The 71,098-nt window shown below is 52.5% G+C and overlaps 2 protein-coding genes across 4 annotated transcripts; both read left to right on the forward strand.

The window, feature by feature from the left end:
• The first annotated feature begins 9,730 nt into the window (after positions 1–9,730).
• Positions 9,731–36,065, forward strand: LOC144935443 (serine/threonine-protein kinase/endoribonuclease IRE1-like). Of its 2 annotated transcripts, XM_078862096.1 has the most exons (21): positions 9,731–9,901; positions 10,464–10,497; positions 11,222–11,294; positions 13,057–13,129; positions 13,926–14,048; positions 15,580–15,681; positions 16,468–16,726; positions 17,190–17,268; positions 18,397–18,604; positions 19,058–19,146; positions 20,100–20,312; positions 20,574–20,895; positions 21,678–21,768; positions 22,512–22,701; positions 24,869–24,968; positions 26,326–26,525; positions 26,793–26,940; positions 30,130–30,257; positions 32,197–32,320; positions 34,212–34,279; positions 35,002–36,065. In XM_078862096.1, the coding sequence occupies exons 1-21, from the start codon at positions 9,808–9,810 to the stop codon at positions 35,203–35,205; spliced, it is 2,922 nt and encodes a 973-aa protein (XP_078718222.1). In that variant the 5' UTR covers positions 9,731–9,807; the 3' UTR covers positions 35,206–36,065. The 2 variants fall into 2 exon arrangements, with proteins under 2 accessions (XP_078718222.1, XP_078718213.1); XM_078862087.1 differs by lacking the exons at positions 9,731–9,901; positions 10,464–10,497; positions 11,222–11,294; ... (1 more) ...; positions 13,926–14,048; positions 15,580–15,681 and adding an exon at positions 15,817–16,084.
• Positions 36,066–40,506: 4,441 nt separating this feature from the next.
• IFT27 (intraflagellar transport 27) lies at positions 40,507–53,402 on the forward strand. Of its 2 annotated transcripts, none has more exons than XM_078862120.1 (7): positions 40,507–40,721; positions 45,990–46,069; positions 46,985–47,044; positions 48,751–48,810; positions 49,114–49,231; positions 51,708–51,817; positions 52,475–53,402. In XM_078862120.1, exons 1-7 carry the CDS (start codon positions 40,688–40,690, stop codon positions 52,568–52,570), a joined length of 558 nt encoding a protein of 185 aa, XP_078718246.1. In that variant the 5' UTR covers positions 40,507–40,687; the 3' UTR covers positions 52,571–53,402. The 2 variants fall into 2 exon arrangements, with proteins under 2 accessions (XP_078718246.1, XP_078718236.1); XM_078862110.1 differs by having other exon boundaries at positions 40,512–40,721; positions 52,472–53,402.
• Positions 53,403–71,098: the final 17,696 nt, after the last annotated feature.

The raw sequence follows: 71,098 nt of genomic DNA on the forward strand, positions 1-71,098 counted from the left end.
AGCAAAGTTTGTGGGGAATAAGAGCCATTTTCTATACGTTCTAGGCATAAGCAATATAAAAAATAACACTTAGTACCCAGGAACAAAAATTGTCTTACATAGTGTATATATATAAAATTCAATACAATGCAATACAATCGTGCTGCCCCGGGGTTTCATTGTTGACGCATTGGGCTTGCAGTCCAGGGGATGCCGATTGTACGTCTCGGGCACAGCAGTTGATAGTGTGACGTAAGTTCATAAAATCTCACTCACCCCCCCCCTACCGCCTCCCCCCCACCACCCCCGCCCCCCACCACCCCCCGCTGATATTCACACACAGCAGAACAATCGAGAGATGTCACGGTCACCTGAAGACGGAAGCTTGTGTTGCCTCCGAAACGTCGTGATTTTTATTTTATTTTTATTTTACTTTTATTAATTTTGAATTTTAACCTACGTGACTTTACCGAAAAAACCTAAGAATATGTCACGGCCGGTCTAGGATCGGCAGGTCGCGTTCGGTGGGATGAGTCGTGGGGATGCTCCCAAGATTCCCAGCCCTGTCGTGAAGGGGCAGGCCGAGAGGAGACGGAACACCCTCGAGCGCAGGAGTCGGCAACCTGCGGCTCCGTCGCCGCATGAGGCTCTTTGGCTGCCCCCTTGCGGTTTCATAGGTTTCAAGTTTTCAAGTTTAATTTATTAGGTTTTGCCCTGTGAGCCATTCGGCTCTTGAATCGGGTGCAACCGCAACAAACAAAAACAACTAAAACATGAACAAGAAAACATCTTAAAGTGACTATGTGCAAACAGAAAATCCAAAAAAAGACAGCAAAATATTGCAGAAAAAGCACCGTACACCAACACTGTGTGCAAAAATCCCAGTGGGATGCAAGTCAAACAACAACAACCACAAGACAACTTAGATTAAGGCCATCAGTCTAACTCTGTACTACAACAAAGGTGGCCGGGTGGGGCGGAGGGGTGGGGGCCACACGGAGTAGGGAGGTGGGCGAGGAGGAGGTGGAGACGGTGTCCGCTGAGCCCGTACCCGAGGCAGCGCCTTTAAGTTCCCATGTTGCAGTCCCAAGCCGTGCACTGTGATGGCACCATGAGCGTTTCGGTCCACTTTGTTCGTTGCCCAGGTTAAACGTCACCGAGTCCCGTGACTCTATTTTTAGTTTTTCAGGAGGGTCCTGCCAACAGTTGGGAGTGATGGGCTTACCGTGTAGATTCCAGTCGAGTTATTCGCGTTGCAATTTTTTTTTCTTCGACATTTGGCAAGCTTGAAGCATGACGCTCACTACGCACACACGCAGTGGCCTAACCCTTGCGAATGTCGTCACGGAATCTTTAACGTCCACTGTGAATGGCGCAGACGGCGCGTAATATTCGTACGGTTAATAGACCCGCGGTATTAATCAAGGCGGCCGCTGGATTCAAAGCGTAAATCTAAAACTAAACTAGTTTTTATGTTACCAGGTAAGGCCGACTGAGCTACGTAGCTCCTTTTCAGAAGCCACCTGGCCACAAATGATAGCCCAACGAAGCTGGCTCATCATCGCGTGGAGATGTACAGCAGCCCAATAATCCAAACGCGTGTTTCGAAATGTGGAGGGAAAACGCGGGGGACCCGGAGAAAAATCCACGCGACCACGGGGAGAGAGACACGCAAACTCCAAATGTACAGAGGGCATCAGGGTCGTGATCGGAGTCACGATCTCTGCGACCGCTCACGCTGTCACCAGCCAAGCGTGACGAATTATCCCCGCGAAGACGAGCAACCGAGGAGACGGAGCGATGAGATCAGTTCGTGTTCTGGTGCCGAGTTGATCCTTAAACACGGCAGGACGGCGGCAACTCGAGAACGCGCGGCCATCGGCGTGTTGACTCGTGATCGTTGATGCCGACTCCGTCATGTTTATCTTGAGAGAAGGAGGCCGGGAGGGGGAGGGGGGGCGGCGGCGAGTGGCAGCAAAGCGTCGATGAGGATCCAATCGCTGCATCCGCCTCTGCATCCTGGTTGTTCTGTCCCGCAAATGCATCAGAGGCAGCGTCCGCCACGTGCGTTGGGAGGTGGAGGCAGCCGTGGTCTCTGCCCGGTGCCCCCCCCCCGCCCACTTCCAATCCCGCCCCGCCCTCGTACAGGTGTGCGCTGGGAGGTGGGGGCGTCTCCGATGCACAGGTGTACGCGTAAGCCAGCCAATCAGCGAGGTGGAGCTCCCCCAAACCCCCCCCCCAACCCTCACCTCCCGTGTCGCTCTACCTGTGCGCTCCGCCTCCGCCGTGGCCCGTACCTCTCGCGCCCCGCGACCAATAGCAGATGCTGAGAGGCATAAAAGTGATCAATCGATATTCTGGGCGAAACTTAACATCAACACGCCTGAGCCGGAACTTGCCGAGTACTCCCGGGCTCAGTAAACACAACGAGTTTAATAAACGTAAATAGAACGGAGGCTTTACTCGCCCCCAAACAAAACTGAAGTTGTGATCGGGCCCAGTGAAGCGTTGATGGTGACGGTGGCGGAGGTGGTGATGAGAGGACGGACTGCACATGCGACGTGATGTGACCTCGTCAAAGAGAGACCCAGGTGGTTTTCTTTCAACATGGGCAGGGCCTTACTGCCCTTCCTGCCCAGGCCGCTACACAGGCTGCTGCTGCTGCCCAGGCTCGTGCCCCTGCTGTTGCTGCTCATTTTGCAGGGCAGCAATGCAGAGAGTCCGGAAGAGGTGAGTGCCACGTGGGCTCTGCCGTGAGCTGAGAGTGGGTCAGCGAGGGGCAGTGAGTTGAGAGTCGGTGGGTGAGCTGAGGAGTTGGTGAGTGAGCTGAGAGTTGGTGAGTGAGTTGAGGAGTTGGTGGGTGAGCTGAGGGTTGGTGAGTGAGTTGAGGATTTGGTGGGTGAGTTGAGGAGTTGGTGGGTGAGCTGAGGAGTTGGTGGGTGAGTTGAGGAGTCGGTGGGTGAGCTGAGGGTTGGTGAGTGAGTTGAGGATTTGGTGGGTGAGTTGAGGAGTTGGTGGGTGAGCTGAGAGACGGTGAGTGAGTTGAGAGTTTGTGAGTGAGTTGAGAGACAGTGTTGACAGAGTTGATGTGGCAGGCGTGGGACCTGACGCCGATCTCAGACCACGCTCGCAGTTGCGTGGCTGACGTCACGTACAGACGTTGTGTGCCCACAGGCCGTGCCCACGGTGCGTGTCTCTCGTGTCGAGATTTTAAATGCATTGATGATGATGTGGCTGATCAGGGTGATGGTGATGGTGACGATGATCGGAATGATGATGATGATGGTGGTGGTAGTGGTGGTGGCCGCAGATGCAATGCCTTTGCTGCTGCTGCTGCTGCTGATAATGGGCATAATAATGATGGTAGTGGTGGTGGTGGCAGTTGCAATGTCTTTGCTGCTGATGATGATGATGGGCATAATGATGATGATGACGGTAGTGGAAGTGATGATGGTGCTGCTGCTGTTGCTGATCTACAAAAGTAATCGTCATTGTGGATGATGATGATGATTATAATGATGATGCAATTGCTGATAATGACGAGGATCATGAAGATGCTGACTAAAATGACGACTGCTATCTCTATATCTGCGCGTGTTTATCCAGCTGGCCTCTGCGAGTCTCAAGACTCATTTTCAAGGGGTGGGGTGGAGGGGGGGGGGGTCATGTTAAAGTGTTCGCCAATGATGTGGCCTGTCCGCTGTTTTCCAGTCGATAAGAAGTTCCTGAGAGTAAAAGCCCTCTCGCATCTCGTGCCCTCCGCACTCCGCGCGTGCACACACACACACAGAGACTCGTTCTCCTTTGTACGAGTGTGCACGTGGGTGGCATTTCTTGTTTTAAATAATCGATTCGCCAGGATCTCGCGTGAAGAGGTATCGCGTCTCGCTACAGCGCTCGAGCCCTGCCTCGTCATTCATTTTTTAATCCTTTATATTAAGTTCGTTTGCTTGCTTACGACCGTGCAAATCTTTCGGTCGTTTTTTAACCCACTTCCCGTGATCCAATCGAGCTGACATTTTCCACACAGACTCGTTGTGCGTGACAATTAATGTTCGTGAAAAAAAATTCAAAAATGTTACACTGTTTAGGACAAAAATATGATATTTAATTACCAATTGCTTAATGGTGCAATGCAATCATCTGACCCATAGGTGGCAGCCATCTCAAGCCAGAGGACGAGAGGACTCTAGCCGCCACGCATATAAAGGATTTATAGTGAAAAACTTTGTTTTTACGGGTTATACTTGTTTTCGAGGTGCTTTGTTGTGTTTAGTTTGTTGTTGTTCTTCCCTCGGCACCTCCGATTAGCACGGTTGGCTGCATACGGTGCGAAAGAAGTTCAACATGAGGCACTCCTCTACTTGCGAACATTCGACTTAAGAACTTTCAGAGACACGAACAAAGCTGTCCGTATGTCCAGTTGCCTGTTCAGACCTAGAGGCGTAAGTTCAACCATCGCACAATACATGGCGGTGGTGGCATCTACATCTGCAGAACGTGAAGAACCGGTGGCATATCCATCTGCAGGAGATTATACAACGTTTACAGCTATTCTCCGTGTTTAGTGTACGTATCCTCCACGTTTCGAATCTACAGAAGTAAAGTTTTGACTTACGAACAAATCGTCATACCTAACTCGTGGAACCGAACTCGTTCGTAAGTAGAGGAGTCCCCTGTACATTCATCGTTGAACCGTCTTGTTAATCGCGAGTCTTCCACGCTTGCCACGAGCGGCGGTACGATGGTCAGCGCACAGCGACTTGCGATCCAGAGGATCGCCGCCGCTCAGATTTTGTCGAACCGGTGCGGAAGTTGAAATAAGTGCTGAAGGCTTTTCTGAAATCCCGTCTCTGCCCAACGAGAGCAGTAACACATCATTGGCACAGCGCATGGTTGTCAATTGACGATCTGCGAGTCGCGTGCGGTGGGGTAAAGTGTGGGTACTGCCACCTATTCCATGGAGAGTAAGGCCCCCTACCCTCTCGATTCTGAAGAGTATGTCCAGAGCCCCCCCCCCACGCCAGCCCCCACCTAATCGAAGCCCCTTCCCCCCGGCTGCAGTGGCGTGAGCGGTAATTGCAGGGCTGCGCCTGTATCTCACATTGGGAGACAGAGATTCAGGGAGGGCTCGGCCAAGCTCTTGTGTGGGTCCTCAGCACGGCTGGCTCTGTGCCCACGAGGCCCTCGCCCCGGGCCACACACACACCCACACACATACACCTACCCACACACACCCACCCACACACACACCTACCCATACACACACTCACACACACACCCACACACCCACACCCACACACCCACACACCTACCCACACACTCACACACCCACACCCACACACCTACCCATACACCCACACACCTACCCACACACACACACCTACCCACACACACACACCCACACACACACCTACCCATACACACACACCCACACACACACCCACACACCCACACACCCACACACACACCCACACACCTACCCACACCTACCCACACACTCACACACCCACACCCACACACCTACCCATACACCCACACACCTACCCACACACACACACCTACCCATACACCCACACACACACACCCACACATCCACACACACCCACACACCCACTCACCTACCCACACACACCCACACACACACACATCCACCCACACACCCACTCACACCTACACACACACACATACACACCCACCCACACACCCAACCACACACACCAACCACACACACCCAACCACACACACACTCACCCAACCGCACACACACTCACCCAACCACACACACACTCACCCAACCACACACACACTCACCCACCCACACACCCACACACTCACCCACCCACACACCCACACACTCACCCACCCACTCACCCACTCACTCACCCACACACGCACACACCCACCCTCACACACCTACCCACACACCCAACCACACAGGCGCGCGCGCGTTGCACATCCCACACACTGCTGGCTGAAGCCCTCCTCTCCGCTCTCTTCTGCGCCCTCGGGGCAATTGGGCGGCGCGGTGAGTGGTTACACGCGCAGACTCGATAAACCCGTTCCCGAGCAAACGCCGAGCCCACCGGAGAGTAAATTAGCAGGGAACAAAAGTGCTGACGGCGAGAGGTGAATTTCTGCTCGCACCGCGGAGTTCGTCTGCACCTAACCCGGACAGCCCCTGTTGGTCGATTCAATTCCTGCAATGAAGGGCATCACCACGCGCAGTGCGAGCGGATCGTGGCGGTTAGTGGGTCCGCGTCTACCCGGCTTTGGTATTCCGTTGAAGCTTCTGGGCCACAACCCATGAAACCGCAACCGCACACATGCCATGGCGGCAGCAGCAGCAGAAGATGCGGATACACCTCAATGTACATGTCTAGATGTTGCTGTACGTCGACATCATCCATATGAAGCAGACGGAGCTGTATCGATTTACACTGAGACCCATATACTTGCATAGAGACGCGTATGGACTCGCATAGGGGACCCATGGACTCGCACAGAGACCCATCGACTCACGCAGCGAGCCATAGTTTCACATAGAGAGCCATATACTCAAAGAAAGACCTATAGACTCACGCAGAGAGCCATAGTTTCACATAGAGAGCCATATACTCATATAAAGACCCATAGACTCACGCAGAGAGCCATAGTTTCACACAGAGAGCCATATACTCATATAAAGACCCATAGATTCACGCAGAGAGCCATATACTCACAGAAAGACCCATAGACTCACGCAGCGAGCCATAGTTTCACACAGAGAGCCATAGACTCACAGAAAGACCCATAGACTCACGCAGCGAGCCATAGTTTCACACAGAGAGCCATAGTTTCACACAGAGAGCCATAGACTCACAGAAAGACCCATAGACTCACGCAGCGAGCCATAGTTTCACACAGAGAGCCATATACTCATATAAAGACCCATAGATTCACGCAGAGAGCCATATACTCACAGAAAGACCCATAGACTCACGCAGCGAGCCATAGTTTCACACAGAGAGCCATAGACTCACAGAAAGACCCATAGACTCACGCAGCGAGCCATAGTTTCACACAGAGAGCCATAGTTTCACACAGAGAGCCATAGTTTCACACAGAGAGCCATAGACTCACAGAAAGACCCATAGACTCACGCAGCGAGCCATAGTTTCACACAGAGAGCCATATACTCATAGAAAGACCTATAGACTCACGCAGAGAGCCATAGTTTCACATAGAGAGCCATATACTCACAGAAAGACCAATAGACTCACGCAGAGAGCCATAGTTTCACACAGAGAGCCATATACTCACAGAAAGACCCATAGACTCACGCAGAGCCATAGTTTCACACAGAGAGCCATATACTCATAGAAAGACCCATAGACTCACGCAGCGAGCCATAGTTTTACACAGAGACTCATAGACTCACAGAAAGACCCATAGACTCACGCAGCGAGCCATAGTTTCACACAGAGAGCCATAGACTCACAGAAAGACCCATAGACTCACGCAGCGAGCCATAGTTTCACACAGAGAGCCATAGTTTCACACAGAGAGCCATAGACTCACAGAAAGACCCATAGACTCACGCAGCGAGCCATAGTTGCACACAGAGAGCCATACACTCATAGAAAGACCTATAGACTCACGCAGAGAGCCATAGTTTCACATAGAGAGCCATATACTCATATAAAGACCCATAGACTCACGCAGAGAGCCATAGTTTCACATAGAGAGCCATATACTCATATAAAGACCCATAGACTCACGCAGAGAGCCATAGTTTCACACAGAGAGCCATAGACTCACAGAAAGACCAATAGACTCACGCAGAGAGCCATAGTTTCACACAGAGAGCCACAGACTCACACGATGCTCAATACGAAGGAGGCATCAGGACAGCAGTCACCTTGCTCATCAACCGCCTCAATGTAAAGTGACAGCCGCTCCTCCACACTCGACGTCAGCCACACGAAGAAGATTCGATCGGTGGCCAGTGCGGCGTCAGTGAAGGCGGGGATCATAGACGCGGTTACATAGAAGTGCAGTACAACAGCTGATTTTTTACCGCGCAGGCCTCTGCTGTAATACAGCCCCTGAAGCCGTTCGTGGAACCCCGCGTGCGTTCTGTGGTGCACGGTCCAATTATTTGGTGGTGGTGTTGTTGCTGCTGCTGCGTTCGAAGTGGTGCACGAGTACAGTTAACAATAAACAACTCAACACGTTCCGTGTCAACAACAACAACATTGTGTGGGCTGGAGAGGAAAAATCGAAATGTATAAAAGGCGATGTTTTGCACTTAATTATGCCCGATAAAAAAGGACGTTGGTCTGAAAGGTCACCTATTATAAGACCGCTGTGTTCTTTGTAATATAGATGAACTGGTCCTCGCCATATGAATGTGGACATTCTGCTACTAGCTCACGATATGCTAGAGAGGGGGCTCTCTCTCGAGCAGTGGTTTTCAACCGGGGGTCACGTGGCAAATTCCCGGCGGGGTAATGCGAGGTGATTTGCAATCGTGCCAAGTTATGTCGTACACGAGAGTCATTGGTGCATCACCGTCTACTAATCTGCCAATATCAAATAACTTCGATACCATTTAAATCCATACGTGAACCTAGAACGAGATAAAAAGGCATTTTTTAAAAACTCATTGATGGTGAACCACGTGGTTTTCATGAGTAACCAAGCGAGCGGGAGCAAGTGACCTCGTGCATGCGGTGCCCGTTGCTTTTTTGAATCCTTTATATTAAGTTCGCTTGCTTGCTTACGACCGTGCAAATCTTTCGGTCGTTTTTTAACCCACTTCCCGTGATCCAATCGAGCTGACATTTTCCACACAGACTCGTTGTGCGTGACAATTAATGTTCGTGAAAAAAATTCCAAAATGTTACACTTTTTAGGACTAAAATATTATATTTAATTACCAATTGCTTAATCGTGCCATGCAATCATCTGACCCATAGGTGGCAGCCATCTCAAGCCAGAGGACGAGAGGACTCTAGCCGCCACGCATATAAAGGATTTATAGTGAAAAACTTTGTTTTTACGGGTTATACTTTTTATTTAATTCGCTCGCAGTTACGAGCTAGTTAGCGTACCTCGTAGCATGGACGATTGGTTAAAGAGTTGAGGGTTATTATTCACACGTTCATTTCTCGGAACCATGTTGGGTCAGGCAAGGGGGGGGGTCACAGTAGCCAAACAAAGGTTGAGAGGCACTTCTCGAGAGCGCCCCTCTCGTGCAGGGCTCTTCCGCCAGCAGTGGCGTGAGCGAAACATTGCAGAGCTGCGCCTGTACCTCTCATCCGTGTTCGCGACCGAGCTGGGTTCATGGATCCATAGTTAAGGCGTTTTTTGGGGGTGTTCGATCGCGTAAATATAAATGTGTCGTTAAACCCGACACCACCCGACACAGCCATCACGAGGTTTGCCAATTGGTAACTAGTTCAGCAAACCGGTGCGTTAGAGAGTAAACCCACACGCACAATTCGAGTCCGACGTTTCGCTGGCGATTACAGAACTGTGAAGAAAGTTAGTGCGTGGGGTCGGTGAAGCCGCAGATTGATTACAATGATTATAATTATAATGATTGTATTGATTATAATACATGCATCATACATCTTGACTGTGGATAATACTGGTCGCGAAAGCCTACGCGTGAAATTTGGCGCATCGGTGTAATGATGGTTGATGACGATGGAGTGAGGAGGTTGAGTGTGACGCTGTTGCTGTGTATCGTTGTTGTTGCGTTGTTGTTGTCGTTGTTGTTGTTGACGCCGTCTCTCGGCCTGCGGGTTGGCCCGCTGTGTCCAGGGCGAGTCGCAGGTGTCCATGGCCGAGGGCCTCGTTTTCGTGGCCACGCTGGACGGTCGCCTGCACGCCGTCAGCCGGGCCACGGGTGACGTCATGTGGGCCCTGCGAGAGGGTGCGTGCTGGGGGGAGTGGGGTATGGGTGGGAGGGTTGGGATCGGGCACGGGGAGGGGCATTGGCGTCAGCTGTTGAGAGTGCAGGTGGTGAAACCGCGTGGAGTGGGTGAGGGCAACCGAGTGGATAAGATTGGCTATGGGCAACTCGCTGGATATAGTGGATGGGGGCAACCGGGTGGGGCAACCGGGTGAATAAAGTGTATAGGAGCAACCAGGTAGATAGAGTGGGTGGGGCAGGGCAACTGGGGGGGGGGTAGATAATGCTGGGGGGGGAGGCGGGTGCAATTTGACGTACTGTGTGGTGTTCTAGTGTGGAGGGGCCACCGGGTTGTTGGAGTGGGTGGTGGCTCCAGGCTGCTGCGCGGTGGTGGAGTCGAGTCACGGTGGCAGCAGCAGCAGCTGGCAGCAGCTGCTGGCACGACTGAGCGCTAATCACTCGAGCCGGTGGGGATGGATGAGATGTGACCGCGTGTGTGTCTCCCCGTACCCCTCTGACCCTCCCCCTCTCTCACCAACAACCCACGACTCCCCCTCCCCTCGCGCACACACCACACACACAGATCCTGTTATTCAAGTGCCAGAGGACTTGACTAAGTAAGTCGTCACCAACTCGTGTGTCGAGCGCGAGCGGCTTTGCGGCTCAAAGGCAGCGCGTGCCACGTGCTTATCGTTGCGCAATCACACGAACGCGTGGCGCTCTGCCTGCTGCCTGTCCGCGCAGCGCCGTGGTGGCAGCAGCGAGGCTGGGTGGGATCGCCGTAACGTGGCGAAACTCAACTATTCTTGGTTCTTTCGGTAAAGTCACGTAGAAGGGAAATAATAAAATAATATGTATTGTTTTATATTTATGTTTCTATTATTTTATTTTAAATAATAAAATAATGTTAATATTGTTTTAGATTTATATTACATTATTATTTCCCTTCTACGTGACTTTACCGAAAGAACCAAGAATATAAATATATGCATTGTCTTTTAAACTGATTGGACCACATCAGAGACAGCTTTCTTTCGAGCCTCGTCTCAAACGGTGTTAGACCAGCGGACGCCAAAACGCGTCCTCTGGTCTAAAGCGACATTCGCACCACTGGGACGCGTCTTACATTTTCCATTCATGGCCGAGATGTGGTGCGGCGTCGGCGTGCTGTCGATGTTCTGATGCGGCTGACGGTTCAGCCAGTGCCTTCGAGGAGGGGGAGGAGGGGGGGGGTCGAAGCCAGGAGGTGGGATAATGTTTGGGTCTCGAATGACGTGTTTCGTTCTGGACGTCCACGCTGTATGCCATCATGGCCTGAGATATTTTTATTTGCGTCCACAGACCTGCCTTCCTCCCCGACCCCATGGATGGCACCCTGTACTCCCTGGGAGGGCCAGACAGCGAGGGATTGGTGGTAAGTTTCACTCCCGATTCTAGGCCATAGTAAACAGGGAGGGGTGAGGTGGCGGGAGGGGTCAAAGACAAAGATCCCCCATATAGCCTTGAGCAGACTGTTTAGGCACGTGCTGTTAGCGAGCACCTATGAAGGCTACCATGGTAACACGAGGTGGTCGGCACCACGCCCGGCCGTCTTTGTCTCCCCAATCCTGATATTTACACACGGCACCAGGTACTCATTTGAGGCGGAGTCGACCTGTTGTTGAGTCACAGGGTTCGTCGTGCAGTGCGCTAACCACTGCACCACCACTCCCCACCGATATGAGGGGACACCCATACCCACACGCTCATCGTTTGTGTGTTGAGTTGTTGAGCCAGGCTGGGCCAGGGTTGGGCAAGGACACAGCCGCGTCACTTTACTCATAGACTAACATTGCCCATCGACTAACATTGCCCATAGACTAACATTGCCCATAGACTAACATTGCCCACAGACTAACATTGCCCATAGACTAACATTGCCCATAGACTAACATTACCCATAGACTAACATTGCCCATAGACTAACATTACTCATAGACTAACATTGCCCATAGACTAACATTGCCAATAGACTAACATTGCCCACAGACTAACATTACCCATAGACTAACATTGCCCACAGACTAACATTGCCCATATATTAACATTGCCCATAGACTAATATTGCCCATAGACTAACATTACCCATAGACTAACATTGCCCATAGACTAACATTGCCAATAGACTAACATTGCCCACAGACTAACATTACCCATAGACTAACATTGCCCACAGACTAACATTGCCCATAGACTAACATTGCCCACAGACTAACATTGCCCACAGACTAATATTGCCCATAGACTAACATTGCCCACAGACTAACATTGCCCATAGACTAACATTGCCCATAGACTAACATTGCCCATAGACTAACGTTGCCAGTCGGCTTGCTTGTTGATGGTGTATGGAGTTGTTGAGTCCGGCTGGGCCAGGGTTGGAAAGTGACGCAGCTCCACCCCTTCACTCACTCAGGCCAACCGGAGAGCACTGACGTAGATATGTCTCGAATTACCACCACCACCACCACAACAACAACAACAAACAATAACATTTGTTTAAGAAAGCACAATTTATTTAAAATAATGTATACAATTAATAATAATAATACAATTCAAATAAATTAACACGTAAAATCTGACCAATTATTCTCACTCTAAGTGGGGTGGCACTGTCAGAACAGACGTTTAAGGTCACGAGGTGTTGCCCGTGCAGCTGCTGTGGCATTTGGCAGAAGGAAGGAAGCGAAGTTTGAGACGCCTGTGAAATAAATAACTAAATAACATTCACACACAAACTCCCCCCAGCATCCCCGGCACCCCCCCCCACCTCAACCGCTTTAGCGCAGCTGCGCGACGCGGTGTCGTGCAGAGTGTCGGCTGCAGGGGGCGGTGCTGCCCGTGAATTGTTCCCCTGCCCCCTGGCGCTACGAGACGGGGGGTGAGGGGGGGGCTCACAGTGAGGTTGACGCTGTGACGAGACGGGGGGTGAGGGGGGGCTCACAGTGAGGTTGATGCTGTGACGAGCCTCACGAAGGAGGTGTCAGTGACGTTCCCAATCGCAGCTCACGGTGCAATCTGACGACATCCCAGTGTGAGACCGGCACGTGTGTGTGCGTGCGTGTGGTCCCCCACGCCCCCCGTGTCTCACGTCCCCCGTGTCCGATGTCCCACGTCTCACGTCTCGCGTCTCACAGAAACTGCCCTTCACCATCCCGGAGCTGGTTCACGCCTCTCCGTGTCGCACGTCTGACGGGGTCTTATACACAGGTATGCGGAGCCCCGCCACCCCCCTACCTACCCCCGGTGTCCCCCCGGTGTCCCCCTGGTATCCTCTTGGTGTCCCCTTGGTGTCCTCAGGCTCACTCCAAACCCCAGACACCAATCGCACCTTTGACCCCAACACCCTCCTTCAGCCTCAACTCTTAACACCGCACCGAGCCTTGTGTCTAACAGCCCAATCAATAACAACAACCCCGACGCTAACCAACACAAGCGCACTAACGCTCATGTAACCTTAACCACGACTCTAACCATGGAACCGCAGGTATAATGCAGGACCTGTGGTCCTTGCAAGCTTTTAACCCTGGCCCTGATTACAATCCTAACCCCACAAATTAAACCGTGACCCCCAGGCCCTGACCCGAACTATGACCCCCAACCCTAAAATCGACCATCACCCCGCAGGTAAGAAGCAGGATATGTGGTCCTTACCGACCTTGCCGAAAATGATCCACAATACCTTGCAATCTCGTCAAGGAGCATCAAAACTCCGGTCATCTTCGCTGCGGGTTTTTGGCTAACCAGCGATCGGTGGTCACCGCATCGCGCGCCTTCAGATGCGCCGCTGCGGCCGTCTGGAACGCTCTTCCTTCCGATATTGGGAAGCTACCGGAGCTGTGCACTTTTAAATCAAGTAAATTAAAAACAAATTTGTTAAGAGCTGCTTTTTGTGTTTAGTTTTTTGACCTTCCCCCGACACCTCCGATTAGCACGGTGGGCTACGTATGGTGCGAAAGAAGTTTCACGTACATACATACATTCAACCTTGACCCTGACCCCGCAGGTAAGAAGCAGGACCTGTGGATCGCTGTGGACCCCATCACGGGACAGAAGATGCAGACTCTGAGCACCGCCTTCTCGAACGGGGTCCACCCCTCCCCACGCCTCATCTACATCGGCCGCACAGGTGAGCGGCGGGCGGTGGGATGTACGTACTGTACGCTGAACTTCTTTCTTACCGTACGTAGCCAAGCGTGCTAATCGGAGTTGGTGGGGTGGTGGTGGGCAAACAAAATAAACACGCGAAAAGCAGTTGTCGAGAAATTAATTTGTCAATCTCAACGATTGAAAAGTGCACAGCTCCAAGTAGCTTCCTAATACCGCAAGCAAGAGCGTTCCAGACGGCCGGCAGAAGCGCACCTGAAAGTGCGATGCGATTCGGTGACCGGGCCTTGAGGGGTAAGCCGTAAGGGATCGTGGGCGGGTTGCCTGTCTTATTAGGTAGTTGGGGGGGGGCCCTGGAGAATAATTTGTGGTGGGGGGAGGGGCTGGTGGGAGGGGTGGCTGTTGTCGTTCTTCTGAAAGGGGTTTGTTGGAGTAAGTGGAGGGGGGGGCATGGGAAACGGATCATCAGTGGTGCATGGATACGCATTGTTTGGGGTGCCTGTGTATGAGGTCGGCGGGGGGGGCTATAGAAAATGCTGTGAGGTGGTGCTGGGGGGGGGGGCGGCTTTCAAGAACTCGTGACGGGGGTTGCCACCCCCTCCTTTGAGTGTCCACGCTTTGGAGCCGCTCACGCCGAGAGCCAATTAAGCGCCAGGCACTCTTCGATGAAGGCGCAGTGATCCCAACACGATGTGGCAGCCAATCCCCAGCGTCTCCCACCTGGGGGCAATCAGCCCCGCACCCCACCAGCCCCTCCCCCACCAGCCCCTCCCCCCACCAGCCCCTCCCCTACCAGACCCTTCCCCGCCTACCTCGTCCCCCACCAGCCCCTCCCCCCACCAGCCCCTCCCCCCACCAGCCCCTCCCCCCACCAGCCCCTCCCCCCACCAGCCCCTCCCCCCACCAGCCCCTCTCCTACCAGACCCTCCCCCAATCAGCACCTCCCCCCACCAGCCCCTCCCCTACCAGACCCTCCCCCACAAGCCCCTCCCCTACCAGCCCCGCCTTCCTCCAGCCCCACCCTTATCCAGCCACGCCCCAACTACCGCCCCCACCACGAGCCCCTCCCCTCGCCCCTCACCCCACAGCCTCCACATCTCCCACTTGCCTCCAGCTCCCCCTCCTGACGAGTGTCAGTGAGCCCCGATTGAGCAGGTGGTGCGGTCAGCACCGCACGCGGCTGCCTTCGTCAGCCCAGTGTACACACACCTGTACACACACCTGTACACACACCTGTACACACACCTGTACACACACCTGTACACACACCTGTACACACACCTGTGTCTTCATGTCCCCCCAGTGTACACACACCTGTGCGTCTTCACGTGTCCCCAGTGTACACACACCTGTTCACACACCTGTTCACACACCTGTACACACACCTGTACACACACCTGTGTGTCTTCATGTCCCCCCAGTGTACACACACCTGTGTATCATCACGTCTCCCCCAGTGTACACACACCTGTACACACACCTGTACACACACCTGTACACACACCTGTACACACACCTGTACACACACCTGTGTATCTTCACGTCTCCCCCAGTGTACACCATCACCATGTTCGACACGAAGGCGGGCGAGCTGCGCTGGAACGTCACCTACTACGACTACTCGGCAGCGCGACTGGGGCCCGACTCGGACTACAGTAACGTTACTCTCATTTCTATTGTCATGGCAGTAGAACCTGCGTGCGGTGTGAGTGGACTAGTGGCCACGGGAGGTACTGACAGGGGAGTCAGCCGACAGTGCCAGTGGACTAGTGACCACGGGAGGTAATGAACGGAGAGTCAGCTGTGAGTGCGAAGGGACCGATGGCTATGGGAATGATCGAGAAGGGAGCGTGGTCAGGCGACGGAAGAGGACGGTGGAGTCTGCCGGTGGAGCGAGCGTCCAGAGTCAGCGAGAAGGTTCCGGAAGGGGGGCGTGGCCTGGGTCGGTATATTAGGGGGAGATGCGCGGGAGGCGCGGGAGACCCGGGGCTGTTGCGGTGGGGGTCTCCGCCTGATGTCAAGTGAACGCGTCTTCAATGAAGTGCCATCTCAAGAGAAGTGTGTGTCAAGTCGTCATTACACGATCAACCAATCGCCTGTTGGGAATGTAAACATAATGGGTCGAGTTGATGGCCACTGAGTAGGGGTTGGGTGGGTGGTCCTCCGGTGGGGTGAGTGACGTGGGGGGGAGAGTGGTGAGGGAAGGGGGTAAAGTGAGATATTTTTTAAGTGTGACTAAAGTTACTCCTCCAAGCAAGACTGGGACCCACTGCTAATGGGACACTGAGCGTCAAAACCGGTCAAGAGTTTTCACTTGTTTTGAAGCAATGCTGTGAAAAGTATGCACTCTCAGAAGGCCGTGTGGAAGGATGAGCCGTGACCCCCCCCCACCTTCCCCCCTCCCACCTTCCCCCCCCACTCCCCCCATCCCGGTGCCCCAGAGTTGTCGCATTTCTCCGCGAGCGGCGAGGGGCTGCTGGTGACCGTGGGGGGCGAGGGTCCCACGTCTGTGATGTGGGCGCGCGACCTGGGCTCCCCCGTGGTGGGGGTGTACACGTGGGGGGCCGACGGGGTCCTGCGCAAGGCCCCCCTCTCCACCCTGGCGGCGGACACGCTGCGCTACCTCTCGGTGTCCGCGGCGGGCGCCGGCGGGCGCTACACCCTGCCCTCGCACGACCCCGCGCTCAAGACCAAGCTGCGGTGAGCGTGGGACGAGTGTGGGACGAGTGTGGGACGAGTGTGGGACGAGTGTGGGGTGAGCGTGGGGTGAGCGTGCGGTGAGTGTAGAGCGAGTGTGTGACGAGTGTGTGGCAGAGTCGTCAGCAGGCTGTGCTAGGAACCCGGCGACCCGCGTTCAATTCCCACTGATGACCAACCCTGGTGACGAATAACTGAATTGAACCCGGGCCTTCTTAGGTCGACCCAGCCTTAAATAAGGACCTAGTGCGTTGTGGAAATGTCAGAATTGGAGAGACGAAGGCAGCCGGGCTTGGCGCTGGCGACCCACCACCCCTTTCATGCGCCGTGCCAGCTGCTCGCTACTCCAGCGCTCACCTGATCGGTCTGTTCAGGCTATGGGAGGGGGGCGGTTGGGGATCTTGGTGTCTTGTGTCACCGTGCTGTTGTTTCACCGTCCCATTGTTTCACTGTGCTGTTGCGACAGCCGCACGCTGTACGTGGGCCGCTACTCCACGAGCCTGTACGCGTCGCACTCCCTGGTTCACGACGGCGTCTCCGTGATGGTGAGTCGCTCAACACAACGCGAACCGCAACGCTCACCACAACGCTTACCACAACGCTAAACACAACGCTAAACACAACGCTAAACACAACGCTAATCACCACCACTGACCGCCGCACTTGCACGAATATGAACACTAACAGCGATACGTCACACGACCACTCACAATTAATCCTGACCGCTACACTCACCACAACCACCATCACTGACGATCACTAATATGAACACCACCTGCATGCCTGACAATAACATTACCTTCACTTCAAATCAAACTTGATCCCCAATCCTGCCTTGAACACTCGCGCTAACCTGAACACATTAAGCCTAAGCTCCAGCCTCAACACGAACACAAACTGGAGCAACCCAGCCTAAACCCTAAATACGTCCACTGAAAATAACGCCCCCGTAGCCCTGAACACTAACTACTAAAACTAAACCCTACCCGAATGCTAACCCCAATCCTTAACCCGAATATCCCCCAACCCTAAATCTCAACTCTTAACCCTCAACCCCAAACAAAACCAACAGTGGCCGCTTGGGGCCGCTCTCGTACAAACAGGCAAACGAGCGAGAGGTTCAAAAACGCTGCCTGGCCACAACCGAAGCTGCACTTTAAACGGTGACCCCTGTGCCCCCTATTGATGTGGGGGGAGGGGGGAGTGAGAAGGGGGTGGGGGGCAGGGAGCAATTGACCAATTGACCAATTGACCATGGAGCACTGCCCAATGGTCAATTGGGCAGTGCTCCATTGTCCACTTAACCCACGGTGCCTCTCCGTGACGGCGATGGAGGGGCGCGAGCAGTCGCGGGAGCGGTGGGGAGTGACGGTGGGGGGGGGGGGGGAGCGGTGGGGGGTGGCGGTGGGGGGGGGGAGCAGTGGCCAACATCATTGCCCCCCATATCTGATCCGGTCCTAGGTCTCATTGCCACCGGGGGCGCAATTGCTGGCCACCCAACCCCTCATGTGCCACGCAGCCATGCCGCCCTTCATGGGTGCTGCTCACTACCAAAACACTTGCCCCAAAACACTTGCCCCGGGGGGGTGGGGGGGGGCTCCTTGTGCGTGTTTAACCTGCGACGACCGCTCGCCTGCCCATCTTGTGGACTCCGTGTGCCCGCGTGCTCCCAGCCGAGGGGCCAGGCCATGCCGCTCATCGAAGGGCCGACCACCAAGGACGTGACGATGAACGAGGCGGGCCACGCGTGCGAGATGAACCCCCGCACGCAGGTGCAGTACGCCGAGCGCCGGGCGGACGCGGACGCGGCCGGCGAGGGCTCCCAGCCCGCCCGGGTCGCCGCGCACGGCAGCTTCCTTCAGCAGCGGTGGCTGCTACTGGGTACGGCCCGAGGCGTGTGTGCTTCCGTCAGGTGCTCGCCAAAGCACTTGTCTCAGCACTCCGTTAAGGCTATAGGGAGAGCTTTGTATCACATTTGTCCACGTGCGCGCGCGTGCGTGCGCCGTTCGCGTATTGTGCGACGAACCCGGCGACCTGTGTTCGATTCCCGCTCAAGGCCAACAGCGGGGAGATAGTGCTGCCCCCCCCGCCTCCCGCACCTCCGATTATCACGGTTGGCTACGTACTTTGTGAAAGAAGTTCAACACTCGTACGTACACACACACACACGTACGTAGCCAGCCGTGCCAATCGGAGTTGTCCATGGGCCAGCGCGCCGCCACGCGAGCGAGAGGGCTGCACGTGACACGCATCACGTGGATCCTGATGCCCCCCTCTCACCACCCTCCCCGCCCCCCTTGCTGTGCCCCCCCTCCCCCAACCCACTGCCCTCAGGGCACCACGAGCTCCCGCCCCAAGCTCACACGACCCTCCTGAACATTCACATGCCCGCGGCCTCTGCTGACCACCGGCTTCTGCAGGAGGTACTTGTGAGGTCCCCTGTGAGTGTGTGGTTAGGTGGGTGAGTGTCTTTAGGTGTGTGGGTGGGTGTGTGTGGGTGTGTGTGGGTGTGTGTGGGTGTGTGTGGGTATGTGCATCTCCACAGAGGCAAGTCCACTCAGCTCCACATCCTCCTGTACCACACCAGGCCATCTCATCGAGAGCCCGTGCCGTGCCCGTTTAGCCCCCCCCCGCCCCCTCTATCCGGCCAAACGGAAGCTGCTTGCGAAGGCTTGGTATGTGGAGGAGTCTCTTGAAGGACACCATTGGGTAGTTGGAGTTAGTCGCCCTCCAACAACTTTAAAGGGCAGAGGAGCAACGCTCACAACAACGATCGCAGCGCCGGGCAACTAAAATGGCACAGCAGGGGGCACAGGTGCTGCATCTGCCAGTCATCTCAGTCAGTCAACCGATGGCACTTGGGTCGGTACATGACCTCTTGCCAATGAGCCTTCGACACTTAATGCGGCCTCATAGTGAACCTAGCCTGGCACAAACACTGTGGTGATGTCATCCCGGCAGCTGTTGTTGTGCGTGCGGGGAGCGGTGGCGCAAAAGTGGCACACCGCGCTATGAACCTCACAGTCAACAACAGTGACGATTATCTTAATAGGTCCTGGGCCTCCCCTAGGTCGACTCAGCCTCAAGTGAGTACCTGATGCGATGTGTAAACACCGCCACTGGGGAGACAAAGGCGTCCGGGCGTGGTATTGGCCCCCCAGCCCCTCGTGTGCCGTGCCGGCCTTCACCAGTGCTGCTCGCTAACAGCACTTGCCCCAACAGTCTGTTAAGGCTACACGAGGGGGGGGGGGATCTTTGTCTTTGTCGTGGAAGTTGTCGCACTGCGACTACGAACCCAACACCCTCCACCCCCCCCCCCCTCGTTCCCTCCCGCGCGACCCTAACCTCCCGTCCCCCGTCACCGGCCCCGAATCAGCGCGTCACGGTGATGGACCCGGCGGCCACGGAGCGGCTCACCACGACGATCCTGCGGCGGGCCGAGCGCGAGGCCCAGGGGGCGTCCGCCACGGTGACGGCGGCGGTGACGCACGGCGCCGGCGAGGGGGCCGCCAGGGACACGGCGGTGCTCGCCGTCGGCACGCTGCTCCTCGCCGGGGTCATCGCCCTCGCGCTCGCCGCTCACTCCAAGGTCGCCGTGACGACGGTCGCCGGATCGAGGGGGGTGGGGGGCGCGGGGCGGGGTGTCGTGGGGAGGGGGTGGGGGGGTCAGGCGGTGTCGGGGGGGTCAGGCGGGGGACATCGATTTTTATTTTGCTGCTCCAAGAGGAATTTTGGTGGTCCTCGTGAAGCCACCCTGCCCCTCACATCTTGTTACATCTCCTCCTGTCTCCTCGCATCTCCTCACGTCTCCTCACGCCCCCCCCCCCCCCCCCCCCCCCGTTTCGTGCAGAAGTCCCCCAAGGACAACGAGCAGCAGCGACTGCAGCATCAGCTCGAGGAGGTGCTGCGGCTCCTGCAGCCGCAGGCCGCCCCCTCCCCCACCTCGTCGCCAGGGCCCACGCCGCCCCCCTCCTCTACCTCGTCGTCGCTGCTCCGTCGGGACGCGTCCGCGAGCGGCGGCTCCAGGTCCGGCGCCTCGTCGCCCGCCGCCTCCTCCTCCTCCTCCTCCTCCGCCGCGTCGTCGCCGGCCGCCTCCAACCACTCGCAGCGGTCGCTGAGCGACGCGGGCGACGCGGGGAGCGGGGGGAGCACGCGGAGCTCCGAGAGCCGCGGTGAGCAACGGCGCTCGGGCCTCGTCGCGGCTGCCCCCGGCGTGGCGGCGGTCGAGTTAGAAGAGGGCGGCGGGCGGCGTTGGTTTGCGGGCGCGGCGGCGATCGCACGCACGTCGAACTTCTTTCGCGCCGTACGTAGCCGGCCGTGCCAATCGGATGCGCGGGTAGTCTGAGTGTTTGTGTGTTCGCGCTTTAGAGTTCGCGCCGAAGTGTTCGCGTGCGAGCGTTTGCGCAGTAGGTGTCAGCGCGTTTCACATTAGAGCGGGCAGCACGGTGGTGTTGATGTGTTCGTGTTAGCGCGGTAGTGTTAGCGCTGTAGTGTTAGTGCTGTAGTGTTAGTGCTGTAGTGTTAGTGCTGTAGTGTTAGTGCTGTAGTGTTAGTGGCTTCGTGCTTTGTCAAACCGCTGCTGCTCAAAGGCCTCCTCCGGGCCGTGGTCAGTGACACGGGGCGGTTGTTTGACGAGGAGCAGTGTGCGGACATCGATCGCCACTGATGTTAACCGTGGCCGACGATCCAACTCGGTTCGCCAGGTTCACAACACAGTGCGCTGACGACCCTACCAACAACAACCGCCATTCGCCACTAAGTGACGGTGACATCACCACGCCGCTTGTGCCAGGCCATGTGCGCGTTAAGGCCAGTGCCCCCCCCACCCCCCGCCCCCCTACACGCGCCAAGGGAAGGCATCTGTGTCCCAGACGTTACGACGTGTTCACGCGTTCCGCTGCGCATTTCCCCCCGCGTCCTCCCCCTCTCCCCCCCCCCCCCGCCCCGTGTCCAGACTGCGACGGGGGCATCGTCGCGGTGGGGAAGATCTCCTTCGACTCCCGGGATGTGCTGGGCCGCGGGGCCGAGGGCACCTTCGTGTACCGGTGCGTGGCCACGGTGGGGGCTTTGGGGGGGGGGGGGGGGGGCGGCCTTCATCCCTCGCGGAATCACGACGGGTTTTTTTCCATATTTCTTTTTCTTCATCCTGGAGAAATCCGATGAGCGTTGAAGCCCTTCTTTCACGGATGTACGGGTAGGGGCACTGGGTGTCTCTGTGTTCGATTCTCGCTCACGGTCAACACCAGTGATGATTATATGAACCAGTCATGGGCCCTCCCCTAGGTCTACTCAACCTCAAATGGGTACCTGGTGCAGTGTGTAAACATCGCCACTGGGGAGACAAAGGCGGTCGGGCGTGGTGCCTGGCCACCCACCCCCTCCGTGTACCTTGCCGGCCTTCATACCTGCCCACTAACAGCACTTGCCCCTACAGTCCGTTCAGGCTATATGGGGGATCTTTGTCTTTGTATACCTGGGGGAGTGGTAGTGTAGTAGTTAGCGCGCAGCACTACAAACCCGGCGTACCGGGTTAGATCCCCGCTCACGGCCAACACCAGTGACGATTATTTGAACTGGTCATGGGCCTCCCCTAGGTCTCCTCAGCCTCAAATGAGTACCTAGTGGGGAGTGCAAACATCATCACTAGGGAGACAAAGGCGGCCGGGCGTGGTGCCTCCGTGTGCCTTGCCGGCCTTCATAGGCGCATCCTCGCTAACAGCTTTGCCCCAACAGTCTGCCGAGGCTATACGGGGGCGTGGATTTTTTGTCTCTGCCTTTGCGAGCGCAGGGGTCACTTTGACGGGCGCGCCGTGGCGGTGAAGCGCGTGCTCTCGGACTGCGTGGCGTTCGCGGAGCGCGAGGCCCAGCTGCTGCGCGAGTCGGACGCGCACGCTCACGTCGTGCGCTACTTCTGCACCGAGCGCGACCGCCAGTTCCACTACATCGCCATCGAGCTGTGCGCCAGCACGCTGCACCAGGTGCGCATGCGTGTGTGATTGTGGGAGAGTGTGAGTGTGTTCGTGCGTAGCTGTGCGTGCGAGTGCGCGTGGTCCGACCCGTCAGTTCCACTACGTCGCCACCGAGCTGTGCGCCAGCACGCCGCATCAGGTGCACGTGTGTGTGTGTGTCTGTGCGTGTGTGTGTGTGCGTGTGTGCGCGTGTGTGTGCATGTGCGTGTGTGTGCGTGTGCGTGTATACGCATGTGTGTGTGTGCGTGTGTGTGCGTGTGTGTGTGTGTGTGCGTGTGTGTGTGTGTACGCATGTGTGTGTGTGTGTGTACGCGTGTGTGTGTGCGTGGGTAAAACTACGTGGCCGGGAGTCGGAGCCTTTCCCTGTACACCTTGGGGTGCGACAGGGATGTCCTCTGGCTCCCACATTATTTAACATCTATTTCGACTGCGTAGTTCGTGAAGCCTTCAATAGCTGTACCGGGGGAATTACCATTTGGTACAGATATAATGGGAGGCTGATCGACGCCCGGGTGCGATCAAGGGATGGCTCCCTATTGGTCAACCACGTTATGTATGCCGATGATTTGGTAATAGCTGCTCATTCAGAAGAGGAGTTGGAGACGCTGCTGCTGAGGCTGGAGTGTGCCACTAAGAGGTGGGGCCTTACCATCAGCCCCACCAAAACTAAGCACCTGCCTGGGTATTTTGTACCATCGGGCACTCCGCCCCCACAACTCCCAATCGGTGATGGGGCAGTTGTGGAGAGAGTAGAGAGTTTCCCATACCTGGGCAGTGTGCTCATGACCAGCTCCAGTTTATCAGCAGAGGTCTCACTCCGAATCAGTCGAGCGGCAATATCTTTTCATCGGTTGCGTAACGCTGTGTGGAAGCTACCTGGTCTGTCGCTCCGCACGAAGCTTCAGGTCTTCTCGGCCACGGTCATTCCCTCCCTTCTCTACGCTTGCGAAACGTGGACCCCCCTAGTGGAGCATCTTCGCCGGTTGGAAACATTTAGGCTGGCCTGCCTACGATCCATCCTGGGTTTGACCAGGCTGGATTGTGTGAGGAGCTCACAAGTCCTTGAAAGATCTGGGCAAAGTCCCATCAGTGAGCTCCTCCGGCAGGCAAGGCTGCGTTGGCTGGGTCATGTAGCCCGCATGCCCAGCCACCGCATGCCTAAACAGCTTTTGTTCGGCCGGATCGAGGGGGCTAAACGGGCGCGGCACGGGCTAGAGAAGAGATGGAGTGATGTGGTACAGGAGGACGTGGAGCTGAGTGGACTTGCCGATGACTGGTACCAGCGGTGTCAAGATCGGCCTCAGTGGAGGAGGCTCGTGAAGGACGCTACTGGGCAGTTGGAGGCAGTCGCCCTCCAACAACAACGGAGGGCGGAGGAGCGACGCTCACAACAACGAGCGGAGCGCCGGGTGGCTAAAGCACAGCAAGTTGGCACAGTAGGGGGCACAGGTGGTGCATCAGCCAGTCATCTCGGTCATCTCGGTCAGTCGACCCGTGGCACCTGGGTCTGCCCCGTGACCTCCTGCCAGCGGGCGTTCGACACTTCACGTGGCCTCAAGGTGCACATGGCCTGGCACAAGCGTCGTGGTGACGTCACCGCCACTTAGTGGCGAATGGCGGTTGTTGTGTGTGTGCGTGTGTGTGTGTGTGCGTGTGTGTGTGTGCGTGTGTGTGGGCAGCAGTAGTGTCGTGGTTAGCGTGCTGTGCTATGAACCCGGCGACCCTGGTTCGATTCCCGCTCACGGCCAACACCAGTGACGATTATCTGAACCGGTATTGGGCCTCACCTCGGTGCTGGCCACCCACCCCCTCATAGGTGCTCGCTACCAGCACTTGCCCCAACACTCTGTTAAGGCTATACGGGGGAACTTTGTCTTTTTCCCGTGCTTGATTGTGTGAGTGTGTCAGTGTGCGTGCGTGCGTGCGAGCAACTGCCCGTTTCCGCGACTTTTTTTATCGACCTCCCCCCCCCCCTCCCCCTTGGGGATGCCTTCCCTCCTTCGGCTGCCACTCCGTCGCCAGCCTCCGCCGCCGGCCACCGCCGCTCCTCGTGACACGTGACAGCGCGTCGCTGCCCTCGTGAATGTTATCTCAGAGTCTCTCGCTCATGCCGGATCCCGTGCTGCTCACCGTTCCGTCGCGCCGCTCATTTGTTTCCTGCCCCCCCCCCCGCCAGTACGTGGAGGGGGAACGTTTTGATCGGCGGGGGCTGGAGCCGCTGACGCTGCTGTACCAGACGATGTGCGGACTCGCTCACCTGCACTCGCTCAACATCGGTGAGCGTCCTCCTGCCCCCGGCGCTCGCCCACCCCTTCCTCCCCTTCCATCGTGTGGCTTTTGAAAAGGCAAACGGAACCGCGTTCACGAACCGTGCGTGCGCACGCGTGTGTTGTGGGTAGCGGTTAGCGCGCTGCGCTACGAACCGAAATTAAAAAGAGCACAAAGATACGAAGAAAAGTGCAGCGACGAAACAACTCAAAACCCCAACCCAAAATTTGGAAGTCAAAGTTATTTGGTGTTGCTGCTGCTGTTGGCAGCGCTGCAGAAGCACAAATAAGCACATCTTAGCAGATGCTTCTACGCAGTACTTTTTCACTCTTGTCTTGATAAATTGGTCGGAGACAGCAAAATGCGTCTGCCGGATGCTTGCAGCCTTTAGATGCCTTATCAGAAAAATGCAGATATGTATCCACTTAGGCAGCTGGAACTAAACTGCCCTGGTGGGCTTAATGCCCCTGTATTTATACTCCTATTAATATTACTGTAAAGTTCTAGCATGTTTTCTACAAGTTACTCCAAGTTTACTCGGCACTGACTCTATCTGGAATAGTCTGGAAAATAGGTAAATGTCTAAATATCATTGTCCTGGTGACCAAAGCAAAGTTTGTGGGGAATAATAATTTCTGTACTTTTGAGGCATAAGCAATTAGGAAATAACACTTATTACCCAGGAATAAAACCAAAAAATTGTTACACAGCGCCATAAAAAAAAAACACGCTCGTCAACAATATTTTGTCCTTGAAAGGAAAAACGTACGCATAATGGGTGACGATGCAGGCAACGAAATAGAAATTAGAGCAAAACCAACTGCATTGCAGAAGCAATTGAAAACAACGTATGAACATAAATCAATTTATAAATTGCATTCAGTTTCCTGCAGCAAAAAAAAGCAGCATCAGCAACATCACCCCCTTACTGTGAAAATTTGGCAGGACCTCCTGAAAAAAAAGTCGTGAGACTCGGTGAGGCTGTCCTGGGTGTACAAGCTCGATTAATAAATGAACAAATATGACCCCGGTGAAGCAGCGTGGTGATGTATGGTCGAACAATTCCGAACAACACACTTTTCATGTTCCTGTTCTTGTCCATCTTTACACACATGTGTCCAAACAGTGCCAGTTTCCTTCCCATCACTACCTGCAGCATCATCAGGTCTCCTTCTGCGCGCCCCCTTTTTCTAACTTCCCTGTACGTTGGTCACTCTCCGGGCCCAGCTTGGTCAAACGAAAAAACAAAAACACGCGGTTCAATCTTTTTCACGCGGGAGGCTGCTGCCTCTGTCTGGTCCGGTCCGGTCTGACCCGTTCACTAACCCCCCCACCCGCCGTGCCCGCGATCCCGCCGGAGAGCAGTCCACCGCGACCTGAAGCCGCACAACATCCTCATCTCGATGCCGAGCGCGCTGGGCCGTGTGCGGGCGCTCATCTCCGACTTCGGCCTCTGCAAGAAGCTCGGCGCCGGGCGGCAGAGCTTCAGCCGGCGCTCGGGCACCGCCGGCACGGAGGGGTGGATCGCGCCCGAGATGCTGCGCGAGGACAGCACCGAGAACCCGGTGGGTGGTGTGGGTGGCGCCGCCACCGCCGGTGGTGGTACCGATTGTGGTGATTAGTCATAGAGGTGGCGGTGGTGGTGATGGTGGTGATGGTACCAACTGACACACTCTCCACTCTACACCCCACAATCTGAAGCACAAACCTACACTCTGCCCCTGACCCCCCACACCACTCCTCGCCCTGGACCCCACCGCTCACCCCCACACCGCGCTCGGGCGGGCCCTGCCAACGCCGCGTGCCGCCTCTCCCCGTCTCCCCACCCGCAGACGAGCGCGGTGGACATCTTCTCGGCGGGCTGCGTGGTCCACTACGTGGTGACGGGCGGGGGCCACCCCTTCGGCGACGCCCTGCGCCGCCAGTCCAACATCCTGCAGGGCGCGCACAGCACCGCGCAGCTGGGCAGCGACACGCACGGTGAGCGGCACGATGGAGCCGATGCCCCGCCGCGTGGCAGGGCATCTCGGGAGGGGTGCCCTCAGCGAGGCGATGCGGCGATGTGGGCGCGAGCTCCCGCTGCGCTCTGGGCTATGACAGGTCAACGGAGAAGCGCTCGGCCCGTTGAATGCGCACGCCGCTCTAAACCCCTCCCCCCGCCGCCGCCCCCTGTGAAAGCAGACGCTGCCTCCTGCCTCCACTCTGCTCCCTCTCTTCCCTCCCTTCTTATCGCCCTCTCGACTAACCCGATATCTTGGCCCGATTGTTCTTTTCCCCCCTCGTCCCCTTCCCGCCCAGCGCTCCTGTCTTCACGCTGCTCACCTTTGAGCCGTGCTCTCTTTGTCCGTCTTGGGAACTTCTGACCCGGCATCCCCTCTCCTCTTCTCTCTCCCGTTCCTTTTTCTATTCCCGCTCACCGTATCCTCGGCTCTACTCCGCTTCCAGCGGTGGCGTGCCACCACGGATGAACAGGTTTCATCTCATCTCAAACATTTGAAAGGAGCACGCACAGTCCCCACTGCCCCTGCGCGACGCAAAGTGGCTCGACGTTAGGCCCGCAAACCACCACGAGCCTGGCAGTAGGCGGCAGCGATTGCCGCTGCCGTGCGCAGTACCGGTTGAGTCGAACGGTGACCCACGCGGACCTCTGTGAGTGTGTCCACGCGTAACACGGGGCGAGCGAGCGGCGAGCGTCTCTCCGCGCGTCCCTCAGCAACGTCGAGCGGGTGAGCGGCGTGGCCTGTTGGTGTCCACCCGTGGGCGAGGGGTGGATCCTGTGTGTGCGTGCGTGTCCACCCTGTGGACATCCACCTTTAACACGGAGCGAGTGAGTGTTGGTTGGTGGGGTTCTGTTGGTATCCACCATGAGCGTTGGTGAGCGGTGGTGCCTCTGGGCATTTGCGTGTCCACCCTCGGACACTTACGAGCCGATTTCATCGCTCCATCTCCCCCGGCGGAAGTCATCCTCTCCGGGATGTGCCCCGTAACTTGGCTCAATAGCAATCGGTAGCGAGCGACTGAGCGATCTGATCGCCACCGCCGCGGATAAGTTTGCGCGTCGGCGGCGCTCGCTCGGGGCACCGGCTTCAGCGGCGGTAGCGCACGGTAGCAGGGCGGTGGGGCCGCAGGGGCGCCTCTGTCTGCTCTGTATTCTAGTGGCCCGTTCGGGACAATCGTCCATTCGGCAAATTGCATCTCGAAAATGTTTTCAATTTTTTACGAGGATTTTCCGCAAAACTAGGGCATCCAATTTTCAGCTTATTGTTGGCTTTAAATGGGTGTCGGAGGAGTGCGTTAAATCTGCGATCAGAAATTGGGGACGAATAAATTGCCTTCCCCTCTCCGCGTGCGGCGACAGGGCGCAAAATGCCGCAGGAGGAGGTGGGGGAAGCCGAAGCGGGAGTTGGGTGGGGGGGGGTGGGCGGGGGGCGCGGGGGAGGGGGAGGGGGGGAAACAGTTCCCGCGAGAACCGCCGCCACTCGACGCAGGCCGCTCAGAATCCAGAGCGGCGTCGTTCAAAAGGCGCCGTCCCTAGACGCCGCGGCCCCACGACGCGTGGAGGTGGCGCTTGCCGCGGCGCGACCGCTCCATCCTTCCTCGTCATCGTTTGCTGCCGCCACCCTCCGCCCACCCGCGCCCACCCCCCACCCTCCCTCCCCGCCCTCGTCGCATAGATTAATCGCGCGTCGCCGCCGAGCGCCTCCGATTAGCACGGGTGACTGACTACGTACGGTGCGAAAGAATTTCAACATACGTACGTACAGATGATGCCAACATCCCTCCCCGCCCCCGGCCCCCCCCCTCCCCGGCGTGTGCATGGTGCGGTGTTACTTTTGTAACAGGATTCCGTGGCAAAAGCATTCGACGACAGAGTGTTCCCGCCGAGACAATAATGATGAACTCGTAACGCACCGCTCGCTCTCGAAGGGGGTAGAGGGAGGACGGCTCGGAGAGGGGGGCGAGGAATCCCAGACAAAGCGGGAAGGCAGCAGCAGCAGCCAGGCGGTGTGCCGCCGCCACCGCAAGCAACTGCCCAAGCTCTGCGGTCCTCTATATACGAAGGTGTTTTCAGCCAATGAGTGTTTATGCATTTGGTGGGTAAAAAACGGAGCACCCGGAGGCAACCGACGATATTATTCGCCGTACCGCCTACCCCTGGCGAGCCAGGACGCGGCTCCTCCTCGACGCCCACGGGAGGGGGGAGTCATCCACCAACCCTCGCTGCTGCCTCCACAGTGCTGGATCACGGGCCATGTCCACGTGCGTAGCGAGCACCGCCCGGCTAATGAAGGAGTTGGAGTGACGACGCAGGCCGAGATGATTTAGTGACGTTATTAGAGATCCGCAGTTGCGCTGAGGAATACCCAAACAACGTGGTAATTGGCTGTGTGCGTGTCTGTCGGAGGATTTACCGAGTTCGCTGATTGACTGAGCAGGTAATATCGGGGAGGAAACTGCAGCGCGCCCCTCACACTGACGTTTAATTACGAAGGCCGTGTGACAGGACTAAGAGAATGACGATGTGAAATCCACACACTGACGACTCGACTGGTGCAGTGGTGAGTGCAACGCGCCACTAACCCAGTGAACCGAGTTGAATTCCCACTCACGACCAATATGAGTGGAGAACATTTGAACCGATCGTGGGGCCTCCCCTCATTCTCAACGTCTGTTAAAGATGATGTTCTTTGGGTGCCTGAGTTTGTGAGTGGGTGGGTGGGTGTGTGAGTGAGTGTCGTCGACTAGGCTAAGACTGACTAAAAATGCTTACTAAATTAACATTCGTGTGCGTGTGGGGAGCGATAGTGTAGCGGTGAGCGCGCTGCGCTATGAACCCGGCGACACGGGTTCGATTCCCGCTCACGGCGAACACCAGTGACGATTATCTGAACCGGTCCCGGGCCTCCCCTAGGTCGACTCAGCCTGAAATTAGCACTGGTGCAGTGTGTAAACATCACCACTAGGGAGACAAAGGCGGTCAGGCGTAGTGCTGGCCGCCCACCCCCTCGTGTACCGTTGCGGCCTTCATAGGTGCTCGCTAACAGCACTTGCCCCTACAGTCTGTTAAGGCTATATGGGGGATCTTTGTCTTTGTTTTTTTCTATGTGTGTGTATATGCATGCGTGTATGCGCTCGCGCGTGTGTGCCTGCGCGCGTGCGGAGCCACAGACACCGTGGTGGCGCGGGACCTCATCGAGGCGATGATCTCCCGGGAGCCGCGCAAGCGACCGTCAGCGGCCACCGTCCTCGCCCACCCGTTCTTCTGGAGCCTCGAAAAGCAGCTGCAGTTCTTCCAGGTGCCGCCCCCCCAGACACAACCCAACTAGACCCCCTCTGCCCCCCACCCCGTCCTCCCCCTGCCCCCCCACCTTTCCCATTGGCTCATGCCCACGGCGTGTTCCACTTGGCGACCTTGCTGCCAGGTCTATCTGTTTGAGAGTTGCCCCCCCCCCCCCCCCGAGCGACAACGTTCTGGTCAAAGGCAACCGGCGAAAGATCCCAGCGGCCTCCCGCTGGGACGTTGGCGCAGGTTAAGGGGCTGCCGCCGGCCCCGTCTCGTGGCGGAGCCAGACGGGCCCGGCGGGGGGGTTGACTGCGAGCGCTGCGATCGCGCTGCTCCCCACGAAGCGTTGACGCCGCGTTGGCAGGCGGTGCAGAAGCCCACCGGCCGCAGAGACGCGAGGGGGCGCGGCAGCCGAACGGCGATTGAGAACCAAACCTCAACGCGTCCGTCAACAGGGCTGCCTTGGAATGAAAAAATATATATATTTAATGTAAAATATGGCGACGTTTCTGGCGATGGCCCTTCTAGCAGAGAGAGAGAGAGCGATAACTCTCTTCTTCTTTTTCTTCACAGAGTGACATGGAATGTCACCAGCTACGCATTTAATTGCGTGGCCGTGCTATTGACGACTGCGTTGAGTTTTAATTCCCAACGGTCGTTGGGCCGCCACGCTCTTCGAGTGCACGCACGCGTTCGTTAATCGCGCCCGCGGTCACGTGACTTTTACGCTCGTTCCCCGAGGCTCGTTAACGACACGTCCCTGGGATGACTCGAGTGGCCGATAGCATCGCCGCACCCCTCGGCCGCCCCCACCCCCCGCCGCCCCCATCCCAATCTCGCTCGTTGGGTCCCCCCGTTATTAAAATCATTCATCACCCAGTAGCATTTCACGAACGCCACCTCCACAGAAAATGCCCCCCTCCGCCATGTGTTTCTGTTTTAATCCGATTGCAAGTGAAACGAACGCTGGCCCCGTCGTTCTGACATTTGCCGTGCCCTTGGCGCCGTGTCCTCGCCCGGCACCGGGGCACCGGCGGTGGCGGCGACGCGGCGCTAGCGGGCGGGCGGGCGGGCGCCGGTAAGGAGTTTGCGGTTTGTCTCGGGTTACGTGGTGCCCCATCCCCCTAGCTACGGCCGGCGTTGAAGGTGAGCCGCTCTTGCGCGAGCCGCGCGTTAAATCGGCGCGCTGTCTTCCGCGCCGGCGCCGCCAAATCTTCTCGCTCCCTCACCCCCCCACCCCCACCCCCCTTCGTTAACCCCGCCGGTGTCAGCGTCGTCGCCCCGTCTCGTCCGCAACGAGACCGCGAATTGCCCACAAGGCGGCAATGCGGCAAGGGATTATTGAATCTATCTGTGCGTAGCTTTGACCCGCTTGAATGTGTAAGGGGTGGTTTGTTTTGTTTTTTCTCATCTCTATGTGATGCGTTTCTGCCCTAAACCTAACAGTGATTAATGGAGATTGGCCACACATTGCAGCACAGGTTCCTCCAGACAGAGAGACCTCAACTCAGCGACGCGATCCCCGATGAATAATTTAGTTCATGTGCTCCCTCTCAATCCCCCACCCTCACCTCCACCCCTTCCTGGCTGCTCACTCCGCTTGTGCGGGGGCCCCAATCCCCCATGCCGCGCATGGCCTCGTGAGCGTGTGTCAGTGAGCGTGTGTATGTATGTTGTGGGGAGCGGTAGTGTAGCGGTTAGCGCGCTACGCTACGAACCCGGCGACCCGAGTTTGATTCCCACTCACCGGTGACGAATATCTGAACGGGTCCCAGTCCTGGGCCTCTCCCCTAGGTCGACTCAGCCTCAAATTTGGTGCGATGTGTAAATATCGCCACTGGGTGTGCCATGTCCGCCTTCATAGCTGCTTGCTAGCAGCACTTGCCCCAACAGTCTGTAGAGACTAAACAGGGTATTTTTGTCTTTGTGCGTGTGTGTGTGTGGTGTAACAGGACGTGAGCGATAGGATAGAGAAGGAGGCGGTGGAGGGAGCGGTGGTGGTGCGGTTGGAGGACGGGGGGGCGCGAGTGGTGCGCGACGACTGGAGGCTCCGCATCACCGTGCCGCTGCAGACCGGTCTCACGCACACACACACACAAAGACAAAGATCCCCCGTGTAGCCTTAACAGACTGTTGGGGAAAGTGCTGTTAGCGAGTACATATGAAAGCTGGAACGGCACACGAGGGAGTGGGTGGCCAGCACCACGCCGGGTGGCCTTTTCCTCCCGAGCAGCGATGCTTACACACCGCACGATTCACTCGTTTGAGGCCTGGTCGACCTAGGGGAGGCCCAGGAACGGTTATGATAATCGTCACCGGTGTTGGCCGTGAGCGGGAATCGATCGTGGGTCGTTGGGTTCGTAGCGCAGCGTAGCGCTAACCGCTGCACCACCGCACCCGGTAAACACACAACGCGCACATACACAAGGGCCATTGCCAAACCACACCAGGCCACTGGTTCCTATGTGAGCCTATAGGTCTCTTGTCAGCAGGGTAGCTATCGAGTGTGCAGGCGGTGGAACTGCACCGGGGCCAAATGGGGTGGGAGGGGTGCCCAGGCACCAGACTACGAAGAGTGGGGGATGGGGAGAAATTGGACAGCCCCCCCCCCCCCAATTGAATCCTTGAACTCTGGCCCATGCCACTAATCAACACACTGCGTTCTCCCAGCCCTCTCCTCCCGCCTTCTCCTCTCTCCTCCTCCCTCCTCCTCCCTCCTCCTCTCTCCTCCAGAGAAATCACAAAGCTGCCTCAGCTGGGAGGGGGTGGGGAGTGGAAGCTGTTACACGGATGTGTGGAAAAACACACACGCACGCAGAAACACGTTCTCGCTCGTGCGCCCTCCTCTCTCCGGCTCCCACACCAGTCCGGCGGGTGGGAGGGGGGGGAGAGGGGGGCTGGGGGGCTGGGGGGCTGGGGGGCTGGGCCCCCCCCCCTCCCTCCACCCCGCTGCTTCATTTGATATGCAGTGCAGGCAAACTGTTTGCAAAACTTGGAGAGGCAGGTAGTGGAGAGAGCGCGAGCGGCGCGGTGAGGCGGTGTGCGCCGTGGCCTCGCGCGCTGCCTGCGCGGGGAGAGCCGGAGCAGCGACGGACGGGAAGCGGATCGTGTCGGGCGGATTCTTTCAATCTCGTGACACCAATAGGCGCCGTCGAGGTGGGATCGGGCGGAGAGACAAGAACGAAGGGTCAAGTCTACTTAGAGAGGGGGGGAGTGGTGGTGGCCCAGGACGCGATCAGACACCACGTGTCGCTGTTAGCCACGGGCGGGAATCGAACTTAGGTTGCTGAGTTTAAACCGCAGTCCTGAAAAACATGCCAATGTCAGGCCAACGTTGGAATGTGGTTGGAACCGTTAGACCGACGTTGGCTCAACGGTTCCGTGTTTGCTGGGGTGCCCGAACCACTATGCCACTGCTCCTTCGCACACTCCCAACGACAGAAGCCTCCATTCGCGGCTCACAGTGGGTTTTATTTTCGTTGGGTTCCACCGTGCGTAAGTGGGCACGACGTCACTTGCAGCTGTGCACCCCTCCACCACCCGACACAGCCAAGAAAAATCGAGTTGTCACCCGGACAGCAGTGTACGGTTGATGTTGGGTTTTTAGGCAAAACGGATTGAGTTGAGAAGAAAAGTAACATTTTGACAATCTCGCGCGACGTTTCGCCGGAGATTACATCGAGCTTGTGAATAAAATATGTGAACGACGTCAACCTCCACTCCGCTGCCAAGCGGTGGTGGCATTACCACGGTGCTGAGCGCTAGAATGTGTGCACTTTGTTTCCCTAGTCGCGATGTTTACACATCGCACACAGGTACTCATTTGAGGCTGAGACACGAACACACACACACACACGCGCACACACGCACGTGCACGCGCCAAGCTATTCCACGCGGGATCAGATGCTTTGCTTGCCGATGCAGACGGCTGCCCTCGTGACATGTTTTATTTAAATGTATCCTGCAGATTTGAGAAAGTTCAGGACGTACAAGGGCACGTCGGTGCGCGATCTCCTCCGGGCCATGAGAAACAAGGTTGGATTTCACAGCGAATCGATGCGACAGCGCACACTGACAAACAAGAGGGCGTCATTGCTCGCCGATGCAATCTCGCTCTTCAAAACGATCGTTAATTTACAAGAACAATCATGGGTCATAATCATCATAATGTCAGTAACAAACTCGACTTGTGATGCACCGTCACCGCTGCGGCACAGTATTTGCGGTCGGCCTGGGGGAAGCAAGTCCCTGACTATGACCTCCCACTAAGTAGCCACCGCCGGAAGCACTCGTCATTCAAGCGACACAGCCCCCATTAAGAGACGTCACGGTTCGCTGCCCCCAGTGTCGCACGCAAACTTCTTCTTATCTTGTTTCATATTTACGGAGCGCACTCAGCTCAGGGTGCTTCACGTAGTTTGAAAGCGGGAATAAAAAGCGAGTGATTTCGGTGGCAAGGGCGGTGCCGAGGAATGAGTGACCGCGTCAGAGGGCACTTGGGTGGCAGGGGGGGGGGGTCACGGAAGGGCTGTCGGGGAGGGACGGGACGGGGTGGGGAGGACGAGGGGAAGGAAGAGGAAGGGAATGGGCGATGGAGAAGAGGTGAGGATTTAAGGGGAAGAACAAAAGAAGGTTAAAGGTGGGGGGGGACACATCGTGTGACCCACACTCCCGTGTGCTTGCTCCTTCGCTCTTCCTCCTCCCCCTCCTCCTAATCCTTCTTGCTCCTCGTTGCCGCACGACCTCGCCACCGGCAGAAGCACCACTACCGGGAGCTGCCGGAGGACGTGCAGGAGACGCTGGGCTCCGTGCCGGACGACTTCTGCCGCTACTTCACGTCGCGCTTCCCGCTGCTGCTGCTGCACACCTACCAGGCCATGAGGTGCTGCTCGCAAGAGAGGCTCTTCCACGCCTACTACCAGCGCCGCGCGGAGGACGGAAGAGACGCGTCCTCGCCGTGACGCAATCCGCTCGGGAGGGGACGTCCGAGGAGGAGTCGGAGAACATCGACGGCTACACCGTCGCGGGGGGGAGGGAATGTGGACCCAATATACGCCCGGAGCGTTCGTGGCCAACGATCGACGCCCGCAGAAGTTGCGACGGTGCCCGGTGCAGGGGCGACGCGGAACTGTGACGTGGAAGCTGGCGGTGCCGCAGTTGGGCTGACGGGGGAGGATAAATAATTAAACAAAAAAGTAGGACCACAGATTAGATTGTATAGTGATGTGTGTGTGTGTTTTTTTATCATCAAGTTAGTTTTATAATAATAGTGAGATCAAGATGTCATGAGGGCAAAAGCTGCAAAATCCCTTCATTTCCTGTGTAACCGTTTGCTCCGTAAGTTTGTGTTCGCCCGTACGTTCATATTCGCCCTTACGTTCATGTTCGCCTGTACGTTCATGTTCACCGGTACGTTCATGTTCGCCCGCACATTCATGCTTGCCCGTAGATCATGTTCACCCATATGTTCATGCTCGCTCGTATGGTAATGGTCGCCCGTACATTCATGTTCACCCTTACGTTCATTTTCACCCATGGGTTCACACAGTTTTAGCCGAGCTTTAAGCCGACGCGTGGAATTTGCCAGCGAAGAAGACGTCGAGAGAAGATGTATCTTTTTTTTATTGTGGGAGACTTTGGCAGTGAAGAACAAAAAATGTGCCGCATCCTTCCACGAAAAAATAACAACTCTGAGAAATAATTGTTTACAAAAGTGATGGATGACGTTTCGTTTTACAGTCAAATGGCAGTTCGTTTAATGCGTTTTTACTCGTGCCTGAGCATTTAGAGCCACACTCTGCAGAAGCCAAGTGCAATTAAATTCAAGGAAAGAGCTACCGCTGTATGCGTGGTGAAGGAGTCCCCGTGTGTGTGTGTCTGTCTGTGCCACCCCTGTGTAGCGGTGAGCGCACTGCGGTACGAATCCTGCGACCCGAGTTTGATTCCCACTCACGGCCAACATTGGTAATGAATATCTGAATTGGTCCTGGGCCTCCCCTAGGTAGGCTCAGCCTCAATATGAGTTTCTGGCACGGTGTGTAAACATCACCACTGGGTAGACGAAGGTGGTCGGGCGTGGTGCTGGTCACCCACTTCCTCATGTACTGTGCCCGCTTTCATAGGTGCTCGCTAACAGCACTTGTCCAAAAATTCTGTTCAGGCTACACGGTGGGATTTTGTCTCCATCATCCTTGTGGGGAGCGGTAGTGTAGTTATCAGCACACTGCGGTAGCTCGTGCTTGATTCCCGGCTGCGGTAAACACCGCCGGTGATCATCTTGGACCGAGACTTGGGCCTCCGCTAGGTCCGACTCACCCTTCAATGATTCCGTCGTGCAGTTGTGTAAGCATCACCACTGGGGCGCGGTTGCTGGCGAAAACCACCCCCTCGTGTGTGCGCCGTGCCTGCCTTCACGGTTGCTCACGAACGGCACTTGCCCTAACAGCCTGTGTCGGCTACATGCCTTAGTCTTCGTGTCATCCTCCAGGGAGATGTGGTGCGCGCATCTGTGAGATACTCGGGATTCATGATTTTATTTCAGGGGGATATGTCTAGGTCAGCGGCCCGGAAAATATTTTCCCACCCGGAACACCACATCCAGAAACTACTAGTCGCGTGCCATCTAGTCCAGTCGACACAGCGACCCAGAACATATCGAGAGGAGAATGGCAGGAATAATAGGAATAGAGGATAAGGATTTATTATTCTTTGAATTTATAGGCCACCTAAATGCAACGAGCACCTCACAGCAGCTGACATCTCGGCTCAGCCATTCCATTGCCCTATGGCAGTCAAACTAAGGGACCCCCCCAGTGGCAGTTGTCCCCATGTGCCACAAGATGTACACAGCACCGGGCCTGCAAACGGGCATTTTGTCTGCTAGTAGGGGGCCAATGCTTTTGGTGTGTGGTTTATTTTTCCCATTTAGGCATACAATCATTTGCGGGTAATTTGGCAAATATGACAAAGTGAGAAGGGATGTATGGGAGGAGCTGAGTGTCATGGGAGATCGGACACAGAGAGGCTCATGGGAAATGTTGGATCGACTCGCGCTAGTTCACGAGCACAGCTCGTGACGTCCATTTAATGCACGGCGAATTCTCTTCCCAACCCTCTCGTGGTGTACGCTAATGTTTCCGGCTCGGCAATCATAAATTATATTACCGTAAAAAATATATATCTTTTGCGGTTCCCAATTGAGTTTACGGGTCCTCAGTGGCACCGTCCAAATACCCCCACGTGCCCATTAGCCCCTCTACACACACACCCGAGGGCTTCATATCTGAGCGGCTCTGAGTGGCACCGAGCCACGGTGTCGCGTCTAATTAGGGCCCCGTGTATATTGAGAAGCTACTTGCGAAAATGGACTGGCTCACTTTCGTGTCTGCGATTGCCAGCGTGTGACCACCGGGGGGCACGTTGGAAATAGCGACTACATTTTTAGCGTGCCATAAAGGCCAATTAGTGGGTTTCCGTGGCCAGAAAGCTGTTCTCGTTTCTCTGTGTGAGTGTGGTACAGGGAGGAGCTCACGGGTGGTGGCATCTGTCAGTCATCTCGGTTAACGCATGACACCTGGGCGCGTCCCGTGACATCCTTCCAGCGAGCCTTCCACACTTCACCTGGCCTCAAAGGGCACCTCGCCTGCCTGGCACACCCACTGTGGTGGCGGTAGTGGTGTCACTTCTTGGCGAATGCCGGCTGTTGATGTATTTGTCATGTGTGATGGTTTCTCGCTAACAGCGCTTGCCCCAACAGTCTATGTTGGCTATTCAGGAGATCTTTGTCGTGGGTATACGAGGTTGTATTTGTTTCACTCGGATTTAAGTTTCACGTGCATCAGTGTTGGACCAATGGTGTATCTGGCAATGTTAACGTGAAGTGCGTTGGTGGTCTCAGTCGTCATCAATGACTGCAACTCAAACATAATAACACATTAATGTAGATGGTTCTCTTAATTATACCAAATTTTAGCACTGAGAATTAACAATATCAGTTTAAATGTCACGGGGTTTTTTTTTCTTCAAACAAATGCATGGGAAAGTCCAGCACCTTACTGTGTGAACCAGAGGCGACTTGAAATCTGTAAAGGTAACCTCTGATATCTTCTTCCACGAACCGTTCCCTAACACGGGTTGCACTACCCTCTGCAAGAGCTCTGAACGGATTCTTCATCTCACTGCGACACCGCTAGCACGATTAGGATAAAACTTGGCAAGACAAATTACTTTGTCGTAGGCATGAACACTGAACCATTGGTTGGGCCAACCACATACCGTTGAATGCAACGTTGCATGTTTACTGGGAACCAGGTACTGCATGTAAGTGGGTAAAAAAATCTCACATTGTAGAACTTACAAAAAAATACCAAAACAATTAATATATTTTCGTGACATTTAGGCTTAAATAATAATTTCAACTTGTAGTGCATCGCACAGAGTATTTGTCTGCTATACATTTCCACGTGATAAGCCACTTCATTGGGCTACCATATGTGGCCAGGTCGCTTATGAAAAAGAGCTATACGGCTAAGTGGGCCTTACTTGGTAAAAAATAAAAGTAGTAAAATAGACTAGTCCTGGATCATTGTACCCGTCACTTATTCTGCCTGCTATTGAGTGTTTCCCCCTTGGCATGCGTGGGTTTTTCCCCAGGTGCTTGAGTTTCCTTCCATATGGAATACACTCATTAGGAAGGCAGGGGCCACGCAGTGAGCTGCAGCCAACTATTGCCCAAGCTCTACGATCCTCTACACTTCAAGGTGTTAATGGCCAATGGATGAGTGGTACTGTAGCACCTGGGGGACAAAAACTCAATAACAGACAGAATAAATGACAGGTACAATCGTCGAGGACTAGACTTTTTACTACTTTTTTCCAGGTAAAGCCCAATTAAGCTCTATAGCTATTTTAAGAAGCGATCTGGCCACAATGATATCCTAATGAAGTGGATTATTATGTGGAAATGCATGTCAGACAAATACTCTAAAGTCATGTTTCTAAACGATGGAAAAACCGGAGGACCCGGATCAAACTCCACGCGACCACATGGAGAACATGCAAAACTCGAAATATACAGCAGGCGTCGAACCTACGACCTCCTGTATGCCAGGCGAGGTAGTTAATTCTAGATTTGAAGCTTTCGTGACTGCAAGGATCCATACTCTTAGTTCTTTCGGTAAAGTCACGTAGGTAAAAAATGAAATTAAAATTAATAAAAATAAAAGATAAAAATCACGACGTTTCGGAGGCAACACAAGTCTCCGTCATCAGGTGGGACTGTCACAGCCAGATGTGCTGCATCAAGTGAGGGAGGGATTCAAGGTGTAAGCTCTTAAGTACCAGTTAAGGGGGGAGGGGCTTATCAGAATGTGGTAGCCAATGAATGGAACGTATCGGGAGGGGGGGGCGGGGCTAACATCTTGCCACCGACGACAGGGCAGCCCAGTGCAGAGAGGGAACATTTATTTTAAGATTAATTTAAGATGATTATCTCTGACGAGGGGAGATATAGGGACAGGCTGTCTCAGTTGCAAGTGACTGGGAGTCTGGACGTGAGAAGTTTCAACGAACTGACTCTAAAAGCGTGATGACATTCGAGATAAAAACAAAAGGTTGGCAGAAATTGTACAAATTTGCCTCGTCAGTGCCCTATCTTATTACAGATCAATTCAGACCTCATTGGTCACCCCGTGCCCTCATACATCTCAACGTTCATCCTACGAAGTCCCATCACAAGGGAGAAACACAAACAAATGGACAAAATCAATTGCCCCCGTTGAAACGGCTGTACGCCGTATGGATATGAAAACTCAATTCGCCTGTAAAAGCACACGGGGTGAACCGTTTGGGTTGACAGGATACGCGTTTCCACAAGTTTAAACGACAACAGGGATCAATGTGGTGACGCCAACTACAACAGGCAGCGGCGCACAAAAACAACGTAACGCATTTGTCAATCACACTCGGTACATGTGCCATGAAAGAGGGGCATTGCCCGAAACGTCGCATCACGCGGTATATTTTTTTTAATACAGCAGCGTCGATTCTCTTACGATTGTCACGCTCACGATCCACGCGTGGAATCGAGAGCGTAGATAAACTCAGGTTAAAGCCTTCCCACTATTATACGGGCGTGTTGCCGTGAGAATAATTGATTATAACAAACGGTGCTTAACAACGGCGGACGCAGCACAAAGCACGAGACAATTAAAACTCTAAACAATAGGGCTCGTTTAATAAATCGAATCGCGAAAGAAATCGTTCGAGGTCGAATCGCGATGCGGTTGCCATCGCGACGGCGTGCGGCCTAGTCGAACAGAACGGAGCCTGGCTCCCGTTCGTTGCTGTTGCTAATTTGTTCATTTGTTTGCGTAGTTTTCTTATTTTTAAAGCGTTACATCTGATTTACGAGCGTGGGAAAGAGGACGGCGGAGGCGAGCGGACATGGTGGTTCTCCGAGCCAAGTGCCTGGTCGCCGGTGAGACGAGCAGTGGTCTTCAACGTAATGCTATGTGTACATATGTGGCGACGTTTCGGGCAATGGGCCTTCTTAATAGCTATCAGCATCGCTGAACTTCACGCAGAGACGCAACTCTAAACCCAGTCCATTGCAGCTGCACACACGGTCTACAATATGTCCCGGGCTGACTCGCACAGTATCCTGTCTATACATCGTTTTATACATCCAGCAATTTTATATATCCAGCAATTTTATATATCCAGCAATTGTACCCCTATCGTGCTGTCATTTGAAACAATTTTTACCCCCCCCCCCCAACCGCCTCTGGTCCACCCCGCAGAGTCGATCTGCAGATCGCGCGTGGTGGGGTAAAGTGTAGGTACTCCCACTTATTCAAAGACGTCTGGCCATCGTGGAAGAGTAGGCCAAAATACGCCCTCCAGAGGGGGCCTCTATGGAGCTTCGTCTCGACTCTAAGCAGGGGTGGGGGACGTCCGTATGAGGCCCGCGAAATCATTTGGTGTGGCCCTGCCAAGGCAACCGCAGGAAAAGCAGTTGCGAGTAGCAGCTAACATCATCAATACCAGCTAACATCATCAATACCAGCTCACATCATCAATACCAGATAACATCATCAATACCAGCTCACATCATCAATACTAGATAACATCATCACACACCTCGCCAAAGAGAAGCAGTTCCAGCCATCGCATTAGGGGCGAGTTAATTAAATGTTTGACCAAATATAACAGGTTAATTTTTAAGTTGATCATTTTGTATGGCCGGCGAATGATGTTGTAAATATCCAAATGGCCCTTGACAGAAAAAAGGTTCCCCACCCCTACGTCTAGAGCATGGGGTCAGCAACCTGCGGCTCGTGAAGGACCGTCGCTTATTAGCATGTAATGCGGCTCTTGAAATATTGCATTTTTGTTACAGAGTTCTTGTTTTTTTTATTTAAAGCTTTCGTGACTGCAGGGATTCGTATTCTTGGTTCTTTCGGTATAGTCACGTAGAAGGGAAATCATTTTCAACTTTTCTTGACATTTTCAAATTTCCTTGCAGTGGATTTCACACCTGATGATGATTGCTTGTGTTGCAGTCGAAACGTCGTGATAATTGTTATTGTTTTATATTTTTATTATTTTATTATTTCCCTTCTACGTGACTTTACCGAAATAACCAAGAATATAGAGTTCTTATTGTTATTTTGGTTGCCGACCCCTAGTTTGAGTGGAAGCCCTGCCGCCAGCCACTGATGTGAATAGCCAATTGCACAGAGCTCCACCGTTACCTATGGGCTTAAGGAGTCGTATCAGAAGATTAATCCATCCATTCTGGTGTCCAACTCTTCTTCGTGTCACAGAAAATAGCCCAGAGAAGCGGACATCAAAGAACTACATCTTGCCATCATCCCTGCTCTGTTAAGAGTAATAATTATCATATGACACAGCATTTGTCATTCTGAGAGCTGGAATTAAGCCACGTTTAAGTGCAGAACTTAATTTAACGTCAGAGGGTTATTTTTTTTTGCACAGGCATTGGTGACCGGACAGAAACAATTAATTCACGGCACACCTCTTAACTCTAAAATCGAGGGACACAGCCGAGGTGTTTTTTCTACATGATACAACACCTACGCTATGTGTCTTTAAGTAAAAGAAAGTGCTTACCTGATCATAACTGCATAGATAAGGAGGTGGTGGAAATCTCGCACTTCCATGGCAGGAGCGAGTTGAAAGCGTAGGATAACCACTGTTGACCAGTCACACCTGATTCGCAAGGTTGGCTATGTACGGTGCGAAAGAAGTTCAGCATACAGACAAACATCACAAAATGGTAGTATGTCTGCTACAAATAGATAATAATTGGCTTCCAATTATTAAGCCAGCAGTCAATGCAGCGGAATTCTCGGCTGGATTAAAAAAAAAGGGTTTTACCCATTTACATGCCCCAATTATAAACGATTAAAAATAATATCAATTTTGTAACTAGGCCAACGCCCATTATGATTCAGAAGCTCGTTTTCATGGAAGATCTGGCTCAACTATTGAAAACAACAATTATAAATTACAGCAGCAATTATTAAAAAGACAGGAAATTAACACGTCTAATGTAAAAAGTACAATATCAAACTTGACTGCAAGACAGAAAACAAGAATGAATTAAACGTGAAACAAGGATTGATTGAAATCAATTTGAAGTTAAATTCAAGTATAGATCACCTACAGTCAAACAAGATACAATTGCAAAGCTTCAAGGTGAACACATGGCTCTAATAAGACTGGCAGACACACAAACCCATTATCGGGTTTTTGAAGTTTTCTTGTTTTCACACTGGGTTTCAAATCAGCGTTTTGACTCGAATAAGCGTTCTGAGTAAAGGAGATTTCGAAAATAAGTAGAATGGATTTCAAATTTTAAATGTACCTCATCGGTAGCCATAATCTATCCACTGCTGAATGAAGACCGACTTAAGCCATCACCATCTCTCAGTTTCCCACTGGGATATGATGTCCTATGTCCTGAGTTCCTAAAGAACCTCGGCCTAATGACAACGATGGCTTGCAAATGTCTTCACCATCGTACAGAGGACAGGCACAATCCCGAAGTTATGGAAGCAAGCCAAAGTCATCAGCATTCTGAAACCCGATAAGAGGAAGAGTGTCCTGTGACTAATCTCCTTTGGCCAATCTCCCTCTTGTCCTCCGCTTCAAAACTGATGGAACATGCCATACCTTCCAGACGTTCCCCCATTATTGACCCCCAACTGCCTCCAGAATAAGCTGGATTAGAAACTGTCCATAGATGCTGCAAATAGATGGTTTCCTTCACCACCCTCATAGAAGCTGGTTTCCAGCGTCAACAAAAAACTGGGACATATATGGTTGACCTCTCTGCTGCCGATGACACCGTTTGGCATCATATCATGCTGCTGAAGATCGCCCAAATCATCAGAGCCGTTCCACGTTTCACCTTATCGTTGCAATGCTCAGCAACCGTACTTTCAGGGTACACCTCGCTGGTAAACAGTGGCCACCCTCAAGACTTGGTAATAGCACCATAGCTAACACGTGTGTAGTGGCGTAATGCACGGGGTTAGCAAAAGGGTGAGGTGACACTGGAGTGGCGTGGCAGCAATTAGGGGGTGAAGCATGGATGGAGAGAGTGCAACTGAGGTCGCGCAGTTGCAAGCGTGGAGACATGGATTAGACGCCAGAGAAGCAGCAGCAATTAGGAGGTGAAGCATTGATTGAGCGGATGCATTTGGGGACGAGCAGGTGTGCGCGTTGGGGCATGGGGTAGGCACCGGAGAGGCAGGAGATGGAGGCGATAAGAGAGAGAGAGCCCGTAGAGGCGCCAGCTTAATGGGGAGTAAGTGAGGACCCCAAATGAGGAGGGATATATAAGGTAGTGTTCGGAGCAGTACGGAGAGTTGGTTGGTTGGTGCTCAAGGGATGAAGGAGACAAGGAGTCTGGGAGAAGACGCCTGGGACCTCGCCTTCCTCGCCTTGTCCTCCCCAGCAGTGTTGGCTAATCCCCTGCTGTGGGTAGGCACGAGGGCGGAGGTACCTGTCGAAGAAGAATGCTGTGCAGCTGTCTTTGGACAGATTTATTTTTTATTCTGCAATCAAGCCAGAAGGTCTGGAGAAGACACTAGAAGAGAGCCAGCTACTCCATCACTGCTCACCCCAAGAGGCCTCGATCAGAAAGCACTCCAACCATCTCTGATACGTTTTGTATCATTATTTTTTATTTATTATTAGTTAAAATGTATTTAACTTGTAATCATATGCATTTTTGTACACATCATGATATTTAATCACATTTTTTTCCAGATACATATATTTGGCATATTATAGCTAGCTTTAAGTAAGTTTGAGTTAAGTAGCATTTCCCGGGAACGCATCCGTTATATGTATATCAGCGGATTCCTGTAGATGTACAATTAAATAACGCGAAGTGCATCATAAATGGAACACTGAAACGAACACCAATGCCTGGCTGCTTATTCTGGCAGGCATTCTGCCACCGAATATCCAGAGAGATATACAAACTGCAAAGGAATTAACATTTTTTTTTGTAAAAACAAACTACACATCAACCAAGACCTCAAAAATGTATTTTACCGCCGACTCAAGTGCCGATCCCCCGTCTGGACGAACGCTGGCAAACAGAGTGGAACAACGTGGACATCCAGAATGAACACCTCATTTGAGACCCAAACCTCACATCTCCTGGTTTAGACATTTCTCAAAGTCACTTGGTGTAACATCAATTGCGTCAGGGGACAGGCCAATGCACACATCTCCTTCAAAAATGGAAAATTGAAGACAAGCCACAGAAGGGCGATTGTGACCATGTAACCCAAAACTATGGACCATATAGAAAACCACTGTATTGTGCGCTCCTTCAATGGAGGAATAGCAAAAATACACGAACTGCCTCCTGAAGCCCTCTCGCGGCAAGCAGACCTCGACATTGGCATTTAGCTTCTGAACATTTTGCCATATTCAAGAATAGAAACCGAGCCCACTTACTCAGATGTATGAACCTGTTTTGAAATAAATGCCATGCAAGACTGGGACATTTATTTTCTTTTTCCTATAAATGCATTTGGAACTCTCAGGAGGAGAAATGTGTTTTTCTTCTTCATATAAATGGGTTTTTTTTTATTGAAAACCCAGCATTTTCCATGGGTGAATGGCATTTTGTGGGTGTACAATTCGTACACTATTGACTCGGGCATTTAATGACTAATCAATCCGTCAATTTTTACGTTTGCCGGACGTGCATCAAGTCATGCCTGAGAGAATCTATTTTTGTAAATTTCTCTTTTTCTTTGTCTGGCCGATTGTCGAATGGGCAATACAAACAAACAAGTCTGTATAAGTGAGGCTGCACAAAAACAGAATACCAAGGAGACAGGCACTTTTTTATTTTTAGTGACTTGCTTATCTTTCCTATACTCTGGAATCCTGTCGTTTTTTGTATTGTTGCTGTAACTTTCTGATCCGGCCCGACTGGATATCTGTGAAAAAAAGAGCCTCATAGCTCATCTGATTCCTCCAAGATAAATATTTTGATTCTGAACCAAAATAGTACAGTTCAGATTGTACAATTGACACAAAAAATTCCACAGTACATTCGAGACAGTACAAATGAGGTAATGTAGATGCAACCTGTGATGCAGTACAATGGAGAGAAAATAGAAATTAAACGGTACAAACGAGAGCGTGAATTAAAGTGATGTTCTCTAGCAGGATTTACTGTGTCTCCCGACAGGTGAATCGACAGTCGGGAAAAGTGCCCTGGTTCAAGCTTTCCACAGCGATGCCACCCTGTTCCCCAAGAACTACAATATGGTGGAAACACACGGCGGGCACTCGTTCACTTCACTTACACGGGTCACGTTGGGACTCGCGTTCGACTCACGTTCAATTCCGTCAGTCGTATCATGGCCCACTGCGTAAACTGACGAGTCACGTCGTGGCTCGTGTGTCACATTCACTTGGCGAATCGCGTGATGACTCGATGAGTCAGCATCGGGTGCGACTTTCAGTCGCGCGCTGTGGTTCGCGCTCGGTATTTTTGCGGAATCACTGCGCATGATGTGAAATGTCAGTCGCGTAACGTGGGGTGCAGCTGTTCACCTTGAGCGATGCGAAATGCCATGACCATGATGATGAGTAAGCGGCCCGGCTAGTCCGAGGGCCAAGCAGTGACCGTTACATTTGAGACTGAGGTCAGCTCCTTCACCCCCACAATAATATTGGACGACGATGGCGCTGAATAGTGGGGGGGGTAGGCGGGTATAACCCTAGCCCATACTCTTTTGACAGCGCAGTGAAAACACTTGGTGAAAAAATCAGACAGTTTGGACGCCTTGGCTGGTGTGAAAGAGGGACCCAGTTCCACCTCTTGCTGCAAGCATTTCTTCCTGCGTTGTGATCGATTCAGGCAGAAATGTGAGGCCTGCTCCGTGTGGTGCATGCACTTTATAATGCGGTCCAGGCTGTGCGTGTTATTCGCTTATCTACCCTGAGTCAGGCTCATGGGCTCGCATAGCGTTCTGCTGCGCGAGGAAATAATGGGGAAAAATGAACTTACTCTGTTCATTGTCACGCGAATCATCCTGGATGCACCGCATAGGGAAAGGTCAGCCCTTTTTAATGAGAATTTAATTGAATGCTGTCGATCTCGCCACTAACCGCAGTCGCCCCTGGGGCACGTGGGCGCCGTGTGGTTAATGCGGTCGGCTGGGCTATCTCCCTTTGCAGACTGTGGGAGTCGAGCTGCTCGTGAAATCTGTCGGCGTACCTGACACCACCGATAGCGTCGTACGTATTTTCATATTTTTTCTTACCAAATTCATAATTATTTTTGCTTGATTTTACACCAGCAGTTTATTCAACGATTACATATTTCACCAAACTTTAATTATCCTCGTGAAAGTCTCACAATCATTTTAGTGCAGTGCGGTAATTAAATACGAATAATTGAAAGGCAGATGGTAAAAATTTGCGCTTTTCAAGTCCGGTGGCCTTTGGTAACAAAGCGGCCGTTTAGTTCACTGAACCGCTTCTCCGCGTACAGCTCAGCTGAGAAGATGTTTATCTGACTGAAACCAGATTGCAGTGATAAACAAACACCTGCCCTAATAGAAGTAAACCTCCATAAATTCACAGACAGCACTTGGTCAGCATTCTGTATTTTAAATGCCTCGTGTGCGGTGTGGTGGGTGTGCTGAATCCGTGAAGTCCCCATGCTGTGTTGGCTCCTGTCTTTTATATCGAATATATTTGGCCCTGGAATGGCAATTAGTTAATCAAACTGAGCATTGTTATTTTGTTGCCAAAAGTAAATTATCCTTATTATGCACCTATCTTAACCTGTTTATAATATAATTGGTTTTGTAAATATGTTGACTGAAAATTAAAGATGCTGAAAGCTTGCATCTGTTCATTCTATTAGTCCTCAATGGATATGTAAATATTACATTGTATACTGATATTTTTTTTAAACACTGTATTTGAATGTCCTAAGCAATAGTTGATATATTCAGGAATATTAACGTTTTCAACACTGTCATTGTTTTAGAATATCATTACTGCAAGAGCACACACATAACACACAGGTTCATATTCTATGTATAAATAAATACATATACAACATAATTTATGAAGCAAAATGCAATATTTATTGAAGGGAAACAGATGGAAAACACATTTGAAAATATACTGTATATATCAAAGGTAATTATTTCGGATGACTCTAGGCTAAAACTTATGAAACAGGCAAGTGTAAGCAGGTTGGAGTGCTGAAAATTTAGCCGTTGTATTGACTGTTAAGGAAAGTAAGCGGGCTTGATAAGGACACATCGCTAGAGCGAATGAAGGCTGTTAAGACAGGACAGCGTGGCATCTAAATAAGGGAACATATCCGAGGTTACAGCGACGGCGGAGATGGAGCGATGAAATAAGCTCGTGTGCAGGTGCTGATTGGATCGTTGCATTGTGAGTCCATGAGGGATGGGCGGAAACTTGGGGAGGCCTTCATCCTGCAGTTGATCGATCACGGCTGATGATAATGATGATTTCCAAAGAGTTCATTACATGTGATCAGCATGTATTCATGATAGACTGGACTTACACGAGTGCACGATAACAAATGTTCAGACTTACACAATATTATAATAATAGGGTTTTTCCCCTTTTTTTCTGGCAACAAAACTGAAACCTTTTACAAGGATTCATGTCTGCATTAACCACAATACTTGCAGTCAAATGCAAACAAAAACACACTGATAATATATGCATTGTCCTTGAAACTGATTGCTCCACACCAAGGGACGGGTTTCTTTTGAGCCTCGATCCAATTGGTGCTCGACCAGAAGACGCCAAAAGGCGTTTCAGTTTCGTTGCCAAAAAAGGGGGAAAACCCCTATTATTATATTTTGGTAATGGCAAAGGAGTTCTAATAATGATGAATTACACAATATTGGCAATGAATGCGAATGTTGATCTGTTTTTCCGTACACCTACAGGAAATATACCTTTATGATTCAGGTGGGAAGGACATTTTTAATGACCTTGTGCAAAAAAATGTAAGTTTCTTTTTCTCTCACACTATTGTCTTTATTCAGTGTGCTGTGCAGTCTGCCTTAAGCCTTTACCGTGGTTAACATTAATTACAATTGCTGATCGAACTATTGGGATTGTAATTTTGAAGCCAATTTGCACACTATATTTTTTACGTGCCCCACGCTGCATCATTTTGTTTTGTAGAGCAGGAATAACGACGTGAAGTAAACTATATTATTACAGCACAACTGCCCCCGTCGGTATTACGTGACCTCTGCTTTCGTCGCGGTGCCAATTGTTACACCAAGTGCGATGGTGTTTGGCAGTGGGACCACCCCAGCATGCTGTGCCTGGTGTTTGATGTCACCAGCGAGCAGTCGCTCGGCAGCTGCGGCAAGTGGCTGGAGCGCGTGCGGGCACAGAGCCCCGGTGTCCCCTTCCCCGGTGAGCACGGTGAAGGACCGGCGCAGTCACGCACGCGCCGCAGCGCGTCCATTCCTCGTGCTCGCTTGTGTCTTGTTATTTATAGCGGTTTCCAACGGAGGATGAAGAACGTCGATGCATTTGCTTTGTTTGTAATGTGAGGTAGTGATGACTCACAAATATGGTTCAACGGGAATTTAAGTCAAGTTTAAAGTTGCATTGCCGTTTCGGCACTGATCAAACTGGCGAAATTGATTAAAGCCCAAAATTTTCAGACACAAAGCGGCCAACCCAAATAGGACTACATGGAGTCCCCGACCTAGGAACGCCCGACTTACGTACGTCCGCACTTACGAACGAGCTTCCATAAGACATTTTTTAACCATCCGACGTTGGAACGCGAACTCGCACTTGCCAATCGAACCACAGAACTATTTTGTTCAGCAGAGCGATCCTCCGTGAGATGTAATGAGTCCCAGCATCCCACTGAGAGGGAGGGTGTGTGAAAGTAAGTCCGTGTGAAAGTGACTGCGTATGTGCCGCGGGTGTGTGCGTGCACATGCGCCCATGTGTTTGGGGAGCAGTAGTGCAATGGTTAGTGCGCTGTGCTATGACCCGAGTTCGATTCTCGCTCACGACCAACACCAGTGACGATTATCTGAATGGGTCCTGGGCCTTCCCTAGGTCGACTGAGCCTCAAATGAGTGCCTGGTGCAAATGAGTGCCTGGTGCATTGCCACTGTAAGTCAAAGGCAGCCGGGCGTCGTACTGGCCACCCAGCCACTCATGTGTCGTGCTGGCCTTCATTGGTGCTCACTAACGGCACTTTCCGCAACAGTCTGTTATGGGTATTAGGGGATTGTTGTCATTGTGTGTGTGCGCGCGTACGCACGCACGCGTGCCCCAGTGTGTGTGTGCAATTGTGGGGACTCATTACACCCTTCTTAGAAGCATTTCTGATAGAGTATTTATCACAGTATTTAATCGAAATGTTCAAATATTTTTTCTTATGAGTTTAACAATGCTTCGATTTTTTGTTGAGCCATAACACATTTTTAACACTGACCATATGGACATTTAAATACAGTACATTATTCTGTCCAGACTTACAGACCGTTAGCCTTATGGGCAGGTCTTAGGAATGGAACCAGTTTGTAAGTCAGGGACTGCACGTATTTTCAAATATGCAGTTGTATTTTTCCTGACAGCTATCCCCATCGGCTTCTGTACTTCTTAGGACAAACGCATGTTGGAAAGTATTATAATCGGTATTTATGCTCGGTTTTTCTTCCTTGTTTTTCCGTAATTTTTTCCACATTTTTATACCCAAGTCACCACTACCTCCGTTCCCCTCCTCAGTACCACCACCACCACATCTCAACAGAAATGCTTAAGGGTCATAGAACCAAATTATGCCCCACAACAAGGAGAATGGCGTAATGCACAGTGGAATCAAGCGAGAATTTTCTTTCAATGAGTCAATTAGTTCTATCCTGATTGTGCTCTCGGCATCACGTCCTGGAACAAAGTATCCATTCGGACCTCTCGTAGAACAGCGCGACCCTTCGTGCTAGAGGGGTCCATGGAATTGGATATTACAGAGCTACCTGGGACCATTTCAAGTGACCTCTTCAACGCAGTAGAGGTCAACACTATCTCACCCACTCTGCCATATGAGCGTAATGTTTCGTCACATCATAGTATAAATGATGTTTAATCCTCGGAGCTGGAATTTAGATTGTCTGCAAATCCAAATTTAAATGGCGTGCGTTTTTTTGTGTGCGTGCTGCAATTAGTAACCCAGCTGAGACCACCAATTCCTTTCATTTGAAAACTTGCTTTAATCGCAGGCAGCAACCTGGTTTCGAACCCAGTATCTCATCGGCGCAGGCTTGGCGCTCTGACCTCCGTGTCACCTGGCCACCACCTCTTTCACTCTGTTTATTTCACCCCACTGGCACGGGATTTCTCTTTTCATTTTCCCTGGCAGGGTTTCTCAGTGACTGGATGACAAGCGTTTCCCCGAGTGTCAGCCTTTGCAAATGCAATACTCCAAACAATTTGATTGAAGAAGGGCGATGGCATGTCAGTTTACTCGCATGACAAATTTGAATTCACAGGGCAGTTCTTTTTCTCCTGAGGCTTTTCCAAGGCTGTTACGCCTCTGACAATGCCTGATGCATTGGCAGTACCGTGTGGGAGAGGATAAATTATAGCATGCACGTGTGTGTGCGTTTGTGTGGTATGGAGAGCGGTAGTGCAGCGGTTAGCACACTTTGATTTTCTAACCCGGCCACCCGAGTTTGACTCCCGCTCATGATCAGTAACAGTTGCGAATATTTGAACGGGTACCGAGCATTGTCAAGACAAAGGCAGCTGGGCGTGGTGTTTGCCACCCACCCATTGATCTGCCGCTTTCAGCCCTCATATGTGCTTCAGTACTTGCCCCAACATTCTGTGAAGGGCTCTACTGGGGATGTTTGTCTTTTGGTTTCAGGAGTCCTTGTAGGTAACAAAGTTGACCTGGGGCCCCGGAGAGTGGTCTCTGCGGGTCAGGGACAGGAGTTTGCCACCGCCAATGGGCTCGAGTACTTCGAAACCTCTGCTGTAAGTAATCAATGCTTGACTTTGAACTCTGCGATGTGTTATTGGGTCGTACCGTGTGTTGTTTGGCGTGACGTGCGGGGAGCTTCTCCAGGATGAGATCCATTTCTCCCTCGAGCGAACTGTGCTCATTCAGTTGCCGAAGAAGCCTCCCAGCACTGAATTCAGTTACTATAGGAGGCTCCTAGCTCGTGGAGCGAACAGTCGGTCATCGTGCAAAACGAAAAGCGGTACAGCCTGAAAAAGCACCGGTGAGCTGCACAACCAAGACAAATGTCCCCCATATAGTCAACAGACTGTTGGGGCAAGTGTTGTTAGCGAGCACCTGTGAAGGCCAACACAGCATACCAGGGGGTGGTTGGCCAGCACCACGGCACAAGCGTGAACATCTGCACAGTCACGCTTGGTGTTTTAATTCCGTTGTTTATAAATAATGAGAATTTTTACAGTTGCATTGGCACATTGTATTCTCTTATTCAATGAAAATGTCACGTAAAAAAAACCAACTGCTTTTGTGTTAGATTAAATGTTAAAACTGTAGGCAGTGGGTGCCATTATAAATTTTAAATAGTGTTCATATAAATTATTCATGGGTGTCAATTGCCTCTCACTCCCCCGGCCCGACCCCACCGCTGTGCCCCTCCCTCGGGAATTCAGAAGGAGATGGAGAACATCGACACTCCGTTCCTCTTCCTGGCAAAAGCCTTCCACAGGCTCTACGTGGACAAAACAGACTTCATCAAATCCTTGGTGTGATGTGTCCTAAAATGTGTGTCTTGTTTAAAAATAAATGATGATTTAAAAAAAGGTATGTTTAACTTGTCAGTGGACAAATTCTTGAAAATATTTTGCTACGATTTCATAACGTAAATAGTCCCATGGGCATATTTACTGATTTATTTACACCACGAGTAAGAGTGAATTACCCGATAAGTCCACTCATTTGAAATGGTTATTTCACGAGTCACTTATTGGCCACATAGATAAATTTGAACCGCTTAAGTGATGCCACCCCAGGTGGTACCGACAAAGTGAAATATCTGGTGTGTGCTCATGAGCTAGAATCCCTTCATCATGAAGAACAAAAGCCTCCACGTGCCCTTGTTTCACCATACTTCGCCATGATGGTCAGTGCGGGTTGGCGAAGGAAGTGTCCAGGACCTGTTCAGTTAATCGCTCGCCACTGGTGTTGGCAGCTGTGGCCTGGAATTGAACGCAAATCACGAAATTCACACCTCAATGCACGAACCGCTAATGCCACGGCTCCACCCGGCTATGGTTTATGTTCATGTACAGCATGTTGCGTGGGCTGTTGACTGGCTGCTCGGAAGGGACCGTCGTACTAAATGTTGATTGTGTTTGGCTTCTTTCAACAAAAAATCGCATGGGGCTACGGAATTATTGATTAAGTGTTTTGTCAAGTTCCCCGAGAATGTGGCAACGTGAATTAATGTTTCTCTCAATCAACTGAACGCAACAGCAGCGTGGTACTGTGCTTGTAAATAAATCGTTAATGTCATTAAAGATGACCTTGTGATTTATTTGTGTTAAACTGCTATCTCAGCATTGAGTGTTCCTTCTGAAATGAATTAATAACTACGTTGGTTTAAAGAGGAACCGTCTGTTAGGCATTCACATATAATGAAACGATGTGCCAAGAATGGATTAATCAATTAGTCTAAGGGCAAATGCGTTAATAGCTTTTGGGCCCTCACATCTTAATGAAATCTGGTGTGAGCAGCATGGTGTGAGGGACAATTTTGCGAAGAAGGTGAATCGATGTAACTTGACCAAGTGATGGTAAATGCGTTTGACTTATTTTGCAAAAAAGAAAACCCCTGATAAGCCAAGAGAGGGCATGACTGATGAACCCTAATTTAAATGAAATAATGGCTTGCGAGTGTCAAGTTTTCTCATCTGGCTCCTCCCACCCGCGCACCAGGGATTATATATACAGTATTTTCTTTAAGTGAGATTTCAAGGCCGCAAGACCCAGGTCTACTGCTACCATAGTGAAACGTGATTTTCTGCTTAAATGAGCATGGAGCCAGGCTGTGCTCACCTCCTGTTTCCGGGCCCCGAAGCCGCTTGTAGGAAATCCCACATGGTGGAGGCGAGTCTCGCCATAGTACAGGGGTCGGCAACCTGCGGCTCCGGAGCCGCATGCGGCTCTTTTGAACCTTGACCGCGGCTCCGGGGCGGATGCTAGCGAGGGGAGGAGGCGCACTGTGACACCTGCTCTGGCGTTGCCGCTGCTGACAGGTCGCCGCTCCGCTCCACACTGCCCGCCCGGTGACAGGCAATAACGTTGCCGTTGCTTTGTCACATGTTTGGAAGAAGTAAAAACCTTCGTGGGCAGCAAAGAGCTCACCTTTGCTGAGCTGGAACAGCCAGAGTGGCTGGAAAAATTACATTTTATGGTAGACATGACAGCACATCTAAACACGCTAAATACAACCCTTCAGGGGAAAGGAGGCACAGCCCTGCACATGCTGGAGGAGGTTTTGGCATTCGAGCGCAAGTTGACAGTGTTTGTCAAAGATTTACAGAGAGGTACACTGTCTCACTTTCCCTCTTTGAGAGAGTTCAAACAAAGTCATGATACGATAAATTTGGAATATTTCAAGTCTGCAATCACCACAATGCAAAGTTCGTTTGGGAAACGATTCTGTGAGTTCAGAGAGGAAAAAACGACATTATCCTTCCCTGTCACTCCCCTGGCGATCGATCCATCCCTATTGAATATGACTGCATTTGCAGGTGTAAGTCAACCTGATCTTGAGATGGAACTGGCCGATATAGCCGACAAAGATATATGGGTGTCCAAGTTCAAATGCTTGACCGCTACTCTTGAGGATGTTGCCCGTCAGAAGGCCATTCTGGCTCAGAATCATAAATGGAGTGATATTGAAAACCTTCCCAAACAGGACAAACTTGTATTCGAAACATGGAATGCCATCCCCAACACTTATATAAACATGAAAAAGTATGCATTTGGAGTCCTGTCGATCTTCGGCTCCACATATGTATGTGAGCAGGTCTTCTCCAACATGAACTATATTAAAAACAAACATCGATCACGCCTCACAGATGACAGCTTGCAAGCCTGTGTGAAAATGAAGGTGACGTCTTACAGCCCTGATGTGCAGACACTGTGCACTGAGGTTCAGGAGCAAAAATCCCATTAACCAGGTAATTTAGCTATTAATTTGCAAAATTATATTTTACATTGTTAAGTGAAAAAGTCCTTTTTTTATTCAGATTGACAGCTGACTGCACGATCCTGTATATAGCAATAAGGTAAGAAACAATATATGCAGTGTTATATTTGTTTTAATAGTTGCAATGGTTTTGCGGCTCCCAGTTTATTTTTTCCTTCGGAAACGGGTCCAAGTGGCTCTTTATGTCTTAAAGGTTGCAGACCCCTGCCATAGTACAACCTTTGATGACTTCGCAAACAAACTGATACTCGTTATATCAAACCCATCGAGGGATGGTGAGCCGAGTCAACCCCTCCGACGAAGATTTGAGCTCATAACCGTTCCGATCGTGAGCCGCTCTCTCTCTGTACCACTGAGCCACCAACGTGACATCTGACACTGTCCGCGCGCAAGCGGTGAGAGAGGGCATCTGCTCCCCACCCGCAGACAACCGTACAGAGGGGGGCAAGCCATATACTGCGTCCCCGCAATATCATACATGCACCCCCTTGACTCCTTCAAATATTCCCACGTGACGAGCACAAGCTACACCGTGGTTCCATAACAAACATCATCACAAACTCCCTTCCGCCAATGGCCGCTTTCATTAACAATGTTGGCTACTAGCGATGCAAAAGAAGTGCCACGTACGTGCACGTGAACAGCCCCATCCGTCTACTGCTGGATGAGGGCCTCCCTACACCTCTGCGGGTTGTGGTTATTCGAGCACGCTTTACCACACCATTCATTGTCGGTATGTGAAGGTGGCTCTCATAAGACGTTGGGAGCACAGTACCCGACAGCAGTGGATTTTTCTGCTGCACTGCCCTTCTCAGCAGCCTATACAGCACCTGATGTACGCATGGTGACCGACCATTAAGGAGGACTCTCCAGGCTCCAAAAATAACCGGCTTAGCTTTCGAGATGTGACAACGTCGGGCGCATGCCCTGGTGATTTGGTCACAGGCAGTACGTATTCGCCAAGATCACATTTCCTGGAGATAGCGCAGATAGAGGAAACTGATGCTGCGCAGGGGTTGCTGGTGACTTTGTTGATGACTTTGTTGGCGACTTTGTTGGTGACTTTGTTGATGACTTTGCCGGTGACTTTGCCGGTGACTTTGTTGGTGACTTTGTTGGTGACTTTGCTGGTGACTTTGCTGGTGACTTTGCTGGCGACTTTGTTGGTGACTTTGCCGGTGACTTTGTTGGTGACTTGGCTGATGACTTTGCCGGTGACTTTGGTGGTGACTTTGCTGGTGACTTTGGTGGTGACTTTACCGGTGACTTTGCCGGTGACTTTGCCGATGACTTTGTTGGTGACTTTGCCGGTGACTTTGCCGGTGACTTTGTTGGTGACTTTGCTGGTGACCTGCCAGGGGTGGTGGGGGGGGGGGTCAACGTCTGCCCACCAGGTGTGAGGGCCGAGTGGGTCCTCTCCCTCCACTCTCTGCTCCTTCCCCTCGCTCGCTACGTTAAATGGCTGCCGCCGGTTTGCCCGTTGCCTTTGCTTCGAATTCCCGTGCGGTTTTTTGACAGACGTCGGCGGAGCAGCGGGAAAGATCATTAACGCCGTGATGCGCGCTGCGGCGAGCTCTCCACGTGCGCTCCAAGAACCCCTGCCACCCCCCCTCCCCCCGCTACCCCCCTCCCCCCGCCACCCCCTCCCCCCGCCACCCCCCTCCCCCCGCCACCCCCCTCCCCCCGCCACTCCGAGCCCGCCCCCCCTGTCACTTCCCTTCCCCCCGCCACCCCCCCTCCCTCCGCCACTCCCCTTCCCAACACCCCTCCCCCCGCACCCCCCTCCCCTCGCCGTTCCCCCCCTCCCGCAGCCACCCCCCTCCCCCCGCCACCCCCCGCCACCCCCCCCCACACCCCCTCCCCCTGCTACCCCCCCTTCCCCCTCTCGTCACGTGCGTTCCCCAGAGAGATGCTCCATTTCTCAAGACGGCTTTATTTCGTCCCGCATGCCTGGATAGCAGCTTACGGTGATTAAGGTTGCAGAAGAAAAAAAATCGTTGAATATGTTTTATTTAAAGAAGGGGGGAAAGGTATAGGCGCAGCCCTGCAATTGCTCACTCACAACGCTTTTGGAGAACGACCTCTTGAAAGAGGTGCTGGTTTACCCACGATTTGCCCCACCGTCTGCTGGTCGATCTGCTGCTGGTCGACTTCACGAAAGAGCCTGTCAAGAGCAGCGGTTTGCAAGGCCGTGGGAAGTTGTCTGCGGAACTGTTGCAGAGACTGCGATTTAAAGTATGAAACAACTAAAATACGCCATGAGGAAGTGCCATTACCCAAAATGTCGCCTATTGTATATTTTCCGTTTAATGCCACGGCGTTATTGATGATCGCGTTGCGCGTTTTTTTAACTGTGCGTGTGAACCACCGTCAATGGCGTATCACCACCAGATATCATTTATTTTATTTAGAGTTCAGGTGGTTTAAACAACACAAATATATTAAATTCATCACAGACCCCCCCCCCCCTTGCTTTGACCTGCCCAAACCCGGTCACGGACGCTGCCCAGCAGGTTCCGTACGGTCCAGGGTCCGTGTGCAGCCAACCACCGCACCTGGAGCCAACGTGGCCACAACCCTCTCGGTGGATGTGTCCAGCGACAGGCCCCGTGCCATCGCTGATTGTCGACGAGTGGGCCCCGAGCCGACTCGCCGGTGGTCTCGGGCCCCCCCCTCCCTCCACGCCGCTGATTTAGCGGCGGTCACCCGGTTACGCAAGAAGGGCACAGGGTAGTCATCATAATATCATACATTTTGACATATCAAGAAATGATTGATGCGTGGTGGTCCGGGAGAAACAGTTTCAGAGTTGACAGTCGTCCACGTGTCAATAAAGACTGGGAACAGCTGCTCGAGATGGGACCTGTGCCTACTCTTCCACGCCAGCCAGAGACCTTGGAAGCGGTGAGAATACCCACACTTTGAACAATTCAATTCGTCTTTTGCGTTTTATTAGTACGGCCTATTTAATAATTCACAGCGTATTGTCAAGACAGGAGCGTTCTGCAGAATGACATTTCTGTGATAAAAAAAAACCCACAGACATGATGGGTTTGTGTCGCAGAGGTTGTGGTTGGCTGCAGGGCCTGGGAAAGGAAAACAGGAGGCAGCAATGGGATCAGGCAGGAGTGGCATGCTGACTAATCCAACGCTTGGTCGGGCATCCTCTGCATGTGCCAGATTTCACTTTTTCTGTACTTGTACTTTTTTTATTTTTTGCCTGGGGGCATGAAATCCTCGCACCAAACCAATGGTAACGTTGCCTCCACCGCGCTCTGCACACAGCAACACAGACCCGTGCCAAAGTAACCCAGAACGCGCCCAGAGCTCATCGTGTCTCGAAAGCCAAGCATGGCAATGCCCGGATGGTTGACCAGCATTCGCAAGTCGCGTGTTTATGGGCTGCTATACCGACCCGTGTTGTTGTTGGCAGCCGAGGGCAGTCGGTGCAGCGAAAGGCAGTGTAGAGTGCGTCTACGTTGTCACAGCGATGCGACCTCGCCGTCACCAACCCGCACTGATCAGCAAGTATGGTCAAAAAAAAAACTACGACCCAGAAGGGCGTAGGGTAACCCTCACCCAGCAATTAGATTCGCAAGTGGCCTTAAATGAATATTGTTTTTTTTATAAATATACAAGTATGTTTTGTGTTTATTTACAAAGCAAATATGCCTAAACGGTCCCTTGGTTGGGTTGTGGCTTATAAATCTGTATTTAAAAAAAAAACGAGTAACGCTTTAAAACATTGCGTTTTAGGTTTGATGTAGTAATGTGGAGTTATACACACAGGACTCTGGGAGCCGGGCACTAATGTTCCGTCTTGGCAAACGAGGTTCCCTTACTCCCCGTGGGTCGCACACAGCGGTAATGGGATCTTGGCAGGACGCTTGGGTTGACAGGGCCCTTATTATTTAAACGCCGTGCCAAGACAACGGGGTACACTAATAATGGGGTGACGCATCTCAATTCCGGTGATGTGTGTGTGTCTGTGTGTGTGTCTGTGTGTGTGGGGGGGGGTAGTGTAGCGGTGAGCGCGCCGTGCTACGAACCCGGCAAACCGAGTTCGATTCCTGCTCACGGGCACCACCAGTGACGATTATCTGAACCAGTCCCCGGGCTCCCCTAGGTCGACTCAGCCTCAAATGAGTACCTGGTGCTCATTTGAGGCTGGTGGTCGGGCGTGGTCCTGGCCACCCACCCCTTCGTGCGCCGTGCCGGCCTTCAAATGTGCTCGCTAACAGCACTTGCCCCAACAGTCCGTTAACGGCTATACGGGGGATCTTTGTCTCTGTCCCGACTTCTGACGCCGCCGCCGTCATCCCACCTCCCCTCTCAACCACCGCCCCTCTTCGTTCCATCTCTCAGACTCGTTTTGTGTAGATTCCCTCCTGCCCTTCCCTCCTGCCTCTGCAATAACGCGCTCCTCACGGCGTCAGCCTAACGAATTAGCGCCGTCTTTGGACTACAAAGCAGCGCCGAAGCTGCTGCTGCTGCGTGCGTGCGGCTGCACGCGGGAGTATGCTGCCACCACCACCACCCACCCTCTCCGGCTGTATTTATGACTTCAGGGACGCCTGGCTGCGGCTAACGATGAGTGTTATTACAGCGATGGTGCCATGGTGCCCCCAACCTCAGGGAAGCACTGTTTTGATTTGAATGGCATTTTAAAAGGTAATGCCGAATAAAATATTCAGCCGCCCGTGCAGCCTAAAGATCAAATTGCCCTTTGCCTGCGCTAATCCCATCGCTCGCATGTCATGCGCGCTACGCAAAAAACAAAGTCAACATCGGGCGGGTGCTGCGTGTGTGAGCATCATTAAGATCAGCCTCGATGGAGGAGGCTCGTGAAGGACGCTGCTGCTGCTACTTGGAAGTTGGATGCAGTCGTCCTCCAGCAACAACGGAGGGCAGAGGAGCGACGCTCACAACAACGAGGGGAGCGCCGGGTGGATAAAATTCAGCAGGTTGGCACAATGGAGAGTACAGCTGGTGCATCTACCGGTCACCTTAGTCTGTCCCGAGACCTATCAGCGAGTCTTCGACACTTCACGTGGCCTCAAAGTGCACCTGGCCTTCCACCGTGGTGACGTCACCGTCATTTAGTGGCGAACGGCGGGGTACTATTTATTGTTGGTGCGAGCATCCCTGAAGGCCGTGTACCGTACGGACCTTCTTAGGTGCCAGCACTTGCCCCAACAGTCCGTGCTGAGTGATATGGCGGTGACACCTTTTGTATTTGCATCCTTACGGACGCAGGGAGACAGCGGGGGCCCCCCACGCAGAGGCGTCTGTGGGGCCACGTGGGTCGAGGCATTGCGTCCGGTCTCCCCCTCGCCGTGTCGCGAGCACTCGCCGTGCACATTCGTCAACAACAACAACAACAACGCCGTCCTAACAACAACAGCAAGGACGAGACGTGTATATATATTTTTTTAATGGGTGACGTTTCTGGCAATGGGCCTTCTTCATAGCAGAGGTGAATGGCCATTATCTGAAATGTCACCTGTTTATTATATGTTACCTGGTTTTCCCTTTGGGGTGGTGGTGGTGTTGTCGTTGACGAACGCGTTGGGTTTTTTGTTGTTCTTGTTGTTGTTGCTTGTGCCAGCGCGGTGTCAAGGAACACGTTTTTATTATGACACGCTTTTATTTAACTCACTCTGTTGTATCCTCAAATCTTGTAACTCAAATTTTACCCACTTCCCAATGTGCTATCGACTGCAAACTTGGTATACTTATGTGATACTGATGACAAGACTATATTCTATAATTAAAAATAAAAAAAATACAAATTTTAACCATCTTTTTTATATGTTATTTTTCGGCTTGGGTCTAATTGTCCACGCTCAACTGACGTTGGCTGTAAATCACCACGGCCCCTTACGTTATGGCAAGCCTCGGGGCCACTTCCTGGAGTCGTGGAGTTTTGCCATTACGAGTACGGTACACTTTATTAAAGCGTGTTTTTAGAAAAGTTGTTTTTTTTATATATTACTTATTTGTTGTTTTTGTTGTGCCACTGACAACGCTGAACGCTGGTATCACATTGTGAACGCCGGGATTCTGGGACAGATTCAGCACGACGCCTTTACTGGGGGTTGCATTTCATCCGTGTCTGTCCGAGTCGGCGACCCGGAAAATAACATGCGTGCCCGGCACACCACATCGAGTAAACCTGCACGCGTTGGCTGTGGCTACTCGATACGTGCAAAAGCTTCTGGTCCTACCAACTAACCAACATATTTCAGTGAATAACTAGGCCCTGCCAATTCCCATTCAGATTTGTTCTATAGATTGTCAATCAAAAATACTTTGCAAATAGCCGTGTTTATCCCTATTAATATTTGACTATGGTTTATACATTTAGCATTTACCAATGTATTGATTACAAATTGGTAATTAAGGGCACACTATAAACGTTGAATTTGTGCGTGTAAATAATCAGTGTTTTATAAATGTATTGTATTTGTATGCTCATGTCACATTAAAGCTTGTGGATCATATTGAGGTTATAAACAAAACAAGTGAGTTCAAGGGGTTGGAATCTAGGCAGCTGCCTGTGATTAAACCCGATTCTAGAGTGTAGCGAGTTGGTGGTCTCAGCCCGGTCACCTATAATTGCAAAAAATAAAACCTGTCAAATCCCATCACGTAACATGTGGTTGCGCTCGTAATTTGGCTAAATTCCAGCTCTGAGCCCGACAGCCGTGTGACGAACTGGGCGGGTGAGAATGTGCCCCCCCACCCCACCCACCCTTCCCCGTTGTGTGTGGACCACATATCAGTTGAAGGAAATTCAGGCCGCCGCGGTAGCGAGATGTTAACGACCTCGCCTTGCGGTGCAGAAGGTCGTGGGTTCGATCGCGACCTTTGACGCCTGCTGTATATTTGGAGTTTGCGTGTCTCTTTCCACGTGGTCGCGTGGATTTTTTTCCGGGTCCTCCGGTGTTTCCCTCCACATTTAGAAGCACGCGTGTAGAGTATTTGGCTGCTGATATAAATTCCCACGTGATGATGATGATGACAAGCCACTTCGTTGAGCTATCATTTGTGGCAAGATCGCTTCTGAAAATCAGCTATATATTACTCAGTGGGCCTTACCTGGTAAAATTAAAAAAACACGTTTAGTTGTTTAGAGGCAGCTCAGTCATATCCCGTTCTGCGGGCCGTTCTGCGGACACGGAGTTGGGGGGAGGGTCGCACTACCGGCCGCGAGAGGTCCCAACAGAGCAGGAAGGTCACCAACCCCCAGTCCGCGGACCGGTACCGGTCCGTGGCCTGTTAGGAACCGGGCCGCACAGCAGTAGGAGGTGAGAGCGGACTGGGGGTTGGGGACCCCTCTTCCCCCATTGTTTTATTATTCACCACTTTCGTCCGCGCCTCTTTCCCGCACCGCGCAACTTGTCTCAGTCACAGTGTTGGTGAGCCCACAAGCTGCTAACCCCGAGCCAAATTGAGTAAAAAAACAAACGTCGCCGGAGAGCTTCTTTGAAAAGCGGGAAAGACCCAATGATGAACACCCCCCACCGGTCCGTGAAAAAATTGTCTTCCACGAAACCGGTCCCTGGTGCCAAAAGGTTGGGGACCGCTGCGAACAGAGCAACTCCGTCTCATGGCGTTTCAGCGATGGCACAATCGAGATGAGATCGTGGAATAAAATAAAACACACACACACACGACGCAAGAATCAATTCTCGAATCAGATTGCGATCGTGAGCTATGAAATGTTATTGAATTACAGGAGGAAGAGGTGATTTGTTACGTGTCACCGTGTATTGAATATTTGTCTTGCTACTGCAGTTGTTATATATGTGCGTGCGTGTGTGTACCCACGACCCGCGGTTGAAAATAACGAGAGTGGCGGTCAATGCAGGGGACGCGCCCGAGGGGGGCGTCTTCTGTGGAGATGGAGCGATGAAATGTGCAGCAGGCGCTAGGTGGACTGTGGCATTGCGGAATCGTTAGGGATGGGGAGGCCTTCGTCCAGCAGTGGATCGATCATGACTGCTGTTGGTGATGGTGATGATGATGATAGGAGTTATGTTTGGCTTTGCATGAAAACTCAACACGCCAACAACCCTGCCTTAAAATAAATATATAATCGGCGACGTTTCGCGCAATGCCCCTTCTGCTGTGCTGTGATGTATCTGCTACGAAGAAAGACACTTGCCCATAACTTCGCCTATTATTATTATTTTTATATTTTAACACCGCAGTGTTATTGACAGAAGTGTTGAGTATTGTTTGTGTTTGTTAATTGTACTTTGTGTGCATCACAGCCAACGCAGCAGCCGCAGCAGCACCAAATAATCCGCCTTTCGATAGAAGCTTTGCAATCGGTACATATTGCTTGCTCAGATCCAATCTCATTTATATTTCTTAGAGCGCCTTCAGACATGGCTTACAAAACGATGACACGGAATGGAACGGTGTAGTTGACAGGGGCGTGCTACAAGGTATTGGGGAATGGCTGACGGCGATAGAGGGGTGCTTAGGAGATCACGCAAGGGTAGGGCAGGGACGGTAAGGAGTGGAGTGGCGAGGGAAGGAGGAGGGAGGAAGAGGGGGGAGGAGGGAGGAGGAAGGAGGAGGGAGGAGGATGAGGGAGGAGGCGGAATGAGGAGGAGGGAGGAAGAAGATGTCACCGTGGGCCAGGCCGCACCGACAACCGCCGCTCGCCACTCGCCGGCGGTGCCGTGACCTATAAAGCTCTTGTCACGGATGTCCAAGAGGGCCACGCGAAGCGTTGAAGGCCCGTTGGCAGGAGGTCACGGAATAAGACCCAGGTGTTTACGGGTTGACTGACTGAGACGACTGGGCAGATGCACCAACTGTGCTCCCCTCGTTGTTGTGAGCGTCGCTCCTGTGCCCTCCGTTATTTGCCGGAGGGCGACTGCCTCCAGCTTCCCCACGGCGTCCTTCACGAACCTCCTCTGCAGAGGCCGACCTTGACCAACGCTGGGACACCCACCCCCCCATCGCGCTCTCCCCTCCGCCAGTACCCGCGGCTGCCGCACGGAAGATGTGCTGCGACCTCCACGATTGTGCCCGCACAGTACTCCCTGCACCACCATCTGCTCTTCGGGATTCCCCGTGTACGTCGGACTCGTGCCCCCCGTGGATGTCCACGGGTCCTGAATTCATTATTTTTGACGTAAAACTTTCGTGACCGCAGGAATTCATATTCTTTGGTTCTTTCGGTAAAGTCACGTAGATAGAAATTGCATTTGAAGGCTTGCACACCTTCCCTCTTTTCTCTCCGCCTGATGAAGACCGCTTGTGTTGCGATCGAAACGTCGTGGGGTTTTTTTGTACTTTGTATTTTTTTCCCACGTGACTTTACCGAAAGCATCAAAGAATCCAGAATTCATGTCGCGTCTACATCAGAGTCACAATCTTTATTTCGACTGGAGGAATCAGATGAGCTATAAAGCTCATTTTTTTTCACGGATATCCAGTAGGGGCCGGTCAGCGAGTTGTGTTCCTCCTTCCCCTTTCATGCGTCGACGTGTTTTTATTCTCCCCATTGTTAATGGGGTGACACGTTACGTTACTACGCACACGAGTGGAGAGAGAACGCCGTCGTTGCTCTACGACGGAACGTAATTGACGGCTGTCACTCTCAGACTTTTGCCACATTCCTCCTTGCACTCGGAGCACGAAAAGTAATCTGTCTCTTTTACGTGATTAATGTCGAGATTATATGCGTAGGGTTTTTTTTACATTCTCTAGGATTTAAAGGGTTTTTTTTCTGGTCGAAAGAATGTCATTTAATGGGAGCACAAATCGCAAAGTGACAGCAATTTCAAATCAACCGCGGCCAGTCTTCTTCTGTGTTCCTTGCTCGCCCACCACCTCTTCGCGGTGCCGCTTTCCATTCAATGTTTCCCCGACCTCCTTGCGCCCCTTTGCAACTCCAACGTTGTATTTGTGACACCGAAACATCGTCCCGTGGAGTCATTGACCCCGGCTGGCGTAGGCGATAGCGGCCCCGCAGCAGCCACGAACAATCGAGGGTGGTGGTGGTGGTGGTGAGGAGGCCAGCCAGCAGCCAGCCAGGGAAACTCTAGACGTACATTATTTTTAATAGCAGTATGATGGTTCTCACTTGTACCAAGAACCCCCCCCCCTCCCTTTTATTTGCACGTAATCGGATTTCCGCTTATCGCTTTCATAATTCACGAACATTCCAGTGGTAATCTTGACAAGCAGACAAGCTTTCAGAGTGTCTCTGAAAATAATACAGTGCTGGGGTAAATGAAACCGGAACGGCGCATCTGTTAATGTCATTTCCACGGCTCATCTCTTGCTTATCGCGAGAGATGTTTGCGAGAGAAAAAAGTAGAAAAATAATCTATATACGGAGGAGAGATGCAGTCTAAAATCCAACCAATATGACTCTTTATCTCCAGTCTCGAAGCGGCGTGCTGCAACAGACTGATCACTTTTGCTTGAGGATGACAAGCTGATGAGTGTGTTAGGAAATGGGGAACAGTGGTAGCTGGGTGCCTCCATCAACGCTGTCGACGCCTTGACTTGTCTGAAATTGTGTCTCTCTCTCTCACTGTCTCTCTCTGTCTCTCACTGTGTCTCTCTCTCTCTCTGTCTCTCTCTGTCTCTGTTTCTCACTATGTCCCTCACTCTCTTTCTTTCACTGTCTCTCTGTCTCTGTTTCTCACTATGTCTCTCTCTCTCTTTCACTGTCTCTCTCTCTCTCTTTGTCTCTGTTTCTCACTCTGTCTCTCGATATCTCTCACTGTTTCTCTGGCTCTGTTTCTCACTATGTCTCTCACTCTCTCTCGCTTTCACTGTCTTTCTTTGTCTCTCACTGTCTCTCTCTTTCTGTCTCTCAATGTCTCTCAATGTCGCTCTCTTTGTCTTTCACTGTTTCCCGTTCCGCATCTCTCCCACTGCCACTGCACAATCCATCATCCTAATCCAGGCTTTTGTCTCTCACTCCGATGTGATGGGTGGGATATGGCAGCGTCTCTGTGAGTAGACGATAATAATTGTTATGGTAATTAAATATCCCTTCTAATCTGACGTTCATCCCCTCCACGCGCTCTCGCCTATAATGGATAGCTTGCCTCGATTCCATGTCTAGGTGAGACATCACTCAACGAAAATACAAAAATGCGGTAATGCTGCTGCGTTTATAGCGGTGCACAGGCACAATTAGCAGCGACAACAATGATCCACACACTCGTCAATGACATTGTCGCCTAAAAATATCTCTACAAACGGTGACGTTTCGCGTAGAGGGCCTTTTTCACAGCACGTGACACTCGAGTGCACCGTGCACTGTTTGTTGTTGTAACCTTCTGAAACGCCCCTACCGGACATCTGTGAAGAAAAGAGCGTCATAGCTCATCGGATTCATCCTGCAGCCTTAGTACAGATTCCGATTCTGCAACGTTTTGTTGGAATATGCCGTTTACGTGAACAGAGAGCGAAAGATAAATTCGCCGTTAAAATTAGCCTCGTGTTTGAAGCCAGAATAGGGGAGGGGGGGTGTGGGGGGGCGGTAGAGGGTGTAGGGGGGGGGACACCTTTGTGCATCCGCGTGCCCAGCATCGCCACCACGACGTGACACGCATTCATCGGTAATTAGCCGTCTCTCGTTTACGAGCGCGTTACTAATTGCGCTCGAGAGCAGGTGCCGTGCCTCCCCTCCCCCCTCTCCCCCCTCCCCAGCGCCCTGGCACCCTCCGCCTGTCTCTCCCGCGTGCTGCCGTCCGTCCGTCCGTCTGGCTGCGCAAAATTCGCGTGCGGCGTTCCAAGCGCGGCTCGTTGAACTCCAAGACCGCCAGTCACGCCCGGGGTCGTTTCATTAGCCCGTGGGCACGGCCGGAGAGCAGAATTCGGCACCGATAGAGGTGACGTCACATCAAAATGCGCAACTTTAAATAAATATAGACAACACGTTCTACTTAATTAAATCGACTTTTTAATAAATGTTTTGTTCCAACAACATCAGAGTGCATCGCCACATTAAACACGCACTACAATGTCAATAGTTTAAAGCGATTTGAAGCATGTTTTATTTGTGGGGGGGGGGTGGGGCAGAGCTTTGTGACGTCATATTTCGGGGGGGGGTCTGACTTTTTGTGACGCCGTGTGACGAGGGGGGGGAGGGGTCAAAAATCGTCCAAAATCGCGTGACGTCATTTATGGACGGCCTTCTACCTCCTCCCATCCTCCTCTTCATCCCTAACGCACAACCGCACTCGCGAACAGCCCCCCAACTCAATTCACTCGAGTGAGTGCTTTTCTGATGAAGCCAAAGCAAGCGGCTACACCAATTCTCTCAGCGAGGACAGCTTTATGAACAAACGCGGTAAATCTCCACGAGACGATCTGTGCCGCCCCCCCCACTCCACCACTCTGCACCCCTCTCCCTTGGCTCTGTCGCCTAAACACACCGAGTGCCACTCTGTACCGCGAGAGTTTTAATCTCCGCGGGGTGGAACATGTGCTACGAGGTTGTGTTGTTGTTGTTGTTTACGAGGCGCGTTGTGATGGATTCACGTCGTCATTTTGGGCCATGAAAGGAGTTGATTGCACCGGGGGGGGGGGGGGGGGGCGCAATATGAGAGGAAGAGAAATTGCAAATGCCTCTTGGCTTGCTAATCATGTAAATCGTACGGGGAAGTGATTTACATACATACACATACATGTGTGTGTGTGTGGACAGTTGTTTTCACAGCCAGTTCTGCGGACGCTCACGCCGTATTAACAATCGCAAGTGAAGCTAATGAATCGAAGAATGGCGAATTGGTTTCATAACAGCCTCGCCCGTCCCCTGAATGGAGCAATAACAGTGGCGTGCTGAGCCACTCTGGGGTCCCTCACTCACCCTCGTGCAGCGCTGCCCCATCCAAAGACTTCATCTCTCTACTCTTTGGTTATTTCGGTAAAGTCAACGCCGCATCTGTGTTCCGCGTCGCTGTGTTACGACCGGGGTAGGTTCGCGGCACGCTCGGGCAGGTGTCCACAGCCGCAGCGAGGGTATACTGGACGCGGTGTGCCGGGCGCGGACAGATTTCCACGGACAGACCCTGGCTGAAACGGGGCGCGATGTTGCGGACCTGCCCGTGACGATGCCCCCCCTCTTCTCCTGTCGGTCAATCGTGACGAGAGCAACTCAGCATGTGGCCACCCAATATGAGCCACGTGGATGTACGGCACAGAGCTGTAGCCGACGATGTCTTGTGGTGGTGGTGGTTTGCGACATTCACAGCCCCGCATGTGTATACCTGGGGGTCGACTGTGGGCTATGCTGAGCTGAACTCAGGTGCACGCGCACTGGCGGAGCAAGCGGGGGGTGGCACGTGCCCCTTCCCCCCAATGATCCGATTGAAATCCCTAATTTAAATCGGATCATTGGGGTTTATTAGTAATAAATCGGCATTTTTCGACCCCCACTGCCACTGTGTAGCATATTATTACGTGCCAGGGACTCTATGAGATGATAGGACACTAGTCTGAGTCCGTAATTGGCAATAAGTAACGGAAAAGCGGTTATAAGTGACCAACATAATTGTGCGCAGTTGCAGTACACGACTTCCCTGAAGGCATTCACCTTCAGCGAGCGCGATGCCGATCACACGACGCGGTTCAAATTCGACCCTCGATCGATGGCTGCGCCATCGCCACACACGCGTCGAATAAAAAGCAAAGGGCAAGTCATTACTTACGAACAACTCCTTACTTACTAACAACTCCTTACTTACTAACAACTCCTCTATCATTTTCCATTGCTGGAGGGGTTGCCCCCCCCCCTACCTGAAAATCCTGGCTCCGCCTTTGTGCACGCGCTTATTCGTGTACGCGGAGTGCCTTTGCCAACACCCTTGCCAAGTGGCTCGGCGGTAGATCGAGCGGCTCGCAATCGAAAGGTAGCGATTTCACATCCTGATTGGCGGTTGACCCAGCGACGTCATCCCTCGGGCAGTCTATACAATTCGTACCACTTTGTGGGGAACCCCACGGTGGTTGTCCGATGTAATCGAGACTCAAATCCCCATCACAGGAATGTGGAATTTCCACCGGTGGCTCTGCAGGGCTGTCAACGGGAGATGGGCACCGATGCCTCCGTGCTCATTTGAGCAGGAAGCTCACTGTGACCTTGACAATAAGCGTCTGGTAATCCGACAGCATCTTGCTTATGAGACCCAGGATGTCGAACCCGGTGCAGAGTTTGCTTGCTTAAACAAAACAATGCTGCTGGATAATATTTGGTCTTGGAAAGGCCAATAAGGTCGGTGGACTGACACGTGCTGTCACTCACACGTGGAGACGCAGCAGGAAGTTCTGCGTACGTTTGTTTGGAGCCGAGCTCAGGTTGAGCTGAGCCCCGAAACGTCGCTCCTCCCGGCATGCAACAGCAGCTGGCGCTTCACTGTTCCGTGCGCAAGCCCCGTGGGGAGTTGCGGATGTGCACGTTAAAGGCGCAGCCCCTGCAACGGCTCGCTCACGCCACTGCTGGTGGAAGGGACGCTCCGCTGGAGGGAGCGCTAGAGAGCATCTCCCTGTCGTGGGTGTATCATGACCAGACGTCTCGGAAGAGGTGGGCAGTCGCCACACTTTAGCCCGCACCCCATGCCACCTGCCGATTGATGAACTGTGGCGTGCCCATTTATACTGCTGGGAGGAGGGTGGAGGCGGGATTAGTCGGGATTTTTAAATCCTTTATATTAAGTTCACTTGCGTGCTTGCTTGCGCGCTTACGACCGTGCAAATCTTTCGGTCGTGTTTTAACCCACTTCCCGTGATCCAATCGAGCTGACATTTTGCACACAGACTCGTTGTGCGTGACAATTAATTTTCGTGAACATTTTTTTCCAAAATGTAACACTTTTTAGGATTTTTGTTTTAATATTTAATTACCAATTGCTTAATGGTGGCAGGCAATCATTTGACCCATAGGTGGCAGGCATCTCAAGCCAGAGGACGAGAGGACTCTAGCCGCCACGCATATAAAGGATTTATAGTGAAAAACTTTGTTTTTACGGGTTAATTTTTGTTTTAACTACCGCGACGGGAGATGGGATCGAACCGACGAACCTCTGGATTGCTGGTCCAGTGGCGCTGCTAACCCTAACTCCACACGGCAGTTTCGAATTAAAGAACTCCCCCTGCAAACGAATAAAACAAGGTCTTTGAGACCCAGTTGAGGCTTTCAGAAGCGTAGTGACGACAATATTCGCACGTGCAGCAACTAAAACGATGATAGGTTGCGGCTTTATTAATTCAATTATTGACTTCCACGGCTGGGCTTGGGTTCGGGTTGGGAGCCTCGGTGTAGGAGCGGGAGGGATAGGATTGGAGGAAGCCCCGTTCATATCGCAGCAACATGAATCAAAGCGGGGAGCTCGTGAATTGAAGTGTCCACGCAGAGCCGCGCTGCAATCACTCAGCCCCCCCTCCCTGCCACGCCTGCGTGGTTCTTTTTTTTGTATCGATGCCGAAGGACCCCCGGCATACCCCACCACGCCTCCCCCACAACCCCTCACCTCCCCGCCACATGCCCTGTGACCTGCTCGTCCCCCCCACCACCAGCCACCCACCCACCCCCCTACCCCGCTGCGTCGTTCTCCCATCTCTCTGTCTCTGTCTCTCTGCTGGCTGCTGTCGCCGCCGCTGAGTGGCGGTGCCCTTTGCTTTCTCTTCTGCGCGAGTCGGGCGACGGCGGCTTAAATTGGTCGCTCATCCGCCACCCCCACTCACGTCCTCTGTGCACCGCAGTGCGCGTTTCCTTTCTCTGCCCGAAGATGCGAATCAATCGCGGGTGATGATAATTACATAGGCAGCGCGCGCGCGTGCGCGCGCGCGCACACTGCGATGGAGAACACCGCAACATATTGTCGGTAAGTAATAATAATAATAAAACAATGTTCAGACACCTATGCCAATCCACTGCTAGATGAAGGGACTCCCCATTCCGTGTCGGTCATGTATGTACGTTGAACTCCTTTCGCGCCGCACGTAACCAACCGTGCTGATCGGAGCTGTGGTCACGGGGGTGTGTTGGACCATGCTTCACCACGATGGTCAGTGGAGT

The sequence above is a fragment of the Lampetra fluviatilis genome, chromosome 1, assembly GCF_964198595.1.
Source record: "Lampetra fluviatilis chromosome 1, kcLamFluv1.1, whole genome shotgun sequence".
NCBI lineage: Eukaryota > Metazoa > Chordata > Hyperoartia > Petromyzontiformes > Petromyzontidae > Lampetra > Lampetra fluviatilis.

What these genes read in the sequence shown, in the direction of transcription:
- IFT27 (XM_078862110.1), top strand. Translation starts at nt 40,688, where the DNA reads ATGGTGGTTCTCCGAGCCAAGTGCCTGGTCGCCG. An exon ending in CCCCGGTGTCCCCTTCCCCG is followed by an intron (nt 49,232 to 51,707) that starts GTGAGCACGGTG and finishes TTTTGGTTTCAG; the next exon opens with GAGTCCTTGTAGGTAACAAA. An exon ending in AGTACTTCGAAACCTCTGCT is followed by an intron (nt 51,818 to 52,471) that starts GTAAGTAATCAA and finishes TCGGGAATTCAG; the next exon opens with AAGGAGATGGAGAACATCGA.
- LOC144935443 (XM_078862096.1), top strand. Translation starts at nt 9,808, where the DNA reads ATGGCCGAGGGCCTCGTTTTCGTGGCCACGCTGGACGGTCGCCTGCAC. An exon ending in TGACGGGGTCTTATACACAG is followed by an intron (nt 13,130 to 13,925) that starts GTATGCGGAGCC and finishes CTGACCCCGCAG; the next exon opens with GTAAGAAGCAGGACCTGTGG. An exon ending in GCGCCAGCACGCTGCACCAG is followed by an intron (nt 22,702 to 24,868) that starts GTGCGCATGCGT and finishes CCCCCCCGCCAG; the next exon opens with TACGTGGAGGGGGAACGTTT.